General features: G+C 37.5%; 4 protein-coding genes across 6 annotated transcripts in view; 1 reads left to right on the plus strand and 3 right to left on the minus strand.

The window, feature by feature from the left end:
- Window positions 1-851: 851 nt before the first annotated feature.
- On the minus strand, window positions 852-11,631 carry LOC147510916 (CASC3/Barentsz eIF4AIII binding protein). The gene is made up of 12 exons (XM_086602765.1): window positions 10,399-11,631; window positions 8,321-8,423; window positions 7,227-7,429; window positions 6,221-7,050; window positions 5,275-5,383; window positions 3,741-3,863; window positions 2,035-2,090; window positions 1,863-1,908; window positions 1,699-1,770; window positions 1,529-1,608; window positions 1,262-1,348; window positions 852-1,176 (listed from the first exon to the last, which is right to left on the minus strand). The coding sequence occupies exons 1-9, from the start codon at window positions 10,872-10,874 to the stop codon at window positions 1,734-1,736; spliced, it is 1,983 nt and encodes a 660-aa protein (XP_086458891.1). The 5' UTR covers window positions 10,875-11,631; the 3' UTR covers window positions 852-1,176; window positions 1,262-1,348; window positions 1,529-1,608; window positions 1,699-1,733.
- Window positions 11,632-18,292: 6,661 nt separating this feature from the next.
- Window positions 18,293-18,688, minus strand: LOC147510917 (uncharacterized). Its single transcript, XM_086598286.1, has one exon. The coding sequence runs from the start codon at window positions 18,686-18,688 to the stop codon at window positions 18,293-18,295; it is 396 nt and encodes a 131-aa protein (XP_086454412.1).
- Window positions 18,689-21,717: 3,029 nt separating this feature from the next.
- Window positions 21,718-22,596, minus strand: LOC147510918 (uncharacterized). Its single transcript, XM_086598287.1, has 2 exons — window positions 22,474-22,596; window positions 21,718-22,338 (listed from the first exon to the last, which is right to left on the minus strand). The coding sequence occupies exons 1-2, from the start codon at window positions 22,594-22,596 to the stop codon at window positions 21,718-21,720; spliced, it is 744 nt and encodes a 247-aa protein (XP_086454413.1).
- Window positions 22,597-71,988: 49,392 nt separating this feature from the next.
- The window catches only part of NIG (NSP (nuclear shuttle protein)-interacting GTPase), a 13,530-nt gene continuing 13,429 nt past the window's right edge, over window positions 71,989-72,089 (plus strand). For all 3 annotated transcript variants that reach the window (XR_015219111.1, XR_015219110.1, XM_086602766.1), the window contains exon 1: window positions 71,989-72,089. This exon is cut by the window's right edge and continues 61 nt beyond it. The gene's annotated coding sequence lies outside the window, so the exon portion shown is untranslated.

Genomic DNA, 72,089 nt, shown 5'->3' on the forward strand with positions numbered 1-72,089 from the left:
CAAGGCTTGTGAAAGTTGCTTCGCGAGGGAATCAAAACCTTTTGAAACTTGCAATCTCTAAAAACTCTCCTTCTCTCTCTTGCCGGCCTCCACTTTCAAAAATAGAAAACAACTTACTCTATGTTAAAATAGAAATTGCTTTCCTCTTTTTGAATATATTTGAAGAATCTATTTTTTAGTTTTTCATTTTCCATTGTGAACCAAACATTCAAAAGTTTTCAATTTCCTTAAAAACACTTTCTTTTTCTCAATTTTCCTTGAATCAAACACAGCCTATATTATGTATCCCATTTTTTCTCTCTTAATCTAAGCGAAAATCAATTTTTTGAGAAAATCGAAATGGCATCTAAATCAAAATCTACCTTTAACGTAATTAAATGAAGATATACAAGTCTGTTTTGGGGAAAAAAAATTTGCACATAAAAGGAAAATAGTAATTTCACTTCGATTGTAAATTTAAAAAAAATTGTTGTGCTCATCCATGTTGGGATGTTCTGCCTGGGCATGAAGCTAGTATATATATATATATGGGAGGGATCAATATACCATGGTTTATATATACATCGTTTATAAGGACATGCAATTCACCCAGCACAGTAACATGCGAATCTGAATATTTCTAGCACTGTGACAGGAAATGCAATCTGGGTTTTTGGAATAGATAATGTGAAACACACAAATAAAAGAAAGTTAACTTAAAAATTCAAGATACCACGATTAACATGGCATTACCCATTACTCCACCTTAATTAAAGGCGTGTCCAGTCAAAAGCGAACAGCCGGTTTGACCTTTGAGATCAATCAGAAAATCCTCTACGCATCAATCAGCTAGTTTCACCATAACAACAAAGTAAAGAAACATAACACCATAAACAGACTTTATATATAGAAAGTAGAAAGGTGTGCATTCAACCAACCCCAAGGACAAGAAAGACAATGCGTACATTCAAGGTAACAGAATATGATACCAAGAGGGAAGAGGGGAAAGACACCTAATAAAAAGATGATAAACCAGCCAACAGAAGATGGAAAAAAAAACCCCGCTTACACATAGAGCAACAGAAATTGACTAAGCAACTGTCGCCCCCTTCTTTTTCTTCTAGTTTTCTAGTTCTAGTAGAAGCAAGCTTCCATTTCTCACAAGCTTCTCACCAAACGAACAAGCCAAAGGAAAACCTAGAATTCAGCCAAAGAGGAACAATAAGTACTCTGCGCAAATTTTGCCTCAGATAAATAATTTGCCTGCTGTAAATCATCCTACCATAAAATTTAATCATGAAACTGCCACCTGCCAAACTGTAATAGCTTCTCACATCAAACACAGCACAAGCAGGCATTTCTTATATAACTGCAAGGAAAAATCATGTTAAGCACACTAAATGAGAAAGGGCATCAACTGTCAACAACAAGATTGATTATACACAGTATGCAAAACATAACATATATTGACTCACACGTCCATAACATATTAAAGCGTAACCCATGGTGGAGACAGAACATCCCACGACAACAAGTGAAGGAAACTTACCTAGCATATTTCCGGACATTGTACAGCCCAAAGTGCTCCAGAATAAAAGCCGGAGGTCACAAAGGGCCAGGAGAAAAAGTCTGAAGCATCAATTTCAACGAAAGTTTAGAAACTCATAAACAACCAGGTAGAGTATTGCTACAAGTATCAAAAGGTAGGTATGAACTGACCTCTAACTGCGAATTCAAATACACTCCATTGCAGTTTATGCACGTCCCTGACCAAAGTTCATTTCCGAGTACCTGCAGAAAGGCATCCCAATTCAATACCAATCACTGCATAATGAAAAATATCGAAGATACATCCCATCAAAAGGTGAAAAGTCTTGACATACCTGCGAGGCTTGTTCTGTCGCTGCCCAAATTCATCATTTACAAGCTCTGTTCACAGGCAATAAGCTAGGTTTCAGAAACATGAAAACGGTAAAAGCAACTATAGAATAGTGGAACTATTAAAATCCAGTTCAACAAATCACTTGGTCCATGGAGTTAAAGTAAACTGGTTACCAGATCTTTGTGAAGGCTTCAGGACATCATTGGGTTTGTTTGTAATGAGTTCTTTGCTGCAAGGGAATTCCACAATGAGAACAAAAGAAAAACTTTAACTACTAAAACAATCACCAATCCAAGCACACACAAATCCCAATGAATCTTAACATAGCAATGCTGAAAAGGAGGAAATAGGAGAAGTAATTTTAAAAAGAAGAAAAGCAGAGTGCAACCAGAAAATCAAGACTAAGGGCCCTATTGTGTCAGAATTTGCTCCGAAAATGTGACCTGAGCCCCACCTCCCTCTCCCACTCCCCCCTCCCCCCAAAATAAAAAACACACACACACAAAAGAAGGAAAAAATGATAACAATTAACTAATAGTAAAAACTATTGAAGAACTTCCAGATAAGTAGATAACTTGGATATCTTCTGTGATACTAGGACATTCTCTAAGATCTATTGCATCTCTGTCTTCCTTAAAATGCATATCCAAAAACAGAACTTCCTTGAGAATCAGAACTGGAATCGTATTACGATTACTTGTGAATCACGGATTGTACCAACTCGTGAAACGTAAGATTCCAGAATATTTTATATATGTGCTGTAAATTACTTACATTTATGAGATGTAAATATATATTATTAATATATTTTCTGTAATGTTTTTTTTCCAGATAGAACAGTTACACCTTTCAAAACCCAATATGAAAACGGGTTTCTGTTGTATTGGGTTGATCATTTCACCTAACCTCAATTGGGCTTTAAGTTGGGTTAACCACTTGACGTAACCGAAAACATTTCAATGTATGCATCAAACCCTACTTAGTTGTGTTTGTACTTCGATTCAAACCCAAAAAGTTCCCGCCTTTTGCCATTTTTAATTTTTAATAGTCGCCAATAAATTTCCATCTTTTGTTATTATGAATTGTTCTCTTACTGTTCCAATCCCAATTCTAAACATTTTCTGTACGTATGATTCTCACATGTGATTTATATAGATGACCTCTCGATTAGAACCAACTCGTACAATTCTAACAACACTGCTGCAAGGCGCAAGCACATAATACCATACTCAAACAGATTCGGAAGTTCTCCAATTGTTACAGAACTGGGCATGCATCCAATTGATTAACAATTTGGCAAAATTATTGTTAAAATAAACAAGGGAGGAAAAAAGCACAACAGAGAAAGCCATGCTGAATAACAACAATAATATATATGATGTTTTCTCGTCTAAGATGTAAAAAACCTCCTATTCCAAAGTTTCTTTTTTCTTGCTCGGTAAAGTTGAAATTTCATTAAAAGTGAAAAGAAAGTAGGCCGAGAAAGCCTACTATTACAAAGAAACAAAATAAAACTAAAAACATAGCCACATGAGGCTAACCCGAGAACTACAAATTATTCTACTTTTAAATACAAAAGCCTCTCCCATCTCACCACAAAATACTCAAAAGTTTTACACCACAAAATACTAAACTCTTTAAAAATCTTACACCACTGAAATAATAAAGCCTTAATAGATATGATAAGCTCCTATTCCAAAGTTTTATCCAGTTAGAAATTTCAGAACCGAGTCTTGCTGGATTACCTAAGCAAACTTGGTCATTCAGGTGTATAGTTTAATTGTCTTCAGAAGTGCCATAAAGCCTACAATCGCAGACGAATGTAATTAAAAGTTTCTAACACACGAAATAACAATCAAGTAATTAACTTTCTACTGACCTGGAGGCGGCCGAGGAAGATGTTTGCCCTGTTGGACGACCATAATAGCCACCATCAACAGTTAAGTAGGGGGAACAATAGGAGGCCCCCAAAGCGCCAGCAGCACCTGCCAAGACTGGTACCCTGAACATTGCAAGAAAAAGGATGTTACTGATAAACTTATACGAGACAATTAGTTTCCCGTATGTGCACAAAAGAGATATATGCTCCAATAACATAAAGTGAGTCGAACAATTCATTTGACAACCGAAGGTTACGGTGCCTCTTTATATTTAAATTTAGCTGTTTCAAGCTAAATCCAACGCTAAAATTTTAGCCCAGGTTGTCTTACAGGGACAGCCAAGATGTAAAGTGTGGCATTCAATACTCAGAAACTTCAAATTCGACAAAACCATAATGGGACAAAACCATTCCCTTAAACCCTAAAATCCCCGTTTACTCCACTGAAGGTGGGATTCGATCTCAGGATTTTGAGCCCGACCTTACAAGGCTTGACAAAACCATCTTATGCTTAGTGCTTTCACATTGTTAACTTTACTTCCACTTTTACCCCCATGATATTACATAATCACCATAAAGTAACAATTCTATGACGCAGCACACAATAAAATCATAAAACTTTTTCAAGCCAGTCTAGAAAAAATCCAGCTGCAATGAGACCATTACAGGGAGCCATCATATCGTTAATGTCATGCACAAGTGTGCGACTAACATATTGTTAAACAAATCACTGCCACGACATGCATACTCTACAACATAAGTCTCATGGCAAGTGCTCGATGCCAGTGTTAGTGCATTACCATAGTAAGTGTCATGCATAATCTAGGCAGTTACATCACTCCATTTGCAAATTCATTCCTCAACAATGTCTACTATAACATGAATACAACTGAACCAATGTCTAAAAGGAGTTAATTTATATATCGACAACCCTAAAAGAAGTTAGAAAAAAAAAATTTGATTCCTCGCTTTGACCTCACCGTCTAGAGTATCCATCCACTCTTACCGTCAGGCGTCAACCATGGAACAAAATAAGAGTGTTTCACTTTAATATACGAGTTAGTGGATAACAAAAAAGGATCTTTAAATGCTGAAATGCCATATATACCTAACCTAAGTCAACTTTGGTAAGAAATAATTACGACAATTTCTAGGTTTAAAATCTAGCAAGTCTTTTTGAAACCTTTTTCTATTTGGCTCGTTTTAATTTCGTATGTGGTGACTAACTTGGAGAGTGACAGAAATTTCCCAAAAGATTCAAAACATATACAGTAAAATGGAATAAGATATCATAATATCATATATTCATAATAAGAAAACGTGCACTTCAATATTCAGTTTAGTCCAGTAAAAAGGATTTATACACCAAGAAGAAAAGACATCAGCTCATTACCACAGCAAACTAAACAGGAAACCTTGCAAAGATATAAAACAAAGAAATCAATAGCACCAAGCCACCAACATAAGAGTCTGGAAATACAGCAATAACTATCAAGAGGAAAGTGCAACAAGTTCACAAAGAAAATGAGCGTACCAGGTCATCTCAGAATTTCCAAAACCTGGCTGTGCAACATATCCAGGTAGTGCCATACCAACAGCAGGAACTCCCATACCACCAGGATGCTGACCCCCAAATTGCATAACTACAAATTAATACATCAATGTTAAAATCTCCAAACGCTTCATTAAGGCAAAAAAAAAAAAAAAACAGGAATTCAACTCGCCATATTTTAACAGTTAGGACATGCAAGAAGGTAATGGTATCCTACATACTTGTCATACACACTTTCTATACCCATAATATTAATATTCAATTTATTTGCGAGTCTATAAGAGTTGCAAAATGCTTTATTGGTGAAAGAAAGGAACGATGGAATCTTCAATTCAGCCAAACAAAAGTTGATGGACCTCATCTTCAATGTTAAAGCAACTTCATTTGAGTGGCAAATGGGGTGACTTCTTTTGAGGCACATCATTTCGACGACTTCAATTTTAGTTGGGATTCTGTAATTGCACAGCCATGTGAATAAAGACAACAAGCTTATTATATTGGGGCATCTACCGCCCTTATTACCTTCCTAAATCCTAAGGGGGTGTATGTAATTTCCCCATTACTGAAATATATTTTATCGATGATAAATAAATAATGTGCACACTCTTATATTTCTTTTCTGAAGTTTTCCTAGACAAGATGTGTGTTATGTGTCCAGCTTGCATCCTTATTGTATCCCAGGATACCATGGCTCAAACAACTCAAAAATAATGTCTGGCATGATTCTTTAGCTGCCATGAAATTAGACTTAATGATGCACTGGAGTAGGTGAACAACGGAAACTCATGACCGACCAGATACTAAGTTGAGGGATGCAAAACTTATGTATTCAGCAATAGGTAATGACTAAAATGAGTCTTAACTAACATTATCATAAACCTATATACTCACATCATGACAGAAAACATCAGAAATATCGAAAACAAACCTTGCAAAAGTGCTGGAGCAGGGAAGTTCTGATCACCGTGAGAAAGTCCCATGCTGCCAGAAGCTCCCATAACTTGGGCACCATTGTAGAGAAAAGAGCCCCTGCCATTTCCTTGAACAGTGCCTTTTCCTTTTCCAACCAATGCAGTCTTGGATTTACTTGATCCTGGTGGGGATTCTGTCTCTCCAGGCTCAGATGAACTTCTAGGCGAAACTCTGGGTGGAGAAGAAGCTTGAGATCCAGTAAGATGCTGACCTAACTGCTGAGAAGATGCTCGAAAAGAAGTTTGAACCGTGTTTTGCCCAGGTCTTTGATGAACAGTAGGAGCATGTGTTCTGCTGACTTGATTAATTGGTGCCAAAGGCTGGTAATGCAGCTTTTCAGGTGTGGCCAGACCCCTTCCCTTATTAGATTTGATCTGGGGAGATTGAGCAAATTTTGGTAAGGATCCAGAAGACTGCAGCTGCATATTGTTGAACTTCCCCATATATTCCTGAGGAGCAAGATCGTCATCAAAATAAACCCTGTCCGCAACATCAGCAACATTCTTTCCTCGTACAAATGTAGTTGAATGTGTTCTATTCTCAGACGTTACGGAAGGTCGAAGGCTCTTGTTCGAATTTCCACCTGGCAATTCCCTTTTCTGGGTCTGTGAAGTCTCATGATTGGAGGAACCCGAAGGATAGAAGGGAGGAGAAGCAGAGTTCAAGCTTGACGCGAAAACATGTTTTCCAGATGGAGCAGAATCAGATTGTACATTTGAACTCCTTGCACTTGTGGATACTCTCCCTGAGGTAGTATTTGATGGTGACTCATGGGACTTCCCAGATCTGAACATGTATGCAAATATATCATATGAATAACATCCATAAAAAATGAAGAAAACAATTATAAATTAAAACTAAACAGAACATATGAACATAACAAAATTCAAAATTAATATTAAAAAATAAAAAAGTCAAACAGTCATCATATAAGAAATTCTCTTTTCCGCAATTCTACTCACTGCTTGTTTTGAGTTGGAGTCTCCCTGTTGTTCCTTGCAAGAGGTTCATACCGTCTTGGACCTCTCCCTCTCACAGTCCTAACAGTTTGGTTTTGATTGTTCCTGTCATCATAAGCTCTAGGCCTGTTTCCCCTCACAGATCGACGGTCAAGACCTCGATTCCTACCTCGACCTCTGTACTGCCCTCTGAAATTTCTCCCATCCTGAAGATGAAATAAAAATCAATACACATGAGAATAAATGTAATTATTTTCAGCATGTGTGAATAAATGTTACACCTGTTCACTTCAGTACACCTAAATATACTACATCTGTCCTGCAAGAGTTGCCAGTAAAATCCCCCGAGAGAACATTGTCATCATAAACAAGTCAGCTGGTTCTCAAATTTCTAACGAAGTCCATTGTGATTTTCATTCAAAATATGGCCAATGAAACAAGAAATTCAAATTAAGCGGGCCCCTTTTCTTGAGGATAAAGAACATATAGAAATGACTAATTGTTGTGAAAATGGCCTAGATGCATATTAACATCTTTATGACGATACAGAAAAAGATCTCATGCAAACGATACAAAATGCTGTCAAACATGCAATGAAGGCGTCCACATCAAAGAACAAAATTTCACAAATTTCATGAAATTTTTGTTTTCGCTGGCCACTGAAACATTTCCTTACCTACAGGATCTGATTGCTTTAGTTTTCTTAAAACTTTCACGAAAAAAATCGTTTCAATTCCGTCACTTTTAGTTAATATTTTGCATCTTTCAGTGAAAAGTTGCAAAAGTTTAGATGTAGTCATTTTTGCAAGTACTTAAAAAACCTCCAATAGTTCTGAGAAAGGGAATTGGTCAGTTTAGAACTTTAGAAATTGTCACTATTTTTTTGTAGGAACTTGAAAGTATTTTTGCAATCAATATTGCTGAATTTTTCAAATGTCATCTCATTTTCACAAACGTTTCACGAAAATTTCGATACTCTCAATTTCCCTAGGCCCCCAACAATGCTCGAAACGAAATTTAGTTCCTCGGTCCATATAACTTTATACTCTAAACAAAATATGCATAAAAAAAAAGGTTCACAACGATAAAGAGTTGACCTTTTCATTTTCTCTTTCTTGTGAATTCATCTCTATGTACTTATCATGCCCCCATTTTCGAACATCTTTTGATTCCCACAATTTTCTTCCACCAGGAGTGCGCCTGAAAGTAGAAATAAAAACTGGTTACAACACATTTTATACTGAGAGGAGATAAAATGACTTTAAATAACTGACTGAAAAACTAGGTGTGTTAACAAGACAAGACACCCAAACTGGAAAAAATTAAAACACTATGGCTAGCCATAACTATAACAGGGAAATAAATATTAAGAACATCCATTGTGAAGGAATATTGTTTTGCCTGCAATTTCTTCATTATACAACTGCACTAGTAAAACTGTTCATCCGCACGCGTGTGTGTGTGTGGGGGATCCTACATCATGATATTTATGGAATGAGGAATGAGGTAACCAAACAGGTTGTGTAGAAGTCAATGAAAAATTATCTGTAAATCTCTTTAAAGAGTAATGGTTCACAAAGTGAGTAAACAAAATATAAATGACAGTTCATGTAAACCTATGATACATGGACACGCCATATTTCAAAAATAATCCTACCCACAATAGTTTATGTGATATACTGATATACCACAACTTTTGGTATTTCACTTAGTCAGACACTTTGTATCCGTGCCAGAAACGGACAGACGTATCAGTGCCAATGTAGCTTTGTAAACTTCATATCGAGCAAACTAATATAGTCTAGGTTGGAACAACGCCCCTTGACCAGATGGCTTCTTGCTCATTTTATTCATATAAAAACAACCGGAAGTGATTTATGTCCTATTTGATTTATTGTTTTAAATTGTTACCGTAAACGTCAAAGAATCATAATCTTTGTAAGCAGCGACGTGACACAATAAGTGCTCTAAAAACCAGTATAGGGGGACGCATAGGTTAAGACACCAGACAGTGCCTGGTCAACTCGTGGTCCGGGCAGCCAATTTGGTGCCATGGGAGGGCAGGAACAAAAACCCCAATGGAAAAGACTGTAAAGAGCTAACAAACCAAAATCCTGCAAAGGAAATCCAAAAATCCCGAATCCAACATAAAATTGTAAACATGGTCCGTAAATCGCTTTCTCTTCTTCAGATATAAAACCCCCTCTCAAGTTCGTAAGAGCAACAAGCATTGCAGCACTTAAATTAACCCAAATCAAATCCCCAAGGCAATTCGCTGCTTCTTCTGATTCGTCTAATAGATGTCAAATGACATTAGTTGATTTAAAAGTACATTCTCAACCAAGTGAGTCGAACATCATTTTAATCAAACCATCAAAGTCCTTGATCTGATTTAATTGGTAATTTTTCAAAATTTAACATAGCACCCAATCAATCTTGTAACATTGTTTCCCCACACACTGGAGAGAAAAGAATCCACAATATCCTTATCACTAGAATAAAGAAAGGCGTCCAGGTTGACTTTTTCTTAGTTCTAATTGTGTTTGAAGTATGGAAAAAGCTTGGTTGAGAACTTCTGTGCCTTTTTAAGAAGTTTTTCTATTTGTGTTTGACTTGAAATTATGAGAGCTCTTGTGCATTTTTAACTGCCTAGGCGCCCACCCACCACCCAATTACCGCCTAGCTCCATTTAAAACACTGGCACTAACCATTCTTCACTGATTAGAGGCCTAAATAGTGCTTTAAGGACACTAATAGAAGCATCTACAATTATGGTTTTCGGGTTCTTAGCATAGTTTAGCTCAATCTACAGGAACTGATTAAAGATTCAGCAGAGTTAACGGCTTAAATAGAGAAAAGAAGACCAACATTTCATTGATGTACGTCTACATCTCCAGCAAGAATCATTGTCCAAATGGATTTCCTAGACAGAGAAGAGTTCTTGTAACTTTACTCACTAGCTAAATTTTCTCATTGTCTCAATTATCTTTTAACCAATCATACGGAAATAAACAACAATATTCTAATATATAATTTCACCCTATAATCACATTGAATTGCTCTAAACCAAATGGTTCATTTCAAGTGTTACAACAATCAGTGTTGTAATACTCCTAGAATACCAAACATTCCACCACTAATATTATTATGCAATGAATGAAAAAAGAGTAAGTACCTGTGTCGACCGCCACCATTCTCTCTAAACCTATCATCATGCATATAAAAAGCACCAGCAGTCGGCACAGCAAATGGCTCATTCTCTTTCTTCTCTCCTTCCACCACCTCATCCTCCTTACCCTCAATTTCAACATTTGATCTCTTCTCATCATCGCCGCCTACAATTCCCTCCGTAACTTCAACTTTCCCCGCATCCTTATCAACTTCTTCGTACTCCTCCTCGTCTTCTTCTTCTTCGTCATCATCATAAACTTCCGGTTCACCTTGCCCATCATCCGATTCACTACCAACATCAGAAGCAACACCACCCCCAGTCAAATTTCTCACCCTTTCTCCTTCAATTTCTTCCTCATCATCACTCGCTACTCTTCTCCTCATCGCTAATGATTTCACCACTTCTTCAGGATCACTCTCATACTCCTCCTCCTCTTCTTTCTCTTCTCCTTTAACCACCATCTCTTCTTCCAAAACCATTCTCAAAATTCAAAACCCTAATTTGACCTAATTCGAACTCACGAAGGTTTTCAAGGATGAATCTCAAAACCCTAGCGGAGAGAGAGAGAAAAAAATATATATATAACGTGTGAGATCCGAGAAATTTTATTTTTTATTTTATCAAATTTTTAAAGACTTGGAAGGAAGAATGGAATTGGGATGAGGTTAGGGGCGTTTTGGGGAATTCGTATATAGTACGGCGGTATATGGAACGAAATAGGCAAAAAAGTTGTTTACTTGTTTTGATGAGAGGAATCTAGAAAGATATAATAATGATTTGCAAATGCTACTTGAGGTACTCGGTAAGAAATTCAATTTCGGCACAGCAAGAGAATAAAAATGGAAAATAAACTACGTTCTCTACGACCCTTCTCCCTACCCCATCTTCCGCGGCCTCCAAACTCTTCTCTTTCACTAACGTCATCACTTCAGACTTTTGTTTAGATTCAAGACACAAAACTAAATTATGTTCAATGTAATCTTATCCAAACCAAACCAGCTCAGCTACTCGATAGTATTAACCTATCAACCGTATTGTACTCAACCCATCGCATAGAAGCAATTAAATCAATTATCAATCATGACTGTGAGGGAGTGACATTCTCATTCAATAATATTATGCACGTGTCCAGCATGATAGAGATACCATACCGACCTAATGCTCTCGTCTTCTGAACTGGCTTCAGAGCGACTCACATCATCACTCAAGCACACGATCTACAAGATCGCTCCAAAATAGCTCAACTCACACATCCTCACGCAAAACGTTCCATCTAATGACATCATCATTCTTCTAGATGCAATCATTACCAAAGTCATACTTGTAGTTGGAGAAAATGTTTATATAAGATCAATAACAGGGAACTAATGAAGATGTCGAACAAAGATTGAAAGAAATGGAATTAAGTTTTTTCTATTAGTATCAATGGCGGTTACACATTTCTCTTTCTTTTTCTCTCTTTGCTCTGGTTTACAGATTTTTCTAGAATGAAATCGGAATGAATCTTTCTTTCTCCTTCTAGTCTTTATATAGTGTTCTGATGATATCTTTAACCAATCATGAACTGCCGTGTGTCCATTCTCTTCTTCTCTATTTTTTTTCCGTTTTAAACTTGCAACACACAAACTGTCAATTATCGAAATATCGCAATATTTGGGCTGGAATATCGGGGTGGCGATATTTGCCCACGACATCGCTCCCTCTCGAAACTTTCAAATTTCAACCACAAAAAATTTGAATGTTTCGAGAACCAAAACAACTTCACCAATTTCAAAATTCAAAAAATCAAGTGGTTACAGCTGTAAAAACCCAGTTACATCGAAAATACAAAAGTCTTATTCTGCTTTCTCTCTCTTCATTTATTTGCGAAAAAGCTTGATAGAAAACCCAAACCCCACCACCATTAACATCTTTTGGAAAGTTTAATCTTGGCCGTATTCGCTGTCGTCCTCAGCAAATCTTTCTGCACACTTATCAGGTTAGTAAAAAGAACAACTTAACATGCTACTCCTTATCCCAACTTTATCGTTTATCTTAGAATATTTTGAATAATCTTGCCTGCTTCTCTTTCCAGATTATTATATTTAGGGTTTAGGCTTTGAGTATTCATATATTATTTGTGTATCTCTATACTAATTAGACCTTGAATTATAATTTTTGACAATATGGGTAGGAGAAAAACTTGTGTTAACTTTATACTCACTCTCTCGAAACAATCCTGACTTCGACGTCAAGAACGTATGCGTTCGAGACACAGTTCTTCACCTCGAACCCCGACATTATCATCCAGAGACCTCAATACGTGTTTAGCAAATAATATATTATATAATTATACTAGATATAGTGATAATATCTCAGATAAATGATATAATTATAATAAAAAATTTATTGTTTCTAGTGATACCGACATGTCGAACGAACGTATTGAATCTGCAACTCGAAACAATTCGTCTTCTTCAACTTCGTCATCACAAAGGACTGAGACTGACGAACCAGAATGGCGTGCCACGTATTTGGCCGATGGCTTAGCCTGCAATCCTTTTGAGACTGTGAATTCGGAGTTTGAACACGAAGTTATGTATGATAAAAGCATGTGGAGTAGTGGCCTGAACCCTTATTTTCCAAAAAGACCCAACTTAGACATAGTTAAAGCTGCCTACCAAATACCAAACTCTGTCGATCTTCGACATTACGATGCAAGTACTAAAGGAACTCGATGCCAAAGTGGCGATCCTAAAACAACCATTATTACTGTTGGGCAACTAGCTGTTGGTTTGTGCCTTCCCTTATCTAGCCTCGATCGAGAGATACTTAACTATTTGACCATTTCTCCTGGCCAAGGCACAGGCAATTTATGGAGATTGCTGCACATTTGTAATTTCTATAATTCTCATCTTGCATCTGATGTGCGGATATCCTAAAGAATTCGTCTGATCGACATCTAAAAACATTATACCTTTGTCGAACGAAACGAGAAAAATAAACATGGTATAAAAGAGCCTAGTGGTTATTTTTATCCCAAAAAATGTATCAACCGCGTAGGCATTATAAGGATAAACTGAGATAGTGATTTCAGATGGCCATTATATCTGGGCAATGGGAGTCATCTGCTTCGATCGCTGCTCCATCATTGGCATATCCTATTTTTAGCATTAGAGGTACGTTATTTTATGACACCCCATCCCTTGAATCCTTCTTTGAATCCTCTATCTTGGACCTGCTATCTGACTGGTCTATCGTTGTGACCTTGTTTCAGTACCAAAACCACCCTCGATGAAAAGTCTTGGAGAATCCACTAGAGTAATGGAGCTTCTAAAAGGCATTGATGAAGAAATCACTACTCGAACTGGTGCTGATAAATACGGCAATCCAAAATTAAATATCGATCTTCCAGATATCGACAATTATGTCGCTCCTTTATACTTCTTAAAAAGTACCGTCCTTCGAGGTCAAGATTCTCTACCTCCCCAATTTGCTATGTCATGCAAAACTATTCCATGCCCCTTACATCATTGTTCCTCTAATAAATTATTAAGAAAAACTTTTGATTCCATTGAATTACCTGCTAACACTCTTTGATGTTATTTTGATTATATGCTTAATGGTTTTAAAATGACTGAAGATATTTTTCCCCAAATCAAACAAGAGAATCCTGATTTCTATAATTATCCACTTTTGTAAGACGTATCTGATCATTACTGCTTATTGTACACAGATATAGGCTCTCACATTCCTCATGTTCAAGACAAATCTGCCAAACATTTGAAAAAGTTTCTGCACAAATCAACCCTTGGCAGCTCCTCCCAAGCTCCTACTCTTCCTCAAGAACCACCTACCGATACTAGCCTTCATCAAAAGAAAAGAAAATAACTTGTTCCCACTGATGCACCTCGAACCTCAAAGGTACAAAAAACTGCCAAAACTACCAATACTTAACCACATGTTCCTGCGCTTGCCAAATCCTCCACCTTACCAGCCATTCACAAACCCACTGATCCTCCCACAACTTCAGGCTCCTATTCTCATTTCGAAGCATTTGTTGCTGACTTTGTCCTTCGGAATAAACAAAAAATTCCTAAAACTGCTTCCTTATTCTCTGATCCTCCGACGCCTGGCCTCGAGGAAGCTCTTGTCTTGAATATAATTCTCCCTCGAGACAGATCAGCCATGGTTGAAATTGGCACAACTGAGCGCTTTTGCCTACCGTGCTCCTCCCTTGAAAAGGTAAAGAAACAACTTTGTTCATACTCTTATCCTACTTTGTTTATGATGTATATATTATATTCATGACCCTATCTCCTTTTCAGGTTAAAGTTGCTGCTATTGGCCAATTTGAGGATGATATGAGGACATTACGTCTTCTTCGAGATGGTAATGAGAAGCTGAGACAAGAGAAAGATAGAATCCAACAGTCTTTGGAAGAAGAAAAGAAAAAACAAGCTTCGACTTGCTCCCAACTTAATTCTGCCAATGTCGAAATGAAGAAATTTGTCGAAGAGAATACTGAGTTGGTCAAGAAATTTAAGAAGGTTTATGAGGACCATGCATCGAACTTTGAGCAAGAAAAAATCAAAACAGCTGATCTCGAAGCAAAGACAGCTAGTCTCGAGGCAGAAGTTCAGAAGGCCTCAACTTGATTTGTCCAATGTTGATATTGATATGAAGTATTGTGTTACAACAATGAGGAGCTTCAGATGATATCTTCATGCTAACGTCATCACCGAATACAACCTGGATTCCGATGACGAAAGCGAGGTGCCCTCTTACAAGATGTTGTGGACTCTGCCACCCCAACTGTTGAAGTAGTGGATACAACCACGAGTACCCCACCATTCAATCCATATTCACTTATTAGCACACCCAATTGTTTGGATGGACCTGAAGTGCGGGATGCCCTCAACACCCTTTTGGAAAGCAAGCGCCTCGATGCGAAGCTCACCCAAAACGAGTCTTATCTGTTTTATACCCCTTAATTGTAATATTAATACAATGGTCTTATTGTCTCTTCAGATCTTTTGAAACTCCTTTTGGATTATGGAAAATAGATCTTTTTGCTTTTTATAAACTCATTTTGTATGCAATACATATGATATTTATCATCCATGAAAAAAACACTATAACTTTAGATCTCACTCCAAATCCAAATAATATTAATACTTAACTTATATTTTGAAACCTTAAAAAAAAATGAATTTTGATACCACTCCAACTAAAAGCAGTATCAATATTTAATATATATTTCAAAAAATCGAGTTTTGATACCACTCCAATATAAAAGTAGTATCAATACTTAATATATATTTTGAACAATAGAGTTTCGATACTACTCCAACTAAAAGTAGTATCGATACTTAATATATATTTTGAATTTTAAAATCGAGTTTCGATACCACTCCAACTAAAAGCAGTATCGATACTTAATATATATTTTGAACAATAGAGTTTCGATACCACTACAACTAAAAACAGTATCGATACTTAATATATTTTTTGAATTTTAAAATCGAGTTTCGATACCACTCCAACTAAAAGCAGTATCGATACTTAATATATATTTTGAACAATAGAGCTTCGATACCACTCTAACTAAAAGCAGTATCGATACTTAACATATAAATTTTGAAAAATCGAGTTTCGATACCACTCAAACTAAAAGCAGTATCGATACTTAATATATATTTTAAACAATACATATACCTCGATATATCCCTTTATTTTTTAATCATCCTTTTCTGACCTGGTATCGAGATGAAGATCTACAGATCCCCAATCCTTGTTGCTTACCTTTGCACTCTTTGTCATGCATTAATATAACAAATAAATATTTACTTTTGACCAACAAAACACTATCTAACTGGCTCAAAACCCAATATTCATTGAATTAAACCATGTCATTAAGGCTTATTTAATTATCATTCAAACTTCTAACTGTCCCGCATACAAACAACGAAGATTATTGCCCTATCTCGGACACTGGCCTCCTTAATTATTAATACACTAACATCGACATTGTATTAAAAAAATTCTTATAAAAGCATACATTATTTTCTCCTTGTTCTGTAATTTGGTATCGACCACTCAATACCACATATTCCATATCTTCTGTTACCACGATCTTGATCTGAGTTCACCCTGCTGCTCAGAGATGGACTTGTTAACTTGAACTTGTATTGCTGCCAAGAATAGGATTTTATTGACCTGGTATTGAAATGAAGATCTACATATCACCATGATTTTTTGACCCGAACTTGACATTTCTGCCAAGAACTGGATTTTTTGAAATGCAAGATCAGGTTAATAAAATCCAGTTCTTGGCAGAAATGTCAAGTTCGGGTAAAAAAATCCTGGTGATATGTAGATCCTCATCTCGATACAGGATTTTATTGACCTGGTATTGAGATGAGGATCTATAGATCACCAGGAATTTATTTGACCTGGTATCGAGATGAGGATCTACAGATCACCATAATTTTTTTGACCCGAACTTGACATTTATGCTAAGAACTGGATTTTATTGACCTGAACTCGCATTTCTGCCAAGAATAGAATTTTATTGACCTGGTATTGAGATGAGGATCTACAGATCACCAGAATTTTATTTGGCCTGGTATCGAGATGAGGATCTACAGATCACCAGGATTTTGTTTGACCTGGTATCGAGATGAGGATCTACAGATCACTAGGATTTTGTTTGACCTGTTATCAATCATATAACTCTAGAGATGCATAAATCTATTATACATGTATAAATATTGACTTCGAGAATGACCATATCTTTATTGAATGCATAACCTTGATAACAAAAATTACACCATGATACTTGAAACAATCTTTATTGATAAAATGCTTTCAAATTGCTTACATTTTGAGGCTTTGGTAATATTACACCTTCAACCATTTTTAAGTAATAAGCTCCATTGATTCTGACCTTGTGAATGATGTAAGGCCCATCCCAGCTTGCTACTAGTTTGCTAGCCCCTTTTTCTTTAGTAACTTGAGTGACCATTTTCAAGACCAAATCACCTTCCTGAAAATGGCTTTCTTTTACTTTCTTGTTAAAAACTTTTTTGAGCTGCCTATGATAAGTGTCGAGCTTTACCCTTGCTTGATCCCTTGTCTCTTCGAGATTTAAAACTTCTGAAGCCATTCCTTCATTATTTTGACCATTTTCTATCATTTTTGTTCTGGATGTCGATACCACCATTTCAGATGGAGTTACTGCTTCCATACCATAGGCCAAAATAAAAGGTGATTCCCCTGTGGCTATTCGAGATGTCGTTCTATAAGCCTATAAAACGCTGTTTAGCTCATCCACCCAAAGACCTTTCTTGTCTTCTAATTTTTTCTTGATATTATCCATAATAGTTTTATTTGTTGCTTCAGCTTGCCCGTTACCATGAGCATAACATGGCGCAGATGTGAAATGTTTTACCTTGTAAGATTCCAAGAAAGCTTTCACTTTTCCTCCCTCAAACTGCGGGCCATTATCTGATATAATGGCATATGGCAATCCATATCGACATATGACTCGTTCAAAAAGGAAGTTTATGATATCCTGTTCTTTTATGTGCTACAAAGCGATGGCTTCCACCCACTTCGGAAAATAGTCTGTCACAGCCAGAATGAACCTTCTTTTGCCTCTTCCTGGTGTTAGCGAACCAACAATATCTATACCCCATAGAGCAAAAGGCTAGGGGTTTGAGACACAATGTAATTCTTCAGCTAGAACATGTATGGCTTTCCCATGAATTTGGCATTGTACACACTTTTTCGCATATCAAAGACAGTCCCTTCGCATTTGAGGCCAGAAATATCCTTGCTTTGTAATTTTATTGGCCAACGATCTACCAGCTGAGTGGTTTCCACACTCACCTTCGTGAAGCTTGGTAATGATTAGCTACGCTTCCTCAAACGATATGCATTTCAAATGTGGACCTCCAAGATTCTTTCGATATAACTCATTATCAATCAATACATATCTTTCAGCACCATATTTGATCCTTCTGGCCTCATTTTTGTCCTCCACTAATTTGCCCTCAGATAAGTATAAGATATATGCTTTCATCCATGACGCCCCCAGTGTGTCAATTTCCATAACTTCTGAACCGTCGATGTCAATGCTTGGCTTCTGTTGAACTCCGATATGTAGAGTGCGACCCTCTGTGTTTTCCAGCAACGCTGCCACATAAGCCAGAGCATCAGCATGCCTGTTCTCATTTCTGTTGAGATGTTGGAGCTTTATCTTACTGAAATTCTTCAACTTAGATTTTATGAAACTCAAATAATCCACCATGTTTTCACATTTCGCCAAATATCCTCCATTGATCTGGCTGACCACGAGCATCGAATCACTGAAGATTAACAACTCTTTTATATTGAGAGACCTAACTATCTCAAGACCAGCTATTAAAACTTCATACTCAACCTCGTTATTAGATGCATGAAAACCCAATGTTATTGCCGTTTCAAGCCTTTGATTTTCGGGAGTAACCAACACCACCCCGATGCCACACCCCTTACCTCCAAATAATCCATCGACAAATACTCTCTAACCATTAGTACCCACCCATGGATCTTCTACATCAATATCATCTTTAGGCTCTTGGAGCATTGAGAACTTCTCTTCCTCCATACACCAGCTACCATCCTCAGATGGAAAATCTGCCAGAAAATCGGCCAAAACCTTACTTTTCTCAAATACTTTGTTTCGATACTCCACTCCAAATTTGTTTATTAGCACCAACCATTTAGACATCCTTCCTGACTTAGCAGTTTTTGCTAGAGTTTGCTTTAATGGTAAATTTGTCATCACTATCACAGAATGTGCTTGAAAATATGGCTTCAATCTCTGAGATGAAAATAAAAGTGCCAAAGCATATTTCTCCATAATAAAATATCGAGTTTCCGCCTCGAGCATCGTTTTGCTATGAAAATATACCGGCCTTTCCAAACCATTTTCTATTTTCACAAGGACAGTGCTTATAGCAAAATCTGACACAGCCAAATAAAAGAGCAAACTTTCTCCCTCATCTGGTTTTGTAAGTGTTGGCATTTCTTGCATATATTTCTTTAATTCCAAAAATGCTTCTTCACATTCCTCATTCCAATAGAATTTAACATTCTTTTTAAGCAATTTAAAAAGTGGCTTACATCAATCCGAAGTTCTGGAGATGAATCTATTGAGCTCAGCTATTCTTCCCGTCAACCTTTGTATCTGCTTTCTGGTTGTAGGAGATGGCATTTGTCGAAGTATTCGTATTTGATCAGGATTAGCATCGATACCCCACTTCGTAACGATGTACCCCAAAAACTTGCCCGAACTGACCCCGAAAGTACATTTTTCCGGATTAAGCTTTATATTAAACTCTCACAAAATTTTGAATACGGTGTCGAGGTCCTTTACATGATCTACAACTTTCATGGACTTAATAACCATATCATCTATATAGACCTCGACAACCCGCTTGATGAGTTTTTTTAAACATCTTCTCTACTAGTCTTTGATAAGTGGATCCTGCATTCTTCAACCCAAATGACATTCTGATAAAACAGTATATCCATCCATTTACTACGAACGCCATTTTTAACTGGTCAACAATAGCCATCAGAATCTGAAAATAACCTGAATACCCATCGCAAAAACTGATCAATTCGAAACCAGCAGTTTGATCTACCAACTCATCAATTCTAGGCATGGGATAATGATCCTTTGGACACTTTTTATTTACATCTGTAAAATTGACACAAATTTGAACTCTGCCATCTTTCTTCAGTACTACCACGATGTTTGCAACCCATTGAGAATGCTCTACCTCTCTGATTATGCCATTTTTTAACATCTTCTGTATCTCGACTTGCACCGCTTCTTCATGCATCGGTCTCACCTTCTAATGTTTTTGGTGCACAGGAACCGCATTTGCTTCCATATTCAGCTTGTGTGAACAAACATCTGGATTTATACCTGTGAGATCCGACATCAACCATGCGAAAACATCTTGATTCTCTTTCAAAAATATCATCAACTCATTTCTTATGTTTCCCTCCATCTCTGTACTAATGAACATATGACGCTCACTTTCTCATGTACTAATATTAACTTTCTCTACCATTTCGATGGTCTTTCTTTCCCATATAGGTTCTTCATTTTGTTTCAGCTCTTGAGTGAACTTTACATGCTCATGTATTTGCACACTGGTGTCGACAGGCAAAGCTTGCAGTAACTGCTAGTTAGAATTTTCCAAGACGCCCCCAGTGTCTTGGCTTTTCCCCTTCATCATTCCCTTTACTGTGACAAAATTATATTTTTATGATTCGGACTGATCGCCCATAATTTCATGCAATCCAAATACAGTTGGGAATCAGATGACCTGATAGAATGTACTAGGTACAGTCCACATCTTATGTATCCACTTCCTTCCTAATATGGCATTGTGATCAGAATGGTGCTTGATGACCATGAATGTCGTCATCACCGTTTGAGGCCCAGCTCGAACTGGCAACTTTATCTCTCTAGCTGGCTTGGTACAAGTTCCATTAAAACCATATAAACTGAACTTCGGTGGCTTTAAATGAGACTCATCGAGATCAATCCCTTTAAATGCTCTCCAAAATAAAATATTAAATGAACTACCACAGTCCACTAATATCTTCTATACATCATAACCCACAATACACAAAGTGATTAACAAAGCATTGTCATGTAGTAACATCACCTTTGATAGATCCTCTAGTACAAACATGATTACCCCAGGAATACTAGCTAACACCAGCTGCTGATTCACCGGATTTGGCTCGACATTGACCTCGAGCACCTCTTTTACAGTCGATATCTTTCTTATCTTATCTCGAAAGATATTTTTCTGGGGAATTTCTCCTTTATAAATCATGTTTATTATTACCTCCAGTGGCTTCTCTCGTATAGTTGTCGTTTCCTCAGGTCTAACATCAGTCCGAAATTCTCTCAATTTTCCATCCTTCATGAGCCTGTCAATCTCTTTTACCAGTTGCAGACATCTATTAGTTTCATGGTTCTCCACCTTATGAAATTGACCATAAGGTCTTTCTTTTATCTCCCTGAGAGTATATTTCGGCCAGATCACGAACTATTCTTTCTCTATCCTCCTCAATATATCTTCTGGCAGGGAGTTGAGAGCTATGAAATTACTAGGATCTAATTCCTCCCTTAGTGTTTTCTCAAACTTACTTCTTTGTTGTGGCTGATTATTCTTGTTTGTGTATTGCTCCTAAGGTCTTTTATGACTTGACCTCGAAGAATCTCGACTTTCATATCGATCATTACTATCTTTATCTTTTCTTCCTGCATCAGTGACCTGCAACACTGCTTGAGCATTGGTTGTTTTTAACCACTCTGATATCTCTATCAGCTTTATCATACAATTCTTGGAAAGTTTTTACCTCTTTCCTCAACAAATACTTATGCATAAAAGATCCTGGAACTACACTTGATTGGAATGCTATAACAGCTGTCATTTCTGACTCATCCAACCTTTCCACCGATTGGGTTTTGGCCTTGAACCTTGCCAAGAAATCTTTCAGTGATTCCTTCTTTGCTTGCTTTAATTGAAATAAGGCTGACACCTGCTTTGGCTTCACCCTCTGGTGACCGTAATTAGTGAGGAACCTTTCTTCAATTTCTCGAAAGCATGAAATGGATCCCTCCGAAATTGTGCAAAACCACTTTAATGCTTTTCCTTTCAAGCTTGACGAAAAAGATCGACATAGTACAGTATCCCAATATTCGGTACCCTGATATATCGAGAACTGATGTCGATAACTAAAAAGATGGACCATGGGATCAGTAACCCCTTCATACTGGCTAAATTTTAGATTCTTGAACTTTGGAGGTAACGAGGCCCTCTCTATCTCCTTCTTCAATGGATTTCTACCGACATCATCTGCTAGCTTTCTTATCGAAGCCGAGACCTTTTCCAATAACTAATCTCCTAATTGCTTCTGCACCATCTCCTTTGTGACTAGTGCTTTACCTTCTTATTCTTGCACCATTTTCGGTGTCGTTCTCGCTACAGATTGTACTTCTTCAGGATGACTCCTTCTCACCTCCTCGAGGTGACTTTTTCGTACTATTGGAGTGCCTGAGCTCGACTCCTCGTCATCCTTGTCATACATAGCGCCTTCAGCACGCTTCTCCTTCTCTTCCCTTATTGCTTTATTCTCAGCCATTGATTTTGTTTTTCTAACTCAGCCATCCTTCTCAACAAGTCTCTCAAAGATACTTCTTCCTCTCGTATCTAATCCACTTCTTCCACCAGTCTACTCACTGATCTTCTAGTTCTTCTATCTGCATTTATAGATGCTGCTTGAGACGTACTTGCTTCCTCCACCACTAATGCTTTACTTGATGTCCCTCGTTTGGGAGGCATCTTGACAAGAACTCAAATGTTTCTTTAACACTGATCCTATCAAAACTTCTTCCAACTCCTTCACAATAGATTCGAAACTTCAAAGAAAACAAGAAAAGAAAATGTTCTTTCTTGATCCTTGAAGCACATACGGCGCCAATGTAGTTGGAGAAGATGTTTATCTGAGATCAATAACAGGGAACTAATGAAGATGTTGAACAAAGATTGAAAGAAATGGAATTAAACTTTTTCTATTAGTATGGCGGTTACACATTTCTCTCTCTCTCTCTCTCTCTCTCTCTCTCTCTCTCTCTCTCTCTCTCTCTCTCTCTCTCTCTCTCTCTCTTCGCTCTGGTTTACAGATTTTTCTAGAATGAAATCGGAATGAATCTTTCTTTCTCCTTCTAGTCTTTATATAGTGTTCTGATGATATCTTTAACCAATCATGAACTGCCGCGTGTCCATTTTCTTTTTCTCCCTCCTTTTCCCGCTTTAAACCTGCAACATACAAACTGTAATACCAATTATTGAAATATCGCAATATTTGGGCTGGAATATCGGGGTGACGATATTTGCCCACGACAATACTTACACAATCCATTACCGCAAAATATGAACCACTGTAACAACTTTCCATCATTACATAATTCCTACCAACACCATCCATACAGTCTTTCTCAATCTCAACCATACATCTATGCTTGTCAGTACACGTGTTGGTTGGATCCTCCCACTCAGCATCTATAAATACCATCTGTATGAACTACGCCAAACCTGATTCTACTCTCCCCCAAGAAGTGAGAGATAGATATGTAGGCAGTTCGCTCAGAACAAACTCGCTCTCCTCCACCTTAATCACAAATTGTAAAGCTCAAATTAAACAACCCCTTTACATTGGCGCCGTCTGTGGTCTCGATTTCTTGAGAAACTTTCGCAACTTTCACATATCACTCAATACGAAAACTCCTCAAGCCCACGAAGCATGGCAAGCCTCGAAGCTCAAATCCAGAGCTTATCAAGTCAACTAGGTACAATGAACGAGCACATCACCCTGGTCAGGCAGGAGAATGTTGTATTATGAGCATAATTGGATGCACAAAATCCACCTGGTGCCATAGCAGAGGATGGTATTAACGAATTTAATCAGCAGATTAACGAGCTATCGCAAAGAATCGATCAAAGTGCAGTCAAGAAGGACGCCACTCAGATCGTTCAAAAGATGCTAAAGAAGTACCGCGCGTCCCCTTTCACTGCTGAGGTACTCAGTAAACTTTCTCCTCCAAATTTCATCCAACCACGCTTTGCAATGTACGATGGCAACACATGTCCTGGTCAACACGTGGCTCGATACATTCAGAGTCTCGCACTCTATAGTGCCCAGGAGTTCAACCATCTCCATTGCCGTTTGTTTCATGCAAGCCTTAAAGATGGCGCTTTCGATTGGTTATTCTCTCTCGAGCCTGACTCGATAAAGAACTTCGAGCACCTCACTGATCTATTCGCTAGCCAGTACGTCCACAACAAGCATAAAATAGCAGACCTAGATTCACTTTTCCAACTCTCACTAGGCAAAGATGAAACCATCCGTGCCTTCTTAGGTCGGTTCAAAACCGAACTACTATGCATAGAAAACGGCCTCAAAGAGTCATTTGCCACATTGGCATTCTCCAATGCCTGCCGTGTTCGCAACGCTGCACTCTCCAGATCGCTCTTGAAAGAACATTTAGAAACTTTATGTGAGCTGTATGCTCGAGTAGACAAATATATTAAGCTGTAAGAAGGCTTGAAACATGAAGGCCTAATAGAAGAACATCAAGTGGCAGCGATCTCTGATGACACTCCACCTTCAAAAAATGTCATAGACATCAAGGACAGAAGTCTGGAAACAGAACACCCAACAGCCGCGAGTTCGCTGTACTCACCCGATCTCCCAGTTATATACTGGAGAAGATCAAACGAGCTGCCTATTACCGACCTGAAGTGCAGCAGCCAGAGGATCGTCCAGGCAAGCCATACTGTGCCTTCCATAAAGCAAAATGTCATGATACCAACGAGTGCTGGAGGCTCAAGCACTACCTCCAAGACCTTATCGAGTCGGGTCGTATAAAACATTATACCAATATCGCCGATGGTGACCTGCGCCATAAGCTCATGGCTCATAGAGAGCATAGCAGATCTCCAGCTCGCCATAATGGTCAAGCTCGCTCCTGTAGCAGAGGATGCCCTAGTGACCGTTCCCGTCATGACTGTCGTCAACACTCATCTGACAGAGATAACGACAAGACGATCAACATGATCATGTTCGAGGATGATTCTATTACATCCACTCGAGAAAAAAGGAGACGCGTAGGCGCTCTCCAGGAAGTCTACCAGTTCTCCTCCTATGCAGCACTTGCCCCACACAGTTCATGTCGAAGTTCAGGTGACATAACTTTCACGGAGGCCGACCTCAACAAGGTTTGCCTCCCCCATAATGATGCCCTAGTTGTCCTCGTCAAAATCAGTGACTAGACAGTCAAACGTGTCCTGGTAGACCCAGGTAGTTTATGTGACATCTTGTTCTATCAGACCATCAAAGAGATTAACCTGCCCAGATCGGTCTTCATAGATCCAATAGCCCCTCTCTATGGATTCAATGGCTCTCGAGCTGATCCAATTGGCGACATTATACTCCCCGTCTCCGTTAGATCTCGAGAAGACAAGGTCAGCATCACCATGTGATTCAGCGTTCTAGACATCCACTTGTCCTACAATGCCATCCTAGGACATCGCTGGATCCATCACATGCAAGCAATACCATCAACACTCCATCAGGTACTTCGCTTTCCCGGCCCCAGAGGTATGATGGACCTTCGCAGCAACCAGCTCGAGGCCTACCACTACAATTAGATCCTCTCAGCGAACAAACCCGCTGGGGCTTCCATCCAAACCAAGAGCGAGCTCACCAGCACCATGGTGGCCAAAGACTTAATCGCTGAGGTCAAACCTAAAACGCCAAAGGAAAACGCTAGGAGCTTTGTCAAAACAGTCACTCCACCAGTCATAACCCCAGAGGTCGCACCAGCCCCTGTTGTCATGACCACAGAGGTCGCATCGGCCCCTGTTGTCATCACCACAGAGGTCGCACCAACTCCTATTGCCAAGACCTCCATTCCTCATATCGACAAAGCATCACCCGCGACCAGCTCCACTGAGGTTGCTTCAGACTCTAAAGCAGCAGTTCAAACTGAAGAAAAGGAGTGAGTGAACCTAGGGACTGAAGATAATCCCAAGTTTGTCTATGTAGGGGCTAACCTTGACCCTACTCTCAAGGCGCAGCTTGTCAACTTTTTATTATTAAATAAAGACGTTTTTGCTTTGTCGTACATCTATGTACCTGGTATAGATCCTAGTATTATATTGCACGTCATAATTTAAATGTCAACCCCAATGCTAGGCCAGTCCGTCAGTGACCTAGGAAGCTATCCCTGAGATTTCAAAAAGTAATTAATGATGAGGTCGATAAACTCAAAAAAGTAGGCTTCATCAGAAAGGTAGACTACCTAGAGTGGATCGCTAACATAGTAGCAGTCCCAAAAAAGAACGGTATAGTTCACCTTTGCATAGACTTCACCAATCTCAACCAAGAAACACCTAAGGATAGTTTCCCCTTGCCAAGAATCGACCGACTCGTGGACTAGACCTGCTGATAAGTGCTTAAAAAGTGCAATTTAACCCTCGATTATGCCTCTTGTTTATCCATCTTAGTGGACTTATAGTGTTTGTAAGTTATGTTTTATGATTTTATGTTTGAATGATTTTGTGGAATATTAGAAAAAAGGGGTAAAACACAATTCGAGACATTAAGGTTCACATGGGAAACCCGTGGACAATCATGGAAAAGGCCAAGGAATTGAAGCTATTAAAGATGCGACTTTGAACTATTTTAAAGCCTATTTGGAAGCCCAAGGCCAAATGATTTGTTGCTTGGACCAAAGCCCACAAAAGAGGATAGAAGGATAGAGCAGAAGAGACAAAATAGACTTCCGCGTCTAGAACGCATGGATCGCGCGTCCAGACGCATCGATCGCGTCTGAGACGCATCGATCGTGCATCTAGATGCATGAAACGACACTATAGCCAATTCCTTCTCAGTTTTGGAGACAAAGTTGGACTCTGAAAGAAGTCTATTTGTATTAGGAAACAAATGGCGGTTTGGAATGCTTCTAGAACTCATTGTAACCCCTATAAATAGAGGACCTAAGTGCCTCATGTAATTTGCCAATTCACTTATATTATTGTCTCCAAAACTTGAGGCAGAGAGAGATTAATAATAAAAGATTCGGTTTTAACTAGCCCTGTCTTAATAAATTAGTCTATTCTAGTCTTATGTTCTTCGACTCTTCTTTTTCTCGTTCTTCGTGTTCTTCCTTCTATATGGAATGCTAATATTCTCTTTCAAGGGAGGAGATGAAGCCGGTGCTTAAGGTTTAATGATTCTTCTAGTTCATGGTGTTCTTCAATCATGTTAGTTCTTTATGTTTTTAGTTATTAGTTCCATTGCCCACACCAGGGGATGGAAGTATAAAATAGGATTTATGTTTTGCAATATTAATATCATGCTAGTGTTCTTTACTTTTCTTCTAGTAGTATAGTTCTTTAGAGTTAGGGAAGTATTCTTTGTGTTGCCTTAGAAGGGGTAGCTTAGGGAGTGGCTGCTTAGGGGAAGTATTCTTTGTGTTTGCCTTAAGTGGTGATTCATTGAATAAGCCCTATTAGGAAGTACTCCTTGATGTTGCTCTCGGTAATACATTGAATGGCTGCCCGAGCTTACATAAAAGGAAAGAAGATATTAATAGCATAAACATAGGAACAACCTTAAGTAGAGTTAATTGTTAACGATGTTTCGTCCAAGAGGGCATCGACACTAGTTTGATTGCTTAATTATAGTCTACTTGTAAGAACAACCATGAAGCAGAAGGTCATAGATCAAAGTTATTGGTGGATTCGAATCTCTTGAATTTCTTCTCTTATAAATTATCAATAGTTTAGTTAGTTTAGTTTAGTTTAGCATTAGAATCTAAAATCTCTACAATCATAGTTTTTAATCCCTCAAACCCTCTTTCCAGTCCTGTTATTCACATAACATACACTTAAAAGTGGAATGATATCCTACTCATCTTTTACTTATTGAGGGATAATTAGGTTTTGATACACTTCTATTTGTTCAACAACCATCATCTATCTACATATATCATACTACCAATAAACACAAAAAGGAGCGAGTGTCAAATGGCGCCGCTGCCGTTTTAAGTTGTTTATGTTTAACATTTTCTTTCAAGATTAGAACTTTAGATATTGAGGTAATTTTAGCCGTATCATCCATCCTTTTGAGAAAGAGAGAAGCTTGAAGGACATCTCGAAGACAAGATCTACCATCCAGGTTAGTCGAATCTTCATTATTTTTATTTCATTCTTAGTATAGTTGCATCGTAGTTTAGTTTTATTGGTTTTTTAGTATAGTTGTATCATAGTTTAGTTTTATTGCTTTCTAGTATAATTGCATTTAGGACCTTTTCAACAATTGAAGTTATAAGCCAACACAGTGAAATATCAAACTCTAGTGTTTCTTGTCTGAATCTTGACAAAGCGGACTATCGTCGATCATGGGCCGTGGTACTTAAGCAATCCAAGTGATTCACCATAACCCTAGAAGAGACAGCTTTAGACAACGGGCGAGATACTAGCTGCAAAGCCCAACCTAGTTGAAGGCAAGTAGTTTTACATTTTAGTATAGTTTTAGAATAGTTGCATATTATTCAAGCATTGTAGGATAGTTTTTCGTCATTTTCGCATAGCATTTTCTAGTGTATGCCCCGTCGTCCATATCATCATCGGATAAGAACACAACAGTGGACAAGGTTTAACAACCGACTTACAAGAATACTAGACGAGATTGATACAATGGCCGCACACAATGATGGAGGTGTTGTGGACACTAATAATCCTGAAGCTATTCCACTCATGCAAGCACAACAGAAGAAAAAGCTGAGTGATTTCTATTTGCCAATCATTGGAGACCCACCAAGTAGTATTGTTTTTCCAGAGACAGAAGCTAATCAGTTTGAACTTAGAGCATCAGTAATTTCTATGCTTCCAAAGTTCAATGGTTTAGACAATGTTCAACCTTATGTTCACATGAACAAATTTCTATCAGTCCTCAGAACTTTCAAGAACAAGAATATCAGGGATGAGAGTATCAAGTTAATTCTTTTTCCACTCTCACTCAAAGGTAAAACATCCAAATGGTTAACTGCACAGCCGATCAATTCAATCAACAACTGGGAGAAGTTGAGAACAAAGTTTATGAACAAGTTCTACCCACCCTAGAAGACAGATGTCATGCAGCAAGCCATCAGCAATTTCAAAGGGAAGGTGAGTGAAGAATATCATCAAAGCTGGGAGAAATTCAATAATCTGCTAGTCTCATGTCTACATCATGGTTATGATAAGAGCACACTAGCTCATTTTTTCTTTCGAGGACTTTCTACTATGAACAAGCAGATGATACAGTCAATGCATCAAGGTAAGTTTACATCATTGGATGGAGAGGAAGCCTACAACTTTCTTGAGAATTTAGTTGAAGACACTCAACAATGGAGTACTAGCAAAGAGGACGTAGCTAGAGTGGAGGGGGTGCCGAAGCAATTTGGCAACCAAATTCAAGAAGATCCAAATCAAGCAATGATATCAATTATGGCAAGCCTATCAACAGGACTTGAAACTCTAAACAAGAAGTTTGATCAGTTCTCCATGAATCATCCAAAAGCAAACAATTTCCAAGCTAAACCTCAGCCATCCAAGCCTTGTTATGCCATTTGTGAGCTATGTTTTGATGAAGGCCACACCACTGAAGAGTGTTTGTACTATCTAGATACTAATGCAGAGGCATGTAGTAGCAAATTTTAGGAAGAAATAACCAGTTCAATCAGCGACAGAATTATTGGAAGCCACAAAATACAAATCAGAGGAATTTTCCTCTAGGATTCCAAAATCGATCAAATCGGTTCGAGAATAACCGATGATCGGTTCAAAACCGCCAAAGAACCATACTGAGAAATCAATCGGTCATACAGAACCAACAATACCAAGCCAACACAAACAGAGAGTTAGTACCAGATCTTATGAGTGGATATATTGCCCCTACGCCTCAGTCGAGCAAAGCAGTTATCCCACATCTGGAAGAAACTATCACCACCATTGTCAATGAGCTGAAACATACAAATCAAAGAACCCAGAAGTTGGAGAGTAACTTTAGTGTCATTTAAGGCCAGATAGGGCAAATCGCTGCCACCTTGATGGAAAGATTGAAAGGAGCATTACCAAGCCAGTCGGAGCCAAATCCGAAAGGAAGAGGTGTCTTGCAGGTGGATAACCTGGAGATTACTCAGTCGAATGCCCAAGTTAATTATGTCACCACTCTGAGGTCAGGCAAGAAAATTGATAACAAGATTGTCTATGAACCAGGAAAAGATTCTGTAGAGCCTAAGGTAATTTATGTCTCCACCATCCCACCCAGTTCTAACATTCCAGATATATCTAGTGTTGTGCCACCTTTGAAGAAACTGTTGCAAAAGAAGTTGAAGGAATTACTGTGGAAGTAAGTAAGAAGAAGTCATCACGAGTGACTCCACTGTCACTCCACTATCTATCATTACCAAACCGGAAATTTGAAAGAAGAGAACCGATATTAAAGAATCCGCCCAAAGACCGTTTCAGAATGCGTATTTTTTTAAATACATATTTTTCTATTTATTAATTAATTAAATTATTTATTTTCAAAATTGGTCGGATTGGACTCGATACGTGGGTCCGGTTTTGGCCCGAAGTGCGTGTTGGGCTTGGGTTTAGGACCCAAGTATATAAACACATTGTTACGGAAAATAGGGTCGAGAGAAAAAATAAAATAATGAAAATGGAGGCGAGATTGAAGCTTGTTTGCTCGGCGTTGGGCCGAGAAATGACGATTAGGACTTCTGAGGAATTCATCGATTTATTAGTTAAGGTGAGTAGCTATTTTGCTATTTCACGGATTTGTAGTTTACATATATAAATTATCAATTTTACGCTTTTTTTATAATCGCTCATTTTTCTGTTGTATTGGACTTCGTGCCATTTGTAGTTATTAAACTTTGTTAAATTCGGATTGGTATTAAACCGTCGAAACTTTGTTGATTTGGGTAAACTGTTCGAACTCTGGAGGTTTTAATGGTGACCGAGAACTCGATAAACCTTTATGGGTGGACTATTAGTGTTGGAATAACGAACTTAGTTGGTTGTTGGGGTTAGATGCACGGTGGTGGGCCATTTTGGGAGCCTTGAATAGGCGTCAATGGCGAACGCGTCTTATCATCTTGTTGTTGGAACATTTGAAATTTTGTTTGTTTGGTTTTGTTGGTTTGAGGAATCGTTGGTGGTGGTTGTTTGATTGAGTGTTTAGGAGTGGTGGTCGATCTTTGCCAAAGCTTACCGAGGCGTTAATGGCGTGGACGAAACGGTGGTTGGGCATTTTTGGTTTAAATTGGTTGTTGTGTTTTGTGGTGATGTGTTGTGAGGTTGGTTAGTGGTGTTTGAGTGTGTGTGAGGGCTGAAAATGCTGTCGATTGGAGCTTGAAACAAGCTTTAATGGAGGTCGAATTTTAGATCTAGGTTGATGTATAAATGGGGATTGAATGATTGGAGTTTTTGTTTTCATTAAAGTTGGTTGGGTTTGGATGGGGAGTCTAACCGACTTAATGGAATGGGAGTGGGTGGCCAGCGTTTTTTGGTGGTGGTGGAGGAGAAAATTTGGGGAAGAAGATGCAATCAGAAGTCGTGGTTGGGCCTTGGGCGAATCCACTTGCTATATGGGTAAACCTTGTTTTGTTTGCTTGGGCGAGTTCAGTTTTGGGGCCTTGGTAATTAGTTGGGCTCGATTATGTTCTAAAGTGTTGGGCAGTTCATTTCTATTTTGTTTGGGCCCTTTTCCTATTAGTTGTTAACTTGTTATGGGCAGTTCTAATTTTTGTAATTGTGGGCGGTTTTCTCTTATTTTGTGGACTGTTTAATTTAAAGTTTTGGGCCGAACTTCGGTTGTGTTTTGGGCGATTCATTATAAGTTTTGGGCCCGTTTCTAATATTGCTTAGGGCAGTCCATAGGACTTAAAATAGATCTAATTGGGTCTTTAAATGTTTGGACTTTCGGGTTATAAGGTTTGGGCTTGGCGGTTAGGTCGAACCATGACTTTGGTCATGAGCCCATGAGCCATGCACCTTTGACCTTAGCCATGAACCGGGGCTATGACCACGAACATGTTGAGCGTGGAAACGATAGTTTGACTTTGACCATGGCGTGTTGACTTTGACTTTGGTATGGAATGTTGACTTTTCCGTTTTTCACATATTTGATTATATGGATAAATATAGTAATAATATATTGTCGAACATTATATAACATTGTTTGTCATTATCTAATTAAGATTTGGCGTGAGTAGTGTGTAAAACATATATATATTGGGCTTTGATTGTGGGTATGGATACATTTTAATTGTCTTTACATTTTATGTTGTAAATTGTATAAATTTGGTGGTCATTATCTAATTAAGATTTGACGTGGATATTGTAATATTATATAATATGTTGGGATATATATATAATGCAATATGTTTGGGAGAAATAAATGTATAAACACTCCATTAGTATATATGTGAGATGCTACTATGAGGTAGTAGTATTGGTGAATATTTGCCCACGGGATTGTGGCGTAGTGCAATAATATATTGGCACGTGAAAGAATGAAAGTGGTTATGAGATATAATTGAGATATTTTCTAAATATTGTGGTTTAGTGCAATAAGGTATTTGACCTGCACGTGATATAGTGGAATGTTTATGAGTCATTAATGTATGACACCTGAATAAATTACGTAACGAAAATCCTATAACCTGACTACCACAACTCATGTGATTGGCCCTTCTGGCGTTTTAGTTAATCTGAATGGCCTTCGGGCGTAAGTAATGTGATTGGCCCTTCTGGCATTTCAGTTAATCTGAATGGCCTTCGGGCGTAAGTAATGTGATTGGCCTTTCTGGCGTTTCAGTTAATCTGAATGGCCTTCGGGCGTAAGTAATGTGATTGGCCCTCCGGCGTTTGATAAAGTTGAATGGCCCTCCCGGGTAGCGAATAGTGGCTTGATTATTCCGTTCGCGAAAATAGAACGATGACGTGTAGCGATATTTTATGCCGAATAGTGGCGATCTTTACATAGATTTGGCTTCCGTGTGAGGATTTTACGGTGTCGCGGCATCCCGCTCAGGGGTAGTAGTTACGCGGAGTGACTCATTATGTAAGGGGAGGCATGTGGATGTACATGTTGTTGTTGGGTAGCGATTGTGGTAGGGGAAACTAGGTAAGACATAGATCTGGCGTGATTTTTAGGGACACACAAAGAAAGTCTAAATTAATATAATTATGGTAATATGTTGGTAAATGATATATCTTTAGATAGATGATTGTATATGATTTGGTGGTTAGTATTTTAGTTAGAACCTAAAAGCCTCGTGGAGGAACTAAATGCCTTTTATTATGCGTATGGTATGTTGTATTAGTTGTTGGAAGTAAAAATTTTCGGTGGAGGAACTAAGCTGCCCGTATGGTTTGTGTATATATTGGTATAAGTATATGTTGTATTTTAGGGCTACTCACACCCAGCATTTTTATAATGTTGACCCGATTTGCATGTTTGCTTTATCGGGTGTGTTCATTAAATGAATCTGATTGATAAGTCTTGTGCGGGTTTAGTGTTGAAGAAGATTGGTTCTTTGCTTTCGTGGTTTTGCGTTAGCGTCGCATTTCAAGATAGGCTTTGTTTTCCTTTGAGGTGATATAGATTTTCAGTCTAGACAATGTTTTTGTATATTTCATTTGTAAATTTTTATAATGAAGATGACTCTTGTTTAAGTTAAAAAATTTATTGGTTTTAATTATCCGCATATTTAAACTGTTTATGGGTTTTTGGAAGTTGAGAGTGCGTCACACCTCGGAGATCGAAGAGTCGGGAACAAATAATGTTTTTCCGAATTCTGTCGAAATTCGGGGTGTGACAGTTTCCTTCGAAACTAGTGAATACCAGAAAATATGACTAGTACAAGGAGATTTGCGATGTATTTCAGAATTTACAAATTAATATCCCATTTCTGACCGCCATCAAGCAAGTTCCCTCGTATGTCAAGTTCCTGAAAGATCTAGTGAAGAAGAAGATCAACATTCTGAAAGAAACGTTTATCGCTCAAAGATGTTCATCGTACCTACAAAATCTATCGGCTGTGAAACTGAAAGATCTTGGAAGTCCAACTGTTACATGTAGAATCGGAGATTCTTTGGAGGAGCAAGCTTTATTAGATTTGGGTGCCAGTGTGAATCTTCTGATCTACCATATTTCGTCTACGAGAAGTTAGGCTTGAAGAATCTTAAACCGACTGATGTTACTTTACAGTTTGCAGATAGATCAGTTAAGATACCTAAAGGAATCATTGAAGACGTCATAGTCAAGATCGAAGATTTCTATTATCTGGTGGATTTCATAGTACTCGACACAGAACCTACATTTGGTAGGCTCTACCAATCATTCTAGGCAGACCATTCTTGGCCACTGCAAATGCACTCATCAACTGTCGAAACGGTAATATGATGTTATCCTTTGGTAATATGAGAATCGAGACCAATGTTTTCCATATGTTACAACAACCACAGGAGGTGTGTGCTGTGAATGAGGTATGCATAATTGAAGGGTTAACACAGGATTATTTGACTCATTCATATCCTGCTGACGAGTTGTTGAAAGCTCTGATAGACTCAGATTGTGAGGAACTTAGTGTCGAGGCAATCAATGCGATTTTGGATTCATCACCTGTCATGGATGACAGCAAGTTCAAAGAAAAGTTTGAATCGCCTATGCCTGATGGACCATCTAAAGAGCTTAAGAAGGAGTCGCCTAAGCTAGAATTGAAACATTTGCCGTCTACACTCAAGTATGTTTTCTTGGGAGATTTGGGAACCTACCCAGTAGTCATTGCATCAGATTTGACTGAGGAACATGAATCCAGGTTAGTAGCACTTTTAAAGGAATACAAGTCAGCTATAGGTTGGAAAATTGATGATATCAAGGGGATCAACCCTATGATAGTTCAACATAGGATTCATTTGGAAGAAGATTCCAAGACTTCTAAGCAACCACAGAGGAGGCTTAATCCGAAGATGAAGGAAGTAGTCTGAGAAGAGGTCGTCAAACTCCTTGACGCCGGCATTATCTACCCTATTTCGATAGTCAATGGGTTAGTCGGTTCAAGTTGTGCGAAGAAGTCCGGAACCACAAAGTGATCGAGAACGAGAACAATGAGTTGATTCCAACCGAGATTCATTTGGATGGAGAGTTTGCATCGATTACAGGGAAGCTAAATAGCGATCGAGGAAAGATTATTTTCCATTGCCATTCATCGATCAGATGTTAGAAAGATTAGCTGGACAAGCTTACTACTGCTTTCTTGATGGTTACTCAGGATATTTTCAAATCCATATTCACCCTGAGGACCAAGAGAAGACCACATTCACATGTTCGTTCGGAACATTTGCCTACCGTCGTATGCCTTTTGGTCTATGCAATGCACCGGCCACTTTTCAGCGATGTATGATGAGTATTTTTAACGACATGGTGGAGAAATACATGGAAGTTTTTATGGATGATTTTTCAGTTTTTGGATCATCTTTTGAGGATTGCCTACACCATCTCTCCTTAGTCCTTAAACGTTGTTGCGATACTAACTTCATGGTAAAGGAAAGGATAGTGCTGGGTCACCAAGTTTCAAAGGAAGGAATTCTAGTGGATCGAGCGAAGATTGATATTATAAAGGATTTACCCAATGTCAAAGATATCTGTGCCTTCCTAGGTCACGTGGGATTCAACCATCGATTTATCAAGGATTTCAGTAGAATTGCAAGACCACTGTCACATCTGTTAGGGAAAGATATTGTCTTTGATTTGATACGTCATGTGTTGAAGCTTTTATGAAGTTAAAGGAAACACTCACTTCAGCACCAATCATTCGTGCACCCAATTGGAGCCAGCCATTTGAGATCATGTGTGATGCATCTGATTATGCTATAGGAGCCGTTCTAGGACAAAGAGACAAGAAAGTGTCGTACGCAATCTATTATGCTAGCAAGACCCTAAATGGAGCTCAGATTAATTATTTTACCACTGAGAAGGAACTCATAGCCGTCGACTATTCTCTTAACAAATTCCGACAATATTCATAGGTTCAAAGGTGATTGTCTATACTAACCATGCTGCCTTGCGTCATTTACCTGCTAAGCAGGATGCCAAGCCTAGGTTGATCCAATGGATACTACTTTTACAAGAATTTGATTTGGAGATACGTGATAAGAAAGGAACAGAGAATGTCGTTGCTGATCACCTTTCTAGATTGCTAGTGGAGAATGCGGAAGACAGCTTACAAATTTGTGAGACTTTTCCTGATGAACAATTGTTTAGTATATTAGAAGTACCATGGTATGGCCACATCACAAACTATCTTGTGATCGACAAGGTACCATCGCATTGGAGCAAGCAAGAAAAAGATTTATTCTACTCAAAGGCCAGATATTATTTTTGGGATGATCCATACTTATTCAAGAAGTGTTTGGATCAGATTATTCGAAGATGCATCCCAGAATCGGAATAGGAATCCATTCTATCATTCTGTCATGATCAGCCTTGCGGAGGACACTTTGGCCTGCAACGTACTGCAGACAAGGTATTACAAGCCGGATTCTATTGGCCTACTCTTTTTAAATATGCAAATCTTTATTGCAAAGCATGTCCGAGATGCCAATTTTTGGGTGACCTCGAAAAGGTTCGAGTGGCCTCAACAACCGATCCTTATCTCAGAAATCTTTGATGTATGGGGTATAGATTTCATGGGACCATTTCCGCCTTCTTTTGGTTACACCTACATTCTACTGGCTGTGGACTATGTTTCAAAGTGGATTGAAGCAGTTCCTACAAAGACCGTCGATCATAAAGTCGTTGTGGACTTTCTGAATAAGAATATTCTACCAAGATTTGGAACACCGAGAGCCATCATCAGTGATAACGGTTCTCACTTCTGTAATCGTGTATTTGGGAATCTTATGGCAAAGTATGGAGTAATTCACAAGCTAGGTTTACCATATCATCCTCAGACTAATGGTCAAGTAGAAGTTTCGAATAGGGAAATCAAGAGTATTCTGGAGAAGACAGTTAATGTTAATCTTTCTAGGAAAGACTGGTCTCTTAGACTCCAAGATGCATTATGGGCATACAAAACAGCATTCAAAACACCCATAGGGATGTCACCATATCACTTGGTATATGGAAAGGCATGTCATCTACCTATTGAGTTAGAACATAAAGCCTACTGGGCAGTGAAAGAGATGAATTTTAGCCTAGATCAAGTAGGAGAAAGGAGGAAGCTTCAGATCAGTGAATTAGAGGAATTGAGAAGTGATGCTTATGATAAGTCAAGGATTTACAAGGATAAGATTAAAGCATTACATGACAAAAGAATTCTTAAGAGAGAATTTGAACCTGGACAGAAGGTTCTGGTCTACAACTCTTGTCTAGAAATTTTCCCTGGAAAGTTGAGATCTAGATAGACGGGACCATTTATAGTGAGACATGTCACACCTTTTGGAGCTATTTAAGTAGAAGACATAAAAAGAAAGACTCGTTTCAAAATCAACGCTCATCGACTGAAGCCTTTTTTTGGAGTTACCTACTGGAGACGTGAAGGCCGTTTTTCTCAAGGATCAGGTTTATCATACCACTGTTGAAGCGAAAAATTGGGGTAAGTTACCTGCACACCTTAAAGATTACATTCTATGTCTTGCTGAACCTGTTACTCTGTCTAGTTTAAGTTTTTTTGCATGAGGAAGCCAAGCGTCGTAAGCTTGACTCCTTAGGATCTCATTAGTATAAGCTCCATCGATAGCCGGGCCCTCAGATTTTCATAACTTTATCCTTTATTGAGAGGAATTGCAAGCGTCGGAGTCAAAGTCTCATAACTCTAGTAGACCGAGTATAAAATGTCTACAAGAAGTAAGCATGTTATTGAGAGATCAGTTTTGAGGTGGGAATACTAGTCTTGAGGATCTGACTATAAAAGACTCGAAAGTCTTGAGAATCTGACTTTAAAAGACTCACATTACGTCTTGGGGATCTGACTTAAAAATACCTAAAAAATTTATTTCTTGAACAAATTCTTGATATTCAGCATCAATGGTAATATCCTACCTTTTTCTCATCCATTTCATTTACTTCTTTATACATTGAGGTCAACACATGCATAAGTAGGGGGAGGGTGTACTTGAGAAATGAATTTCGAAAATTAGTTTTCAAAAACAAAAATATTTTTGTTTCTATATCAATAGCATGAGAAAAATGAATTTTAATAATGAGTCTAGGATATATATTCTATACTGCTTAGTGTTGAGTTTGATATATAGTTGATATTATTGATTTCATTACCGCTTAAACTATTTATTATGTTCGGACATAGTTCTTGTTGATAGAATTCTTTATCAAGGCACCACCATAGTACTTGGTAAGTTTTGTGTACTTTTGCTAGAAGAGAGATTTAAACCCCTAGTAAACTGGAAGTAGAATTTTTAGACTTAGCTTGTGAGACTTGAGCTTTATACCCATTCTTTGGAGAGTTCTTACGAAAAATCCGAGTCTTAGTGACTCAACATCTTTCAATTTTTTATGTCGTTGTAATATAGTCTCATTATTTGTTGATTTGGTTAATCATGAAGTGACATCAACTGGGGAGATAGCCATTAGGTCTTGTAGTCTATTTGAAACAGAGTATCATACTGATAAGTCAAGTAGTGAACCCATTCAGCCTTTATACCACCTAGTAGGACCATCATGTTAAACCCTTTTGAGCCTTACAATAAGCCATTTTCTTTCATAAAACCCTTTACCCTTTACCCAACTCTAGACAAGGAGTATAGCCAAAAACCTTTATCAGCCATACCCATATGTTTTTGAGAATACGAGGGGAACAATAGGAATAAAGAGCACAAAAGGAAGATTACAAGGAAATATCAGAGAGATACAATGAAGACCATCATTTTGTTCTAAGTAAAAGAAGCTAGTGGAAAACAAGCATATCTAGTACTAATCAAGGATATACCACTGAGTTAAAAAAAAAAAAAAAAAAAAAAAAAAAGGTTGAACATAATGGATGGAAAAGCTAAGACAAAGGAAGAATTTTCTCTGCAATACAGAATTTGAAGAAATCTTCCAAAGAATGAAGCAAAACCCTTAGTGTTTTTCAGAAACAACCTTTGAATCCTTTTTACCTTTCCTTCATAAACCAATACCCAATCCAAGTTACAGCCCATGACTTATCACTACAGTATGGTACAAAGTCTAGAATGGGTGAGAGGATACTAAAGTGAAGGACCCGACACTTCATATGTGATTGACATTCTTTCCATGAGACTACTATCATCTAGAAGTATATTTTTCAAGGTAGTATGTGGGATGTTCGTATTTATTATTCTTTTCCCTACATACATGAGGTAAAATAGTAGACCATTTTCTAAGAGATTCTTTTATGAGAGTATGACCGGTGGGGATTGAAAGTCAATTCAAGATTATCTGTCTAAAGGTAAACTAGGGATTCCGTTTCTTGGATAGGAGAGTATAGGAGATTGACTAAGTACAAACATAAGCCTTGATTGAGAATTTTGTCAATTTTTACTATCTCCCATCATAATTTATGAGTCTTTGCAGCAATGTAGTTAGCAATGGAGACTGTTTGTTGGAGTAAGCACTAAGTGGGTAACGAATTTCTCTCTCTGAAAAATACTATCATTCTTGAACATGCTATTGATTGATTTTGTGGGTATATCACCTGAAAACCCTCACGAGACTATAACTCATCTTTTTTGGGGAACTTAAAGGTTTAAAGCCTTGTTGCATATGGTAAATGCAATCACGGTGCCTGCGAAAGTGAGTTAGGATTTTATTTTTATTATTAGGATGTGATTTTGATCACTTATCTATTTTTTTTATCTTATTTGCTAAGAAACTAGCAAAAGGCTAGTTGAGAGTTGTGATAAGTGCTCAAAAAGTGCAATTTAACCCTCGATTATGCATCTTGTTTAGCCATCTTAGTGGACTAATAGTGTTTGTAAGTTATGTTTTATGATTCTACAGGTGAAAGAGAGAGTTTTGTGGAATATTAGAGAAAATGGGGTAAAACAGAGCAATTCGGAGCATTAAGAATCACATGGGAAACCCGTGGACAATCATGGAGAAGGCCAATGAATTGAAGCTATTAAAGATGCGACTTGGACCTATTTTAAAGTCTATTTGGAAGCCCAAAGCCAAAAGATTTGTTGCTTGGACCAAAGCCCGCAAAAGAGGATAGAAGGATAGAGCAGAAGAGACAAAATAGACTTCCGCGTCTGGGACACATGGATTGCGCGTCCAGACGCATCGATTGCGTCTGAGACGCATGGATCGTGCATCCAGACGCATGAAACGACACTGTAGCCAATTCCTTCTCAGTTTTGGAGAGAAAGTTGGACTCTGAAAGAAGTTTATTTGTATTAGGAAACAAATGGCGGTTTGGAATGCTTCTAGAACTCATTGTAGCCCCTATAAATAGAGGACTTAAGTGCCTCATGTAATTTGCCAATTCACTTATATTCTTGTCTGCAGAACTAGAGGCAGAGAGAAATTAGTAATAAAAGATTCGGTTTTAACTAGCCTAATCTTAATAAATTAGTCTTTTCTAGTCTTATGTTCTTCGACTCTTCTTCTTCTCGTTCTTCATGTTCTTCCTTCTATATGGAAGGCTAATCTTCTCCTTCAAGGGAGGAAATGAAGCTGGTGCTTAAGGTTTAATGATTCTTCTGGCTTATAGTGTTCTTCAATCAGGTTAGTTCTTTATGTTTTTAGTTATTAGTTCCATTGCCCATACCAGGGGATGGAAGTATAGAATAGGGTTTATGTTTTGCAATATTAATATCATGCTAGTGTTATTTACATTTCTTCTAGTAGTATATTTCTTTAGACTTAGGGAAGTATTCTTTGTGTTGCCTTAGAAGGGGTAGCTCAGGGAGTGGCTGCCTAGGGGAAGTATTCTTTGTGTTTGCCTTAAGTGGTGATTCATTGAATGGCCGCCCTATTAGGAAGTACTCCTTGATGTTGCTCTTGGTAATACATTGAATGGCTGCCCGAGCTTACATAAAAGGAAAGAAGATATTAATAGCATAAACATAGGAACAACCTTAAGTAGAGTTAATTGTTAACGATGTTTCATCCAAGAGGGCATCGACACTCGCTCGATTGCCTAATTGTAGTCTACTTGTAAGAACAACCATGAAGCAGAAGGTCATAGATCAAAGTTATTGGTGGATTCTAATCTCTTGAATTCCCTCTCTTATAAATTATCAATAGTTTAGTTAGTTTAGTTTAGTTTAGCATTAGAATCTAAAATCTCTACAATCATAGTTTTTAATCCCTCAAACCCTCTTTCCAGTCCTGTCCTTCACATAACATACACTTAAAAGTGGAACGATACCCTACTCATCCTTTACTTATTAAGGGATAATTAGGTTTTGATACGCTTCTATTTGTTCAATGACCATCATCTATCTACATATACCATACCACCAATAAATACAAAAAGGAGCGAGTGTCACCTGCGGCCACGAGCTCCTGTCATTTATGGATGCATACAATGGATACAACCAGATCCCACTCGCAGAAGATGACCAAGAGAAAACTTCATTCATCACAGAGCAAGGGATCTATTGCTACAACGTCCTCCCGTTCAGCCTCAAGAACGCTGGCGCGACCTACCAACAGCTCATCACTGACATGTTAGGGGACACCATGCAAGTCTATATAGACGACATGGTGGTCAAAAGCAAGAAAGCGGATGATCACCTCACTCACCTCGAGTAGGCGTTCTCCAGATTACGACGAACTCAGATTAAGCTGAATCTCGAAAAGTGCCTTTTTGGAGCATTCTCCGGGAAATTTCTTGGGTATCAGGTATCACAACGAGGAATCGAAGCCAATCCATACCAGATCCGAGCGTTCTTGGAAATGCCCTATCCCAAGACAAAGAAGCAAATACAGAAACTATTAGGAATGGTGGCAGCTCTCAACCGATTCATATTAAGGGTGTCAGACAAATGCCGACCTTTCCTACAACTTCTTAAAAAAGGAGAACAGTTCTCATGGAGCGACCAATTCCAGCAAGCGTTCTCTACTCTAAAAGAGTACCTAACAACACCACCTGTCCTGGCAAAACCAACAGATGGTGAAACATTGGGGCTCTACCTCGTGGTCTCTGACTTTGCTATCAGTTCAGTTCTCTTCAAAGAGGACCAAGGATAAGAAAAGCCGATCTACTTCACAAGTAAGATGCTAACACCAGCTAAAAAGAACTACTCTTACATTGAAAAAGTAGTACTCACATTGCTATACTCTGCAAGGAAGTTCAGGCCTTATTTTCAAGCACATCCACTCAAAGTACTCACTGACCTCCCACTGAAGAAGATGCTTCTCAGAGCCAACAAGACAACTCACATGGCGGTCTGGGCAGAGGAACTCGGGGAACATCACATCGAGTTCATCCCGTGAACTTCTCAGAAAGGACAGGTCGTTGCTGACTTCCTAGCAGACTTTCCTATTAATAACCTGAACTGGGAGCTAGAAACAGATATCACATCCACCAAACAGCTAGACAAGTCAGCCTGGTCACTCTTTGTGGATGGTTCTAGCAATCCCGGAGGAAGCGGGATCGGAGTCGTCCTAGTGTCACCAGATGGCACTATGGTTGAGAAAGCAGTTCACATCGATTTCGCGACCTCTAACAATGAGGCGGAGTACAAAGCTCTAATTATGGGACTTAGAACGGCACTACAGCTCGGTGTCTAAGAGCAAAAAGTCTTTAGTGACTCGCTAATAGTTGTTCGCCAGATTGCTAAAGAGTACACTACCCATGAAGATAACCTTTCTAAATACCTTCAAGTTGTTTATAAGTTACTTCATTCTTTTAAGACAGCCACCATACAACACTTCTTGCGTGACGAGAATTGCCACGTGGACAGTTTAGTCTATCTGGCTACTCAAACACCGAACTGCACCCCTAGACAATTACTCATAGAAGTAACAGATCGACCTGCTTATCAAGATGAGCACGTCCTGGAAATCAACAACTTGTGCTCACTCTCTGACATTCAAATGAGTCAAACCTGGATGCAACCCATCATAGAGTACATCCAACATCAGAAAACCGTACCAAAGCCAGATAAATTCAATACCAGGCACGTCGCTATTGCCTGGTAAACAACAAACTATTTAGAAAGTCTGCGGGTGGACCTCACTTGAGGTGCATCAGCCCAGAACAAGGTCAGCTGATTTTTGCATAAATCCATGAGGGAGAATGCGGGAACCATGCCGAAGGTTGCTCTTTGGCTCACAAAGCGATCTCCCAAGGTTACTTCTGGCCGCGAATACAGATCGATGTCAAGAAGTATGTACTAAAATGCATCAAATGCCAAATAGTTGGCCACAATATCATCCAGCCAACTCGCGAGTTAATCAACATCGCCAGCCCTTGGCCATTTCACATGTGTGGTATTGGATATCATGGGACCATTCATCCCACAGAAAAGCACTGGATTTCGATTCGTCCTTGCCGCCACTGATTACTTCACTAAGTGGGTGGAAGCGGTCCCCTTGCTCATGTTAAAGAGTCACATGTCAGAAACTTCATCTGGACACACATCATCACCAGATTTGGTCTACCCCACACACTAGTGATGGACAACGGTTCCCAGTTCAAAGGAAAAATAGTCAAGGAGTTTCTAGCAAAGTGGAAGATCGTTCATGCATTCTCCACTCCCCAGTACGGCCAAAGCAATGGCCAAACAGATGCTAGCAACAAAGCAATCTTAGAAAATTTGAAAAAAAACGATTGAAAAGAACAAAAGCCAATGGCCAAATCAGTTAGAGAATATCCTATGGGCTCACCGAACTACAACTCGTTCTAGCATAGGCGAGTCACCGTTCTCACTATGCTATGGCACAGAGGCTGTCATTCCTATCGACTGACAATCACCACGACTCGGTTAGAGCTCATCGAATATGGCCACAATGACTCCGTTCTCACTCAGGAGGTCGACTTACTAGAAGAACACCACGACCTAGCAACCATCAGAGTGGCATCTTATCATCAAACTCTAAATAATTTATACAATAAGCGAGTCAACCCTCGATCTTTTCAGCCTAGTGACTTAGTCCTGAAAAAGACTAAGGATGACTCCAAACTGGCACCAACATGGGAAGTCCCCTACATAGTAGAACGGGTTGTTGGCAATGGAGCCTATTAGATCAAAACACAGGACGGTCAAGCATTACCACGTCCATGGAACACTTATTCTTTAAAAAGTTTTATCAATAAAGTTATTTTTCATTTTCGTTGTGTTTTTACTATTATTGTTGTTACCATGTATAAACGATTCTTTAGTATCAAAGCTGGTAATTACAATCTCTAAACACACGCACAGCTCGCTCTCTACAATTCTTACTAGTTGATGACCTACAACTCTAGGCTCAACTTAGCGAGAACGCTCTCCGTGAGCAACACGCTTTCTTAAGCTAACACAATCACTCGAGCTCATAAGCTTCTTAGCCTCTATAGTTCTTACTAGTTGATGACCTACAACTCTAGGCTCAACTTAGCGAGAACGCTCTCCGCGAGCAACACGCTTTCTTAAACTAATACGCTCACTCGAGCTCATAGGCTTCTTAGCCTCTACAGTTCTTACTAGTTGATGACCTACAACTCTAGGCTCAACTCAGCAAGAACGCTCTCCGCGAACAATACACTTTCTTAAGCTAGCATGCTCACTCGAGCTCATAGGCTTCTTAGCCTCTACAGTTCTTACTAGTTGATGATCTACAACTCTAGGCTCAACTCTGTGAGAACGCTCTTCCCTGTCTCCCCCATATAGAAGAACTCACTTCCCAAGTCACCAGCACGCTTCCCCAAAGACCCGGTCGTAGCGTTCTCACCAGCAATACCTTTTCCTTTGCCTAGTACACCACGGTCCTCCGTGTTCAAGTCATTTCTACCCATATAACTAGGAGACTTGAACATTATACCTCCAGTTCGCTCACGCGAACCGGCGTTAAAGCGACCTTCAGTTTTGGACCATTTGCTGCTCTTCGAGCCAGAAGCAACCACCTTCCGCTTACCACGATCACACCACCGATAAGGCACAAAGTAAATATCATCCATCACAAGGGGGGAGGCTTCCCTCGCCCCTCCTTCGTCATGTGCATCTCCACGTCGCCTGGCCATCGGGTATTCTAAGGACAACCCAATGTCCAGTAAGTTAACAAGAAAGAAAGAACAAACAATGAAAGATACCAACCTGGAACGATCAAGGAACTTGCACAAGAACCTTGGAGAAGTAGCTTGAAGAAAGTGCAGAACCAACACCTTTGAACTTCTCACAAAAATTCGTTTTATGTTTCATTGCGTCCCTTCCTAAGACATGTCCTAAATACATCGAAACGCCAAACGGCACGCCACCTGGCGACTCCTTGTTTGAATCTCCAACTGTTCATATTCCCACACGTGCCACGCACGTGTTAAGCAAAACGCTCCGACATGGCAAACGCTTCATACGCACAAGACGTTCCCCCGACCTCCCAGGTTACATGGCCTTAACACCTATCACTATTCGGACCTACAGCGCTAGGATAGATTAAAAAAAAAAAAAAAAAGATGCTCAGTCAGGATCACAGGCTAATTAGCCTCACCAACTCTCACCAGGGAAAGCCTACAACGCCAAATAGGTACAATAACATCAAAGAGATCGCATTCACAACATCATAGAAATAAGCAAGAAGTAGAAGCATGCATTTCATAAAGGCAAAAGAACGAACTGCCCGGCCAACCTCAAGCCCCAGTTCATCTACTAACTGAGCTACTCAGTCTACTCAGAGAAATTCAACTCGGTTAGCCAACATTCATTACTCCAAGAACTCCCCAGAATAATCCGGGAAGCCAGGTCGTTCAAAGTTCAACAAAGAAAACCTACTAAGAAAGGCGAACTGCCCAGGTTACCCTAGGAAACCAGCTCTAATATATCACATCTTACAAAGATCAACATATGAAAAAACACTCACAAATCTCACATTCAAAAAATAACGGGCAAGTTCTCAGTGGACAAGGGATCCAAGTCGCCTTCAGCGATGTTCTCGTCACCAGCAACAATTGAGGTACCAGTAGCATTCACTCCCACAAGCACACCAGGAGCAACCTCATCAATATGGGACTCGACGACCTCCAGAGCAGTTTCAGATAAGATAGGAGCATCACATGCATCTCCTAGTACGTGTAACACCGGTGTACTGGGAGCCCCGCGTTCATGCTCCTCTTTGAAAGCTTTGTACTCTGCTTCCAGCTCGAGATAATCAACGTCCAGAATGTTTTAAGCTTCAGTAGCCTTCTGAGCGACATCTTTACAATGCTGGGCGTAACCAGTCACCCTATCAAGCTCCACCCTCGCAGCATTAAGCTCTGCCCTCATAGCATTAAGCTCCAACTTCGTTCCTTCCAGCTCGGTGCTCATCAGGATCTTCTCCAATCAAACGTTCAGATGCTGTGTCTTCAGTCCCTCGAGCTCTTTGAAGTCAATCGCATGTACGTCCTAGATATTCCTCAACTCCTCCTTCAGCTTTGATACATACTCTTTTTCTGATTCAGCAATCTGAGCGATCTCCTTCAACTTCTAGTATCCACTCACAAGCTACACACACAAAAATACAGCAACAGACGATCTTTGAAATGCAAATACATAATTAATGAGTAAGCTTTGTAGAGCGTCACTTACCAAACAGTGAGCAAGATCCATTCACCTCAGATTTTCAGCAAGGTCCTTGGAATCCAGCTCCTTGGGGTTGCCATCCAAAGCCATCTGATCAATCATACATGCCGCAATCTTACTTGACTTGTAGCTGATATTAGTTCGCTTCAGTGTTCACTGCACCCCTTGGTCGTCCACACACCACTTGGTGGTCCAAGTCGTCATCAGCCACGACAGACTTCCTACTCGTCTTACTCGAGACCTTCAACCTCATCGTCGAGCTGTGGTCTCGAGGCGCTGGTGGCTGGCTCTGACCGACCCCAAAGGTCTCCAGATCCAAGAGGCTCAGGTCGGGAGCAGCCCTCGACCTGGAACTACGATAGGTCTTACCCCTAACTCGTTCACCACCAGACGCACTTCCAAAGACCGGGCCCTCAATCCAAGCGCCACGACCACGGCAACCTTAGCGACTCTCGCTCACCCCAGATCGGCCTTCTTTCTTCCCGAAGGAGCGCCGGGAGGAATAAACTTGATCTCCTCCAAGTCGAAGGGACCACTTCCAGACCCTCTCCCCCCTTCAGGTCGCCTACTCGACCCACCAGCCCCAGAGGCTCTAGCATCACCTGCAGGTCGCTTCTGACCAGAACAATTTTAGTTCCTTTCTTCCCTAGTCACCAGCTCATTCGCGTTCCTCTCCATTACTGATTCACTGGAAGCTACGCAAATCACTTGACCTCGAGCCCTTTTCTTCTGACTTTTCCTCTTCTCCCTGATCGCACGATCTCCTCTTTCTACAAAGTAGCTCGCTACTTCGGGTAGTTTCTCCTGCTTTTGAGTTCGGGTTAGCTTTGTAAATGATTTTATCACCCCACGTTTGGTTCGTTTTTTTATAACGACCTCTGCAAAGACAACAAAGAAGCAGTTCATATACAAACTCAACAGTCGGAACATCAAACCAATAAGACAATACACTAATACCCACCCAAAAAATTACAAACCCTAGTATTCACACCAAATCCTGTGGCACAATAATTCCCAACTACCAACAATGGCCTTCTCTTCCAAGCCTCATTACTTACACCATACAGCACACTAGACTTTCTTGTTCGTGTTTGCAAACTAAAGTTGTGAGCCCGAGATCGCTTCACAGAAAAGTGCTCAGCAATATCAGCGACCCCTATGCGATATTCACCACTCGTATTCAACAGGTCGAACACCCTAAGCAGCTGCTAGGGCACTTTCCCACAAAAGTTCAAAAACTCACAGGCCAACTTCGAGAACGGTATCCTCATACCAGCTCTCAGCTGCCCTTCGCAGGCTACTACCCTGTAGTTCACCGGCGTGTACCTCGAGCTGAACACGTTCGATGTTTCTCCTAGTTCGTGTATCTCCAGGTCGCCCACATTGATCCCATAAGCTTCTCTCAGATCGGCGAAAGCCTTCACCGCACGTTTATTGACAACCCTAGGGGGCAGCCCACTAGAAGACAACCCCTTGTCGCGACCTAAAGTGCTAGCTACAGCAACCACAGAATCAGATCGTGCATTGTCTTCATCTTCATCCTCATCCTCATCCTCACTCTCACACCTCACTGACTTTTCTCTCTCCTCCTCATACTCACCACAACTCAAAGACACTTCTCGAATCTCCTCAGATCGAGTATCATTAGAGTCATACATCTCCTTTTTCTTAGCAAATACCAAACCTAAACAAGAATAGCTAAATCCGACCTAACTACTGGACACACAATGCTAGCACAGAAGAAAAATGAAGAGCAACAATGGCAGAAGCACTAGCCTGAGAAACCCTATCTTGCGTTTTTGCTGGAGGAGAAACAAAAAATGACTTTTCAAATTTCCAGATTTGATTTTATACAGCCGACCCGTCAATTCCTGATGCATATCATGCTTACACCCTATACTCTATACGACACGCCCTCTACATAGCTGTCTTTTCAAAATCCCAGAAAATGAGGCGGTGATTTTTCTATTCGCTACTGCTTAGATTCTCCCACGTGCCAACTACCGTTTTATATCAGTTCGTCATACAACACGAGATAACCTCAGTAGCACTGTTGGTATTTCCATTCACGTCAGTTCGCTTCCTCACGCATGCTTAACACGCGCCACCGTTTTCTCTCAGCAGATCGCTTTGATGTACAACACGACCTACTGAGAGGGGCTGTGTGAGGGAGTGATATTCTCATTCAGGAATATCAGGCACGTGTCCAGCATAACAGAGATACCATACCGACCTTATGCCCTCGTCCTCTGAACTGGCTTCAAAGTGACTCACATCATCAACTCAAGCACACGATCTATAAAATCATTCCAAAGTAGCTCAATGATAAGTGCTTAAAATTGTATATTTTATATATAGTTTTATAGGCACTTTATAATATCATTTATGCTTAATTGCGTATTTTTAACGTAAAACCATTCATTTGCTTTATTCCATGACATTATGCACATTTTTTTGTCATAAAGGATTATTTGCATATATGTGCATATCTTTGGAAAAGTCCAATGCAAAATATGTTTTATTAATTTGGTTTAATATTTTTTATAAGAAATAAAGATGTTGGTCAAAGCTCAATCAAAGCCCGAGCCCATAAGCGAAAGAGGATCATTTAGAGAATCAATAAGTGAGAACTCATGGAATAAATTCTGCTATCAAGAATGGAAGAAAATATTAGAGAATTGATAATTATGGAATGAAATCAAGAAAGGATAATTGCAACTACCACCATATATTCTTACTATTTTCACCACAATAAATATCCCAATTTCCATTAATTACTTATTCCCTATATTTCATTATATCAAATTATTCCATAATACCTTATATCCTAGCCACCATATATTCTCTCATATCCTCACCATATTCTTGCCAATCACTCCATTCCTAATTCAAAACCATATCATTCCATTTTATCCTTTATTTGATTTCCAATTTATATTTCCTTCCTTCCTCATGCCTTGATAATATCTCTTCCGTATTCCATTTCCTAAATTCTTTTATCTTATATTTTCTTCCTACATCCCAAAGATTATTTCTATTTTGTGTGAAGATATTATATGCACAAAGATCTTGTTGGTGGAAGCTATAAACAGATAAGAGAATTGGCATTGAGAAAACAACCATTCTACACTCATTCCACACCCATTCAACATCCATTCTAGTATCCAAGTAGTAAAAATTTTGCTTTGTAGTTTTAGTTCATTTAATTAGTGAGAAAAAGTGCTCTTGAGTATGTAATTTTCCGAAGATCAACATCAAAGCAATAAAGGCGGTTTCAATGTTCACTCTATCTCTTGTCTTTAATTATTCTTTCATATTAATTAATAGCATGGAGGGCTAAACTTTCACCCCATGGTGGAAAGTGAAAGCTCTCCATGAAATTCTTGTTATTTTGTTTTTGTCCTTTTTGTTAGAATCTCCACTATATGTGTTTTTGATGAAATCCAATGATATCTCTTTTTAATTGATTTTTGCACTAAGGTTAAATGTGCATGGTTTCCATCACCGTGAAAAATACGGGGTATTTTTCATTGTTAGTTTATTCTTTTTGTTAAAAATCTGTTAGACTCAACTTTATCAGTTATTAAAGGATTTTGGGGATTTTTTGTATTTCTTATTGTAGACATTGAATGCCTAAAAATTCCTCATTTGGAGTCAAAGAGAATAGAGGATTGAATTTAATATTGAGATGTTTTATTATGTTCTTCAAGTTATATTTTCCACTAATTCTAGAACTAGCGTTTAAGATTTAGTGGAGTTTTAGAAAAATTTAACAAGAGGTATAAAACTGAAATACAAGAATTGTTGGTGAGTTAGTAACTTTCTACCAAGGGTTTTGATAAATTGATATTTGAAAATTAATTGCTTTAGTTAGTCATTATTTCCTTACAAGTTACTTTTATTTTTAGTTTAGATAAGAAATTAGAAATCCTCAACAATTGTTTTAATATTAATCACCAAGTTAGCTATTGGTTTATAAAATCTTTTCTCCCCTATTTATTCACTTCAAGATGTGAATCGATACCTCACTTACCGCTATTCTAATAATATTTTATTGATTAATTATTTTGCAGTTTTTAGATTTTTGTTGATTGACAAGTTCTAGGCGATGAAATTAAATATTCAAAGAATTTGTGCAAATCACTCAACTCGCACATCCTCACGCAGAACGTTCTATCTAATGACATCATCCTTCTTCTAGAAGTAATCATTACCAAAGCCATACTTACACAATCCATTACCGCAAAATACGAATCACTGTAACCACTTCCCATCATTACATAATTCCTACCAACACCATTCATAGACTCTTTCTCAATCTCAACCATACATCTATGCTTAACAGTACACGTGTTGGTTGGATCCTCATGCTCAGCAGCTATAAATACCATCTATATGAACTATGCCAGACCTGATTCTACTCTCTCCCAGAAGTAAGAGATAAATATGTAGGTAGTTCATTCCGAACGAACTTGGTTTTTCCAATCTAATATCCCCCTCTCCTCCACCTTAATCACAAATTGTAAAGCTCAAACTAAACAACCCCTTTACAATGACATTGACAATATGCAAAATTAAATCAAATAACTAACATTATATGAACCATGAACATAAGCAACTCAATAATAATTCTGATGGTACCAATCTTGACCACCTTAAATGAGTCACTCATTAAAACTTAAATCTCTTTTTTACATTAACTTCTCTCTCTTATTAAATAGAGGTCTCACTGTTATTGTATTTTTTTTTAACATTGGAAATTAAAGGTCGGTTAACTACCCTATGCTCTCAACCAATCACTACAGATCACATGTCCAATATCAGATTATAATCACTGGTCTAATACATGATCTAAGGCTACTCCGAAAATCTCAACCAGGACGATCGTAATTAAACACTCATTAATGGCATAAGAAGCCTAACATATTTCAACCGATAATTAGCTCAAAGGCCAAGCTTAATGGATGAGTATTATTAAAGGTATTTGTTATTGACAGACCCCATATTGTGTTGGACAGACCAAAAAAAAAAAAAAATTATTACAATTGTGTCATTGGTTCCAAAAAGTCCAAAAAAAAGCAAATATTACAAGTGTGCCATTGGTTCCAAAAAATTAAATTTGAAAACCCCAAGTTTAAACGACCCGGCTAGGTAGTTCATTGTGCAAACCCAACGATATGACCACACCGTTTAGACTGAGTCTCCAATGATGTGGCCACACCGTTTGGACTAAGTCTCCAACGATGTGGCCACACCCGGCTAGGTCGTTCACTGTTTTTTTTTTGGACTTTTTGGAACCAATGACATACTTGTAATAATTGTTTTTTTGGTCTACCCAACACAATATGGAGTCCGTTAGTAATAGGACTCTTATTAAATGAAATGAGAGTAAGAGTTCAACAGGTCATTACTTTGTAACGGCTTCGTGCATAAAAAGAAATTACAAGTTCACACTTACAGAAAGGAAGTAGGAACTACAAATGGTTTGATTTGAGTTCACTAAAGTGCTCAATATGTAGGCAACTCTTATCCAAAATGAAGAGTGCAGCCATTTCCTTAAATAAGAACCACTCAAATTTTAGTTTTTCAATCAAAATGCTACAAGAACCACTCAAATTTTAGTTTTTCAATCAAACTTTCTAAAAATTTAAATTTCCAAGATTCACAGTATAATTTGAGCATCAATTAAAGTGGAAATCAATTAGGAATAATCCCTCAAATCGTTGAAAAGCAGCCTAAAACTAGCAACTAACTTGCAATTTTGAAATCAGATAAGTACACCAACCTCAATCTTTAGTCATTGGTTCTTTTCAAATCAACCTTCGTCTGTGTGTCGATTTTTTTGCTGGTTTTAATTTATCACAATGGTTTATTTTGAAGGCAGAGATCTCGAGTGATCTGCCAACGAAGAAATTTTATTGCACTGTGTTTCTTAGTTTCATTGTTTAGTCTTCCTTTATGAGTTAGAATTATTCAATGCATGCAACCTGAAAGACAAGTATCTATATACGCATGTACATGAATGGGATGCTAATTCCAAGTTCAATTACATCTTGTGTCACACTAGTAGCAGTGTAAATTTGACATAGGATTTGTATCACAGATCATATTCATATTCATATTCAACTTGATATTTTCGACCTAAGAGGCGAATTTGTGCAACTCCGAATGATTTTGCTTCAATATGATTGAAATCAAGTAGTCATTTAATTGAAATGATTTCACTTTTCTTTTGATAATTTGTTCACTGGAACATAAAACCATTCAACCTGGTTTGCGTGTTTGAAATTTGATTAGGTGCAAGTCCTATCACTTGACCTTGAACTTAGTTTTGGTCACATATTTCATAACGTGCGACCTCATCACTAACCTTAAGATCACTTAAACTCTGTTATTAGTGGTTCTATAATGAACTTGCTTGTTGGACCATATATCAATAAAGATATAAACACTTGCATTTTTGAAGTGTGACAATGCTACAAGAACCACATGAGCTTCTATGCACATGTTAAGCTTATGACCCATGGTGAATCTTACAAATTACTTGTATGAACTGACACCACGTACCTAGTGGTGGAGCCAAGAAATTGAGTGAGGGTAAGCCAATCCCCACAACCAAGCATATAAAAAACTAAAAAGAAAAAAACTCATTTTTTAAAACTAGCTGGTTCCAAAAAAAAATCAATCAGACAAAAGTACACTAATTACAAAAAATTTCAGTGTATCTTTCTACCATCTAATGGTTAATGATTTCCTTTCCTTGCGGGTCATGCTGCTTCCTTTTACTATGGATTTCTAAGATAAATTTTACAAAGAATGGAGCACGCATATGCACCTAGTACCTACCTATATCTTCATCGAAAAATTGTGGGAGATATTCAACGAAAGTAATGGCTCCATCATTATCCTTATCGTGCTCATTCATCTCCTTTTGAGTCCTATAAATTAACTGGTAAGTTGTTAGTTGTACATTCCAACCTTCTAATTCCTTCAAACTAATTGATCCATCTTCAGGTGACTGATATATATCTAACACAGGAAATAAAATTTACACACTCCATTTTTATATTAAATTGTCCTTCTTCACTAAGGTACTCCTTAGGGTCCTCAAAGTCACTGTTAAATGGATTGAAGTACGCTGAATTGGTAAGTGGAGGAGGTTTTGAATATGAATTCTTCATGTCGACTCCTTTTTCAAAAGTTTTGCGACTAACAGGTCAAATGGGGCATGGACATTGCCAATGCGACAACGCATGCTAAGTTTTCGTAGCTTATGGAGATTGGGATAAGGGAGTACGGCTGGCAATTTTTATTTTATTTTTTATTTTTATTTTTATTTATTTATTTTTATTTTTTAACATAGAAATTTTATTGATAATAATAACAAATTTTACAAATAATTAGGACAAACATGTAACAAGCTACACCGCAAAGACAAACTCGTTAACCAGCTGTCAATACGCAGTCCATAACTTTTTGCAATCTTTTAAGAAGCTCAACAGACTGTGTCAAAACTGAATGGAATGAAATAATGCTGGTTAATTAGCTCTACAAATTTCCTCGTGTTTCTCAATTTTCTCTGCCGCTGCTATATTAGCTGCTTCTCCCACCTCAAAAACTCCATTCCCAAGCCCTACCAATGGAGATGCTCCAGTTACATCAACACATGCATGTCTCCCCTCAGACCAACTGTAGATCAATACATCCGCAGGCTGAAGTGTCGATTTTTCCTCATTCGGATCAGTGAGAAAATTCACGGGAGCCTCCTTCTTCACTTGTACCCCAGCCCTCCAAAATGCATCACATAAAATATCTCTTACATGATCATGTCGGTATTTGAAACATGAAAAATGTCTACAATGTGCTACATGGTCCCCAAAAGCATCTAGTCTACTCTTTTTGCAAACAGGGCGTAGACAACCATCAGAGTACAAAGGAATCATGAGATGGTACCGGAGAATAAAACGATACTCTACCGGCGACATACACTATCCAAGTCCCTCCATCAAAATAGCAAGCTAGTAGAAAATCTTTTACGTGTTCTGATTGCAAGCATCCAATGACGAGCAGATAACACAAACTCCTTCTCAAGACCAGCAACAATATTACCATAGAACGCTTCCGCCAAAACTTTGTGTGTGTGTGTGTGTTTGTGTGTGTGTGTGTGTGTGTGTGTGTGTGTGTGTGTTTGGGTTTTTGGGTTTTGAGCACTTCATTATTTTTTTTCTCTATAAGTGAGGATGCGCCGGGGTCAATGGCAGAGCCAGGGATTTAGATGAGGGTTAGCCATCAAGACAGCCTAACACACAAAAAAAAAAAACAGTGACACAATTTCGTTTTAACTAATATTACGAATATATGCAATTACCGAAAACAACTAAACCTCGAATGAAAAATCATATACAGGAACATGACGAAATAATTAATAGCAGGAACTGCAAGCTAATTAGTTAATGTATAGTCATACTTCATGAATGTATAAAAGACTATCGTGTGTGTGGCAATCCTTATTGGCTTATTAGAAAGTAGGTGATGTGTTGCAGATAGTGCTTCCACAACAATGCCTAGGAAATTGGCTTCATCGGTACTGCTAACCGATAGAAGCTTATTGTTTTGGAGGTGGAGATGGTTGACCAACATTATGTGGAGTATTAGAACTTATTAGGACAGTTGAATTGTGATATGACTACTTTGTTTGTCTAACAAGATATTTGTATCTAATGTGTTTTGTATGGTTAATTTTTTTTGCTGGTCTCAATTAGAGAAGAAGAAAAAAAAAGTGTCTAGGCGTCTAACGTTATACTGAATTTTTTCCAAGCTAAGATTAAACTATGAAACTATCCAAATCTTTGCTTTTTTATGAACAATTTTAGTGTCCACAAACTGACATGTTTGCCAAGAGATCATAAAAATTATAGTTTAAATATAAATATCAGTGGACTATCAAGTAACTGTGGGCATTGTCGCATCGAGAAACAAATATTAGAAATTTGTTCAACTCCTACAATAAACCAAAGAATCAATGGAACATACACTATACATTTGAAGAAAAAAAAAATCAAGTTTTAATAAACTTAGGAGTTACCAAAAAGGAAAAATAAATATAAACATATGGATTAGGGAATAGGAAACTTGATTCAATTAAGAGTTTAGAAACTTAGTAACTTACCTTGAGTGTTGATTATCTATATCTCTGGAGAGGGTTAATTAGTGAAGCAGATTGAAAAAGATTAGAAAAGTACGTGAAAAGTAGAGGAGATGAGGGAGTTTTGTTTTGTTTTATTTTCTTTTTTTGCTAATAAAGGTAGTTGGATAAGGGTTTGTTATGTTTATGAGTAGTAATTTTTTGGGTTAGTTAGACTTACCCCCCTATTACTAGTTGCAATTAGTGTTAGCCCCCCATTTTCAAAAAAATCCATTTAGTGATACCCTTCCCTCCATTTGAAGTGATCCAATTTGGGTTGATTTCTTCATCCGTTAAAAAAAAAAATTCATCTCAGTAACGGGTTGGATCTTTCCAAAATAATTATTGTTAAGTAAACAAAAAATAAAATTAATCTAACAAATATATCCCCATTTTATTTCCCCGAGAGTTAAGGGTTAGCCAGGGTGTACCCTGGAACCCCCTCGCTCCGCCACTAGCGGGGTGTGTAGAAAACTTATTCCAAAAATATACTTATTGTTAAGTAAACAAAAAATAAAATTAATATAACAAATATATCATGAACAAACCTTTAATTTCAACAAACAAACAAACCTTTTAGTTCAACAAATGAACTTAATTTACCAATGATTAAATCCGAGCCTAGTGATGATCACTATGTCCTTAAGACAAATTTTCCCCCTCACGGTGCTTGAAGGTTGATGGGAAACTGTCTCCTAAGATAGAACGGATTTCCTTCTATATAAAACTAGCACTTCAATTCTATAGAATCAGCGAACACAACATAGTATTTGACTAAGAATAGGCAGAGAAGAGAAAGATCAGAACTCTGTGTGATCTGGTGTGTCTTTCTCTCCAAATTCATCCACTATTTATAGGTGAGTGGTGCATCTTCGAAACAACACAGTGACTCTTGGGAAAAAGTAAGCAACTCTTTGAAAAGTCACATGTTTCGAAAGGACACACCATTTCGGCATAAAGCATTGTTTCGAACCAGTGTCTATTTCGAAATGTCACACCTTTTGGCATGATGCACTGTTTCGAACCAGTGCACATTTCGAAAGGTCGCACATTTTCGACATAATACACTGTTTTGAACCAGTGCATCCTTTTTAAAAAGTTTTTCTCACTTTACGTATTGTTTCAAGAAAAAACCCATTTCATCTCAATGTGGGATAACTTGGGAGACAAATTATTCATTCATATCTCAATGGATTTGTGCAAATCCATTTTTCTAATAATCCCCCACATGAATGAAAATTTGGCTTCTTCTATCATAAACATCGGATTTCTGTTCTTTTACAAATGAAAAGATACCGCATCAGGTCAAGTAGCATGGGAGGCCTTGAACTTGTCTTAGTGAAGGACGATCGGATTTAATTGGATGATTAGTAGACTTCAATTAATGTCCTTGAATTGTCAGCCGTTTGTATAAGCCTAGACAATCATCTTCACACAATATCTTCTCGAATACTGTTGGTTCTCACGTTTGTGTTCATTTTGGCTTTGAACTCTTCTTGGTTTCAGATAGTGCTTTTGAGACATTTGCCTTTAAAATTCTCATAGAAGCGGCCCCACTTTGCACTAACATAGGTGATTTTTATAAAGATTATCATGCAATACTCCACTTAGATAACATAACTTTCCAAGATATAGTAAATCATTAAAAGCTTGACTTATCCTGGTTCTCGCGGCAGATATGCACTCTCTTATATAGGAATGGGTTAGAGTATAATATTACTCTCCAGTGCTAACTGAGTCAAAAACATAATTCAGTTGGCCCATTGAACCTAGATCTTGGGATCTCCAGTTAACTAGGTTAGTTTTTCCATTATGAGGACTCTTGGTTGATTATCTCAAAGACTTTAAGCACATTCCCCTTGATAATCTTTCCACTTGCTCTCTTGTTAAACCTTTTGTAAGCGGATCCGCAATATTATCTTTTGACCTTACATAGTCGATTGAGATAACTCCATTTGAGAGCAATTGTCTAATGGTGTTATGTCTACGACGTATGTGTCGAGACTTCATATTATACATGCTACTCTGTGCTATACCAATAGCAGATTGGTTGTCACAGTGTATACACACTGCTAGCACATGTTTAACCCAGTTTGGAATATCCTCAAAGAAATTTCGAAGCCACTATACTTCTTCTCCAGCCTTGTCCAATGCTATGAATTCTGATTCAATAGTGGACATTGCTATGCACGTTTACTTTGAGGATTTCCTTGAAATTTATGCATCTCTCCTAGAGTAAAACACCACATTTGATGTCTTTTGAGTAATGCTTCAACAAATTTCTAATTTTGAATTGATTAATTCAAGGAGATACATAATCCCCCACATTTTTCCAATTTCTCATGACAAAGTCAATAAATTGGAAAACCATTTAGATATATGTTTTTCAAGTGAGGCGTCTTGTTAAAGAATATCACATATCATTCATATAGTGTCGAAACACTTCTAAGACCTCAATTTTGCTTACAAGTATGCTTACAAAACAATATATTAAGCAATCTTCTTTATTGGCACTCTTTGGCGCAATAGTAAAACACATACATCTTACAAATAATAAAATAATTTTAGAACCCTTTTAGCACCCTCCATTCCTAACATTCGGAATGAAACAAAGATTCTCAAAATCTTGGATCATAATCCTCCCCAAGTGTGGCATCACCACCACCTTGTTTGCTTTCAAGAAGTCCATTCAAAGAATGGGTTGAAAATGGTCTAAGCGAGCTATCATTAGGTCCACCTTTCCTCGCTAGTTGTTCATCTTAATGTCAACTTCCAAAGCGAGTCCTTTCACCAGTTCAACTTCTTGGTTCAAGCCCCTCATAGAGCCTTTACATTCTGTGAGTTTCTATCCAATAACCTCGGATATATACTCAGAGATTAACGTATGAGTTGAACCAGTATCCACCATTGCTAGTAGACACCCGTAGTTGTTGAGTTCCACCTCTACGAACATAAGGTCGTCATCGGGGACCAAAATGTTCATACCATTTAACGAACTAGTAGGTCTAGCAAATGAAATAGGAACAACATGAATAGGAGAAGCTGGTGGTGTTGTCATTTCTATTCTGAAATAGAAATACACTTTGTGATTCCTTCGGTAAATTGAGTGGGCGTTGAAAGTACCTTGTTGTCAAATTTCTTTTGTGTCTGTTCAATATTGTTCAATATTGGAACTAATGAATGACTTCAGTTATTCAACGTCTCATCCTTGATCAAACCTTAATTAGAGACTATTTGCTTCTGTACTGTATTGTAGAAACTATTTGCTTTGAATGTCACGTGGAGAAAACAAATTCTACTTTAAACTTCAGTTCCAAGTGAGTCAAACTCACTACACATGTCATCCATGTGATCATGCAATCCCAACCGCCACTTCTAAAAGTAACTGTTAATGGGTGGGCATATATTGTCCAATCTTTAAATGGTTGCAACAGTTCATATCAACGGTTCACACTAAATAAACTGTAGGAACATGAACAGTTCCTTTCTAATGGATTCTAAGACCAAGACATTCGTCATGCTCATGCACAACTGTCTAAGCAAGAAAAGTGCTTAACAAAGCATGCCCAAACGTCTCTGCTTTTTGGTCTATGGGTGCGCTCCAAGTGCATGTAATTAACTAGAAATACAATACAATAATACATACCTGCCCCAGTAAAAAAAAATGTGTCTGCGACATATCAATATTTTGACCACTGCTTCTCAACGAAACATGAACAAAACCCTTTTAAGAATTGTTAGTGCATTAACAATAAGTATAACTAAAATTAATTCAACCAAATTAATTCAAAGAAAAGAAATCTGTCTTAAGTTTGTAGGAAACTTATTCCAAAAATATACTTATTTTTAAGTAAACAAGAAATCAAATTAATATAACAAATATATCATGAATAACCCTTTAATTAAAACAAACAAACAAACCTTTTAGTTCAACGAATGAACTTAATTTACTAATGATTAAATCCGAGCTTAGTGATGATCACTATGTCCTTAAGACATATTTTCCCCCTCACGGTGCTTGAAGGTTGATGGTAAACTGTCTCCCAAGATAGAACGGATTTCTTTATATAGAAAGCTAGCACTTCAATTCTATAGAATCAGCGAACACAACATAGTATTTGACTAAGAATAGGGGGAGAAGAGAAAGATCAGAACTCTGTGTGATCTGGTGTGCCTTTCTCTCCAAATTCATCCACTATTTATAGGTGAGTGGTGCCTCTTCGAAACAACACAGTGACTTTTAGGAAAAAGTAAGCAACTCTTTGAAAAGTCACATGTTTTGAAAAGACACACCATTTCGGCATAAAACACTATTTCAAACCAGTGTCTATTTCGAAAGGTCACACCTTTTCGGCATGATGCACTGTTTCGAACCAGTGCACATTTCGAAAGGTCGCACCTTTTTGACATAATACACTGTTTCGAACCAGTGCATCCTTTCGAAAAGGTTTTTCTCACTTTACGTACTATTTCAAGAAAAAACCCATTTCATCTCAATGTGGGATAACTTGGGAGACAAATTACTCATTCATATCTCAATGGATTTATGCAAATCCATTTTTCTAACTGGGTGTACCCTGGTCTCCCCTGGCTCTACCACTGCATGTACCATACTATCCACCAACCTATTTACATTGTCAAACAGTACTGCATGCATGCTATACTGCCCAATACATCTTTATAACTAATGTACACAACTATTAAAATACTAATATTGTCTGATTTTCCTTTGAAGTTTAAAGACCAACTATACATAAGCGATGTTTGTTACTCTGTTAACATTTTCTTTGTGGAGTTTCACTAATTTATTTATGTAGGAAATGACTTTTTTCTCTGTGTTAATACCCTATAGATGTTCTCAGCTAATTACTACAGACCACGTGTCCAATATCAGATTATAGTCATGGGTCTAATATATGATCTAATACTACTCTAGGAAGAATAGGAAATGACAAATTCACACTTAGAGCACTAATTCGGTTGGGCTTGGGCTTGGGCCGAAACCAATTAGTGTTTTCTTTGGGCCAGTTTCTATTTTTGTTTTGGGCCGATCCATATGACTTAAAATGGGTCCATTTGGGTCTTTAAGTGTTTAGACTTTTGGGCCTTAGTTTTGGGCCTTTGTCTTTTTTAATTGGATTAGTACAATGGGTTGAACTGTTTTAAATATGGGTTTGGGTTAGGACCTGTTTAGAGGAACACCGGTTTGGGACTGGTGACTGTTGGGTTTGACTGTTGACTGTTGACCGTTGACTTTGTTTACTTTTTTTTATATATTAAATTTTATGGACTAATCAAATGGTAGAATGTTGTGAAAGCCTGTATAAACTGGTTAGTCATTATCTAAGAAAGATTTGTCGTTGATATTGTGTAATTTTTGACACGGGACGAGATTGAAATTTTAGGAGACATAATATTCCTAAAACGCTATAAAAATGTTATGTTGTACGTTTGGAGCAATTGTGACATTATGTGGTATGTTGAAATTGTTGTTTTGTTAAATGATATCATATGTTAGGATATCTATTAAATGCAATATCTTTGAGAAATAAATATAAACGCTCCATTATTATATTTGTGAGATGTTACTATGAAATGGTATAATATTTGTGGATATTTCTCAGGGGATTGTGGCTTAGTGCAATAATTTATTTGGCACGTGAAAGAATGAAAGTTGTTATGAGATATATTGAGATATTTCCAAATACGGTGGCTTAGTGCAATAATTTTATTAGCACCTGATAGAGTATGAAATGATTATGAGATATACGTATGATACCTGAATAAATTACGTAACGAAAATCCTAGAACCTAACTGCCACAACTTATGTGATTTGGCCCATGTGTAGGGCATATGTAATATGATTAGCCCTTATATATGGTGTATGAGATGTTGATTGACCTATGTGTAGGGCAATCGTAGCCGAATAGTGGCCTGATTTTCTCGTTCACAAAATTAGAACGAGACGCGCAATATTTTATGCCGAATAGTGGCAATACCCACATAATGACGTTCGTGTGGGGGTTACCTGGTATGCGATATCCCGCTTAGGGTAACTATGCACGGAGTGGTTCATTATGTGATGGGAGACATGTGGATGTACATGTTCGGCGTTGGGAAGCGATTGTGGTAGCCAGGGAAACTAGGTAAGTCATAGAGATGACGTGATTCTAGAGACACTTGAAGAAACTCTAAACAATAAATGTGATGATATATCAAAGTGTATGTTAAATCTATAATAAATGATTTATTGTAAGTTATGTTGCATTCACAGTGGTTTTGCAGAAGGGTGGGTTGAATTGATTATTTATGCAGGTGTGACCCATGCTGTGATTAGGCTTACACCAGTGTAAGTATAGAGTAAATTTTAGTTTGGCTATTCTATTATTAGATACAGTTGATCTAGTACGATTTAAAGCTAAGACGCCTCAGTGGAGGAACTAAATGCCTTATTAGTATTGAATTGGAAGCTAAGGCACCTCAATGGAGGAACTACCTGCCTTGATTATTGTATTTAAGAATGTTGTATTATTCGTTGGATGTTAAGGCGCCTCGGTGGATGAACTAACTGCCTTATTGATTGTGTACATATATGTATAAGTATAATTTATATTTTATGGCTACTCGATCATACCAACATTGTTTATAATGTTGACCTGATTTGCATGTTTGCTTATCGGGTGTATTCATAAAATGAACACAGTTGATAAGTCTTGACAGGATTAGTGTTGAAGAAGGTTGATTGCTGCTTGTGGTTCGCGTTAGCGTCTCATTACAGGATATGTTTTGTTTTCCCTTGAGGTGCAATAGATTTTAATTGAGATAATGATTTTTTGTATTTTCAGTTGTAATTATAATTAAAGAGTTGTTGAAAGAAAATTTGTAACTTAATCATATTTGTGAATTTTTGTAATGAAGAGGACTTTTGTTTTTTTGAAATTTTTATGGGTTTTTGGAAGTTGAGAGTGTATCATACCTCAAAAATCGAAGAGTCGGGAACAAATATTATTTTTTTCGATTTTGTCGAAATTCGGGGTGTGACAATTTTGTAGTGCTCTTGTTGTATGTGGATGATATATATGTTGATAATTGGCCCGAACATCAACAAGATATCCAAGCTAAAGAAAGACTTGAGTAAGTCCTTTGAGATGAAAGATTTGGATCAAGCAAAGCAGATACTTGGGATGCGGATCACTCGTGACAGAAAAAATGGAAAGTTGTGGCTTTCTCAAGAAAGCTACATTGGGAAGGTGTTGAAGAGATTTAACATGGATCAAGCGAAACCAGTCAGTTGTCCGCTTGGTGGCCAGTTCCGCATGACCAAAAGTATATATCTAAAGGGTGAACATGAACAGAATGAAATGGAAAAGATTCCTTATGCATCCGCAGTGGGCAGCTTGATATACGTATGCAATGGTGTGTATAAGACCGGATATTGTTTTCGCCGTTGGTGTTGTAAGTCGATTTCTATTAAATTTGGGTAAGGAGCATTGGGAAGGTGTTAAGTGGATATTGAGATATCTCAAGGGCACTTCCAAAGCGTGTTTGTATTTTGGTGGAAGTAAATCCTTACTTGAAGGTTACACTAATGCAGACATGCAGGTGATGTTGACTCGATAAAGTCCACCTCCGGTTATCTGTTTACTTTTGCAGGAGGAGCAGTTTCTTGGCAATCTAAGTTGCAAAAGTGTGTTGCCCTCTCTACTATAGAAGCCGAGTATATTGCAGCCACTGAGTGTTGCAAAGAGATGCTATGGATGAAGAGGTTCTTCGATGAACTAGGGCTAAAGCAGAAACAATTTGTAGTTCTATGTGACAGTCAGAGCGTCATCCATTTAAGTAAGAATCCAAGTTTTCATTCTAGATCCAAGCACATACATGTGTGTTATCATTGGATTAGAGAAGTAGTCGAAGACAAGCATTTATACATTGAGAAGATCCATAACGACAATAGCGGGTTGGATATGATGACCAAGGTCTTACCAAAAAATAAGTTTGATGTTTGTTGTGCTACCGCCGGAATGGTAGCACACTCCTCCTATTGATTTGAGAATGCATGGAGGTATCCACCCTCACTATTCGGGACGGGGAGATTGTTGGAGTTATCCCTCACATGAGGATGAGAAAGAAGAGGAGAGAAATCAGTTTTGTTTGCGTGAAGAGGTCTGAGTGTGTGCGCGCTCAGATTGGTCTAAGCCCAAGGCGTGCCAGTGCCCTTGGTACTGGAAAACGAAATAGGCACTTAAGGGTGCGCGCGCTCGACTTTGGCCTTGCCGAGTGTGCCCGCCCATGCCTATATTTGCAGTTTCTAATTCGCTACAATAACCGCGAAATTGGTTTTTGGTATATAAACAAAAAACAAGGTTTTGGAAAACCTAACACAAATTGAAACCCAATTTTGAGAGCAATCAAGATTGAGAGATAACCTTTGCAGAGAGAAAAACCTGTAAAAAGAGAGGAGTGATCTAGTAAGGTGGATAGACTTGAGAGGAGTGATTCTAATCTTCCTTCCCACGTTATAAAAAGATTAGCTCTTGTGGAAGTAGGTATCATTGGCCGAACCACGTTACATCTTTGTATTGTAGTATGTTTTAACTTTTCTTTGCATTATTATTTGGTGTTAAGTTAATAGTTGTTTAGAGAGTTGGGCATACTAGCTTGGTTGTAGTAGATATTTAGAATTTGTCTGAAGTAGTAGTGTGTTCATATTACAAATTATCTGTGTAATAGAGATCGATTGGTATCGTTATTCCCCAACATGATTGAAGTATGGACTCAGATTAGACTTGTGCATGCAACAATTGGCTATGCAGGGGAATGCAAACAGTGGCTTAAGGGGGATGTGAACTGAGAATGAGTTGAACTGATAAAGCAGACTAGTGTTAAAGGTACAAGATTGTAAAGGCTGTGTTGGTGAATGAAATGAACTATATTAAGGGGCTATTTGTTTTTTTGGATTAAGTTATAAGAGGGTCTTATAAGACCATGTGTTATAAGAGGGTCTTATAAGAGGGTCTTATAAAGTGGTTTGTTTTTCATTTTAAGTTCCTCTTACAAGTACTTGTAAAAATAGAAAAAACAAATACATGACATCTTATAGATGGTTATTTGACAAATATAACCCTACTTTACATCACATTTAACTTGAATATATTAATTTGAAACAAACGTATAGTTTGATTTTCGATTTCAAATCAATTTTGATAATTAAAATATCAATTTTAGGAAACTACCTTAATTGGCGGTGGTGGTAGTGGTCTTAATAGCACGATGGTGGTAGTAGTGGAGGTGATGATACTGGTCTTAATAGCACGATGGTGGTGGTGGTGATAGTAGTAGAAGTGGTAGATGTCTTAATATCACGGTGGCAGCGGTGGTGATAGTCTTAATAGTATGATGGTAGTGGTGGTGGTGGTGGTGGTGATGATGATATTGGTCTTAATAGCACGGTGGTAGTGATGGTGGTGGTGGTAGTAGTAGTAGTAGTAGTAAAAACGGTAGATGTCTTAATAGCACGGTGGCGGTGGTGGTGATAGTCTTAATAGTACGGTGATAGTGGTAGTGGTGGTAGTAGTGGAGGTGATGATATTTGTCTTAATAGCACGGTGGTGGTGGTGATGGTGGTGGTGGTTTTAATAACACGGTGGTGGTGATAGTAGTAGTAGTAGTAGAAGCGGTGGATGTCTTAATAGCACAGTGGCGGTGGTGGTGATAGTTTTAATAGTACAGTGGTGGAGGTGATGATATTGATCTTAATTGCACGGTGGTAGTGATGGTGGTGGTGGTAGTAGTAGAAGTGGTGATGGTTTTAATAGCACGGTAGTGGTAGTGGTAATAGTCTTAATAGTACGGTGATTGTGGTGGTGGAGGTAATAATGGTGGTGGTGATGATGGTGACAGTAGTGATAGTGGTGGTTTTAATAGTTTGGTGGTGGTGGTGGTGATAGCCGGTGGTGGCTAGGGCAATAGAGTTATTTGGAGAAGAAGATAATGAAAAGAGAAAAGAGAAATGAGGTTAGGGGTATATGGACGGGGGTGTTTGAGTCATTTTTAAAGTTATAAGACTTATAGAATTGAAGTAGATCCAATTTTGATACTTATAGAATTGGAGTCTCTTATAAGACATTTCTAGTAGAATGCCTTTTATAAGAGGCAAAAAACAAACAAAAAAAATGTCCAAAATCACTGGGTCACATCTTATAAGAAGTTATAAGACATCAAGGTCTTATAAAATGCAAAAACAAATGGCCCCTAAGTGGATGTATGCAGACTATATCTATATAGAACAAGGAGCGTTTGTTTTCATTATACTACCCTTTTACTAGAGATGGTTATATGAGCAAGAGAAGAGTAGGATAGTTCCATTTCAATCTCATTATCAATTCTATCAGCAATGGCAAATCCATGACTACTACAAGAAGAAGAAGCAGCAGCACAGCTCCTTCAATTTTGACCAAACAATTGAAGAAACGATCCATTTTATTTTTTATTTTTTACCGCAATTTGTCCCGACATTTATTCCTCCTCTATGTAATATATTTATCTACATCTGCGATTATCCGCATTCTTTTCGCAGAGCCAGTCAGTTGGAGAAGGAAATACGAGGTGGTATATGTCGGTGGATATACAAATTTGCAAACACTTGTGAACATTGAGTCTAGAAGGTCAGTGTACAGCTACTATGAGTTGTATACTTGTATATATTGTATGCATTTGGACTATCTAAAGAGTGGTACATATTCATAATAGCTGCAACATGAACCAAATTGTATCATGTGACCAAGACCTCTAGTCCTCTACGTACTTTCCAATCTACTATCTATATACTAAAGCAGAGACCTCTAATTGAGGATTTTCTCTTTCCTATGTGGCACTCTAATATGAGAGAGTTAGTTTTTTTTCTTTCCTATGTGGCACTATAATATGAAAGATAGTATTTTCTAATAGCCTACAATCTCACATACATAGAACCTCTTAGGAGAGTTTGAGTGTATTTCTAATTATTATATTTGGAGAGTTTGAGTGTATTTCCAATTCTTACATATTTGATCAAATAAAAAAAATTGCTAAAAAATAGGTGATTTGTAAAAGGTAATTTCCTATTATGAATCAAACACTTTTAGTGTTCCAATTCTTATATATTTGATCAAATAAAAAAAAATAGGTAATTTGTAAAATTCCTTATTACAAATCATACAATTTTAGTGTCTATGATAAAACACCGACTTATTTCAAATATATTCTTAACACGGCCTCAAAACATAGTTAAAAACAATTATACAAAAAATAACATCACAAAATATATAATAGAAAATGAAAAAAATAATAACGGCAAAGCAATAATGACAAATATTTTTAAAAATTGCTAAAAAATAGGTGATTTGTAAAAAGTAATTTTCTATTACGAATCAAACACTTTTAGTGTTCCAATTCTTATATATTTGATCAAATAAAAAAAATTGCTAAAAAATATGTAATTTGTATAAACTAATTCCTTACTACAAATCATACAATTTTAGTGTCTATGATAAAACACTGACTTATTTCGAATATATCCTTAACATGGCCTCAAAACATAGTTAAAAACAATTATACAAAAAATAACATCACAAAATATATAATATAAAATTTAAAAAAAAAAAAAAAAAAAAAAGCAATAATGACAAATATTTTAAAATATATATAATACTGAATGAAACTAACGTAAAAAAACAATTAATGGGGAACCGAAAACTGGATGCAAATGTATCGAACTAACCTCAAATAGTATTTAATGGAAAATCAGAAACTGGATGCAAATGCAAACATTAAACTAATCTTAAAAAGTAATTAATAGAAAATTGGAATATATATGGATACAACTGTATTAAACTAACCTCAAATGAATATTAACGGAAAATCAAAACTTGGATGCAAATACATCAAACTAACAAAAAAAAAAAATTGTCGGCAAATCGGAAACTGGATGCAAATGCATTGAGCTAACCCTCAAAGATTAAATTAATAGAAAATCAGAAACTGGATGCAATTGCATTGAATTAACATCAAAGAAAAATTAATTATTAATTGGAAACATGATGCAAATGCGTGGAACTAATATTAAAAAATAATTAATGGGAAATCGAAACCGGATGGAAGCTACTTTGAACTAATCTCAAAAATAAACCTGGATGCAAATGCATTGAACTAACCTCAAGAAATAATTAATGGTAAATAGGAAACTTGATGCAAATTCATTGAACTAATCTCAAACAATAATTAATGAGAAATCGAAACTAGATGCAAATGTAACTTTATCAAATAATAAACGAGAAATCGTAAACTGGATGCAAATGCATTAAACTAATCTCACTGAGAATAATTAATGGGAAATCAAACTGGATGCAAATGTATTGAATCGACCTCAAAGAATAATTAGTGGGAATTGGAAATTAGATGCAAATGTATTGAACTAATCAAAAAGAATAATTAACAAGAAATCGAACTGGATGCAACCGCATTGAACCGATCTCAAAAAAATAAATAACGGAATTGAAATTGGATGCATAATCGTATTGAACTAACCTCAAAATATAAATAACTGAAAATCGAAACCGGATGCAAATACATTAAACTAACCTCAAAACATAGTTGGGTTATATATTGTGGGAATGTCTCGGTAAGTATAATTTTGCATTTAAAATGATGTTTATCTTATCTCTTCCCGTATGATTGGGAACTCTTTGCTATTCAAGTAGCTACAATATATATGAACTTCACCTTATTAGGCAATCTCACAAAACTTCAATCAAACTTCTATTATTAAACAACAAAATGAAGTTGAAGGGTTTTATTAAAGGTACATGAGTTATTTTTTTTTAATGGAGAATAAGGTTTTCACGTTATAAGAAATTTGGTTGAGTGATCAATATAATATTAATATATAAAAGTTTTGTATATTTATAAATATTTTTCAAAATAATTAATATAACAACACCCGTTCGTAGATAATCTTTGAAGATTCTACATAGTAAGTCATGCATAATTTAAAGAATAATTAATGGGAAATCAGGAACTGGTAATCTTCAATGATCACACATAGTAAATCAAACATAATTGACTTTTTTTTTTATGTCATGTTTGCAAGGACACTACTGAGATGGATCAAGTAGAAGTTGGTATTATACACCACATTGGATAATTAAAAGGAAATCGAATTGGAAATTGGATTCAAATGCATAACCGAGCCAAAAAAAGAGTAATTAACGGAAATTGGAAACTTTATGCAAATGCAATAAACTAAACTAAAAAAGTAATTAACTAGAAATTGAAAAACTGGGTGCAATTGCATTAAACTAACGCCGATAATAACTAAAGGGAAATTAGAAATTGTATACAAATCCTTGAAAAATATTTAATGGAAAATCGGAAACGGTATGCAAATACATCAAACAAACCTCATATAATAATTAATAGGCCGAGAAATCGAAACCGAATGCAAATACATTGAACTAAACTCAAAAAATAATTAACATAAAATAAAAACCGAATGCAACCGCATTAAACTAACCTCATAGAATAATTGGTGGGAAATCGAAACTAAATGCAAATGCATTGAAATAATCAAAAAAAAATAATTAACGGAAATCAGAAACCAGATATAATTGCATCGGACTAACTTCAAAGCATAAATAATCAGAGACTAGATGCATATGTATTAAACTAACCTTAAAGAGTTATTAACGGGAAATCAAAAACTAGATCCAAATGCAATGAACTAATCTCAAAGACTAATTAACGAAACATTGAAAAATGGATGAAACTACACTGAACTAACCTAAATGAATAATTATCGGGAAATTATAAATGTGATGTAACTGCATTGAACTAACCTCAAAAAATAATTAACGGAAAATCGAAAACTTGATACAAATGTATTGAACTAACCTCAAAGAACAATTAACATAAATTCGGAAATTGGATGCAACTGCATTGAACTAACCTCAAAGAATAATTAACAAAAAACAAAAAACTAGATGCAATTGCATTAAACTAAAATAAGATATTAACTAATGGGAAATCAGAAATTGGATGCAAATGTATTGAAATATCCTCAAAAAATAGTTAACTGAAAATCGAAAGTCGAATGTAACTGCATCGCACTGACCTAAAAGCATAAATGTCGGTTTTTTTAGCCTTCTCACATGAGTAATTACGAGTAATTAGAAACCCAAAATGAAAGTGAGTTTAAAAAAAAAGACTCTTACATGTATGCAAACTATATAGAAATTGTAAACTATCGAACTAACCTAGAAAACAATTAACGAAATCAAATTGGATGCGGATGTATTGAACTAACCTCAAAGAGTAATTAACGAGAGATTAGAACACGGATGCAAATTCAATAAACTAATCTCAAATACTAATTAACTAAAACATAAAAAACTGGATGCAACTCAGATCAATTAACCTTAATGAATAAGTAACGTGATATCATAAAATGGATGCAATTGCAACCGAACCAACCTTAAATAATAATTGATGGGAAATTGGAAACTTGATAAACTGCATTGAACTAACCTCAAAGAATAATTAATGAGAATTTGGAACCGGATGCAACGCATCTACATTAAACTAACCTCAAAGAATAATTAATGAAAAATCATAAACTTGATGCAAATGCATTCAACTAATAACCCTAAAAATATATTTGTATTATATGTAGGGGAATAAATGTCTCGACAAATATAGTTTTGCATTTTAAGTAATGTTTATCATACTTCTTTTATTGTGATTGGGAATGCCTTGCTATTCAAGTAGCTTAAATATTATCTTCACCAAATTGGACATTCTCAAAAACTTCAATCAAACTTCTATTGTTAAAACTAACAATGAAAAGAAGTCGATGAGTTTTATCAAAGTTTGATGCTTCCTTTTTATAGAGAATGGTGCAAGAAATTTAATTGAGTAATTAATATAATTTTCATATCTCATAGCTATGCATAGTTGCTAATATTTTTAGAATAATTTAATATAACGGCACCCGTTAAGTAGGACACGTTCATGTGATAAATCTTTTTCAAGTGAGAGTGGTGTATTCTTTGAGGATATGGAAACAATCAATCTATTTTAGTGATTTGTACACATTAGTACGTAAGCTGAGCGGTGATGATTTACCGTTAAATCACCATAAATATAATAAAACTATTATACAAGCTAGATCGAGTTTAAGATAATTCTATTTGAAAATTACGGATTAATATCCTAAACCACAAAGTGAAGAGGCTATCTCAATTTGATCCCTTAGTTTCCAAGTACTTATACACCATAATCGATGCTCGGCTATCTCAATTTGATCCCTTAGTTTCCAAGTACTTATGCACCATAATCACGCTTCATTAACATATTTCGGTTTATTTTCAATAAAAATATATTTTGATTCAAAATTTGTCGCTAAATCACCATAAATCTAAAAAAACACTATTATACAAGTTTTAGATCGAGTTTAAGATAATTTTATTTGAAAATTATGGATTAATATCCTAAACCATAAAGTGAAGATACTATCTCAATTTGATCTCTTAATTTCTAAGTACTTATGCACCATAATCGCTGTTCATTAACATATTTCGATTTATTTTCAATAAAAATATATTCTGATTCGAAAATTTGTGTGAGACATTTTATAAAGCCTTTTCAACACACAAAATATTTAATAGATCCCGGGCGTATGCCCGGGTCCAAAATCTAGTTGAACCTAAAGATGAAACTACTGTATTAAGTTCATGTGTACGTCCAAAGATGGAAGATGCCGGATAAAAAAAGCACTGATTACTCTAGTGGGCTGGACGCGTCCATTGAAAAATACACGCCGTCAGAAACAAAGGGTAAATAAGTACATCTAGGATCTAGCAACTGCCGAAATTGATTGTTTCGTATTAAATTCTGTTACATCCAGTTTTGAAAGGCTAATTAAGTAATTTCCACTGACCCAATCATTCCAAATTCAGACCGGCAGTAATAGGTTGTTAAACCGTCAAAACCGGCGACGTTTTCTTCCTTTTGACTGCACCAAGAAAAACAAAAACAAAACTCTCTCTTCAGAAAGAAAAAAAATAAAACTCTCTAATTTGCTGCCAAAAAATAAAATTATTATTAAATCATA

Source organism: Coptis chinensis, chromosome 3, assembly GCF_015680905.1.
Source record: "Coptis chinensis isolate HL-2020 chromosome 3, ASM1568090v1, whole genome shotgun sequence".
NCBI lineage: Eukaryota > Viridiplantae > Streptophyta > Magnoliopsida > Ranunculales > Ranunculaceae > Coptis > Coptis chinensis.

Coding starts and splice junctions, on each gene's coding strand:
- LOC147510916 (XM_086602765.1), bottom strand. CDS start 10,874: ATGGTTTTGGAAGAAGAGATGGTGGTTAAAGGAGAAGAGAAAGAAGAG. Junction 7,430..8,320: donor AAGAAAGAGAAAATGAAAAG/GTCAACTCTTTA, acceptor TTTCATCTTCAG/GATGGGAGAAATTTCAGAGG. Junction 1,771..1,862: donor CGACAGAACAAGCCTCGCAG/GTATGTCAAGAC, acceptor GCCTTTCTGCAG/GTACTCGGAAATGAACTTTG.
- LOC147510917 (XM_086598286.1), bottom strand. CDS start 18,688: ATGGTGGATTATTTGAGTTTCATAAAATCTAAGTTGAAGAATTTCAGT.
- LOC147510918 (XM_086598287.1), bottom strand. CDS start 22,596: ATGGCTGAGAATAAAGCAATAAGGGAAGAGAAGGAGAAGCGTGCTGAA. Junction 22,339..22,473: donor GAAAAAGTCACCTCGAGGAG/GTGAGAAGGAGT, acceptor TTATTGGAAAAG/GTCTCGGCTTCGATAAGAAA.